At 40.4% G+C, this 72,089-nt stretch overlaps 2 protein-coding genes across 2 annotated transcripts in view; both read left to right on the forward strand.

Moving 5' to 3' along the window:
- Positions 1–2,947: 2,947 nt before the first annotated feature.
- Positions 2,948–46,785, forward strand: Gspt1 (G1 to S phase transition 1). Its single transcript, XM_055597727.1, has 15 exons — positions 2,948–3,531; positions 18,069–18,110; positions 18,214–18,255; positions 19,311–19,535; positions 21,119–21,152; positions 27,211–27,288; positions 28,475–28,655; positions 30,172–30,326; positions 30,492–30,632; positions 33,458–33,551; positions 34,609–34,689; positions 38,725–38,898; positions 39,940–40,029; positions 40,330–40,498; positions 42,285–46,785. The coding sequence occupies exons 1-15, from the start codon at positions 3,174–3,176 to the stop codon at positions 42,335–42,337; spliced, it is 1,917 nt and encodes a 638-aa protein (XP_055453702.1). The 5' UTR covers positions 2,948–3,173; the 3' UTR covers positions 42,338–46,785.
- A 19,671-nt stretch (positions 46,786–66,456) lies between these two features.
- Rsl1d1 (ribosomal L1 domain containing 1) overlaps positions 66,457–72,089 on the forward strand; it is a 13,409-nt gene continuing 7,776 nt past the window's right edge. Inside the window, 5 exon segments of the mRNA XM_055597778.1 lie at positions 66,457–66,613; positions 67,209–67,348; positions 69,992–70,127; positions 71,414–71,562; positions 71,641–71,742. Coding sequence (XP_055453753.1) covers positions 66,509–66,613; positions 67,209–67,348; positions 69,992–70,127; positions 71,414–71,562; positions 71,641–71,742 — 632 coding nt within the window. The 5' untranslated portion in view covers positions 66,457–66,508.

Genomic DNA, 72,089 nt, shown 5'->3' on the forward strand with positions numbered 1-72,089 from the left:
TGCCACTCCCTAATGACCAAGCATTCAAACATATGAGTCTATGGGGGCCATTTCTATTCAAACCACCACACCAGATGAAAACAGCTGGATATAGGGCTGGAGAGATGGCCCAGAGATTAAGAGCAATGGCTGCTCTTCTAGAAGACTGAGGTTCAATTCCCAGCATCTAAATAATGGCTCATAACATCTGTAACTCTAGTTCCAAGAGATCCAATGACCTCTTCTGGGCACTGGATGTGCACAGACATATAAACACTCAGACACACGTTAAAAACAATAACAAAACAAATCTGGATATGGTGTTGAGAATCTTGTAATCCCAGCATTCCTACTTAAATCAAGACAACAGGCGACACAGAAGAATGACACAGAAACTTTACAGCCAGCTAGTCTGGAGTACAAAGCAAGGTAGAAACAAGAATGACTCTGCCTCAACAACATGAAAGATGAAGATAACTCCAAAAGTTGTCCTCTGACCCCCACGTGTTGTGGCATGTGCGCACGCACATACACACACACACAATTTAGGGCAACCTGCTTCTGGGTTGCCTAGTAACCTATGATGTCATCATGTATCACTAGCCAAGTAGCCTGGCAGGTGTGGTTCAGTTGCTCCATAAAAGGACCAACCTGCCACTTTGTCTCTCTTGCCTTCTTGCTCTTGTGCTCGCCTCTCTCCCCTCCCCTATCATGTCTTACTCTTTCCTTCTCTCTCTCCATCCAATAAACCTCTTTCATATGAAATCTGTTGTGTATCATCATTTCACACACAAACACACATATGAATAAATAAAAGAAGCTATTACTCTGTACCTCAAAAGTCCTGAATGCTTATAAAGGATAGCAACATTGCTTTACTATTTCTAAGTGCATTTTACTTGCCTAGCTTTACAATAGGTGGTGGAAACAAAGACCACAGACCTGCCCTCAAGTTGTTCGCTTTTAGCACAGTGCTGTTTGTTAACAAGACTCTTTCATTTGCCTGCTGGAGATCAGGCTGGTAGGTCAATGCCTTTGAAAACCAAAGGAAAGTCAGCATTGTGGCGCAGGCCTACAATCCCAAAACTGGGTGTGCAGACACATATCCCAGGTTAAATAGCAGCTAATCTTGAATTTATAGGGGTTCTCCTGCCTCAGTCTTCCATAGTACTGGCTTTAAGGTACTGCACCAACACTGGGCTCATCAACTGTTCCAAACAACAGTTTTAGCAGTTTCTGACACTGTCCCTAGAAGAAGCACTATAAACAAAGAGACTATTAAATCAGCTGGCTGTGAGCTAACATATCAGAATGTGATCACAGAGTCCCAGGGGCTGGCTCTATACAATGATAGCATGGTTGGAAGACTGTGCTCAGCTCCTCTAGTCAGCTGCATGCAGAGGTTGACATTTTCTCTGGAGTGGGCTGTGGAATGCAAATCTTGAGTGGAAAAACTAATTTCTTAGAGACACAAATGAAAAGGGTGGCGCTGTACAGGTTCCAGCGGCTTAGAGCAGAAGACCTTGAGTCTAATTCAGCCTGGGCCACAAACAGATGGGCCTTGCAAACAATTTCAGCACTTGGAAAGTGAGATAAATAAAAGGATCAGGAGTTCAGAGCTTCATTTGTCCCTGCTTAACTAACAAACCAAAAACCCAACTAACCAACTATAAAAGGAAAAAAAAAAAAAAGCAACTCTAAGACTTGCTTTAAAAAGTAACTGACAGGAGCTTTGCATTTTACCTCTCCTTAGGTTAACTTCTTTACAATACAGATGTTTAAAGTCAGCAATCCAACTTAGATCTCTTAGATCTGGATTTTAAAAAATAACTTCAAATTGCTTAAACATCTCTTTACTCGTTATTCTGCAACTTCCAAGCAGTTGTACTCTGTCTAGGCTCTTTTCAACAGAAGTTAAATTGACAGTATGTTTTTCTCTGTCTTGGTCTCAATGGGTGAATTACAAGACAATGTCTCAGGTATTTAGAACTGGTTTTCCTACTTCCTGCAGTAAGAACTAAAGGTGAACTGTATTTCTTCTTGTCACTTTTCCCACATTTACTAAAATGCAACCTGCAAGTGTGAGATAATCATTATTGAAGTACTGTGAGAACAGCTGACAGATCCGGCCATTCAAAAGGAGACTTCACCTAATGGCGGATAAGGAACTGGAAGCACCAAATAGCCCAGCAGGTATCTCTGGGTACACTACGAAATACGGCAGTCCTGATTAATTCGTAAATCTGCTGGCAGGGAGAAGGAAAGGCCGGGAAAAAGTTTAGGTGAGGGCTTTTAATGACTAGTCAAACATAACATGAGTCATTGAAAGTTTCCAGTTAACAATCCCTCCTGCCGGACTTTCCAGGCCCAGTCCTTTATGAGCCACTCTGCAGTTTGGGCTATAACATCTCACGGTTTTACTGCCTCATCCACAAATGAATACATAAAAGGAAAGACACTCCCCGCCGTCTTTGAAATGTAGGGCAAACTCTGGCTGGGGGTGGAGAACAAGGTACAGACTGAGAGAGACCGAGAAGGCAGTAAAGGCGCTGAAAAGGGAGGAGAGGAAAAAAAATTCCCTAGGTTAGGCCTGCCGTCCGTGTTCCTGCGAGCTGGGGTAGAACCTGCCGCGTGCTGAACGGCCGGCCCACCGCCCTGCCCCCACCCTGCGACAGATGGGCCAGCAGACCTCTGCCTCCTCGCGCTGCCTGCCGGGAGCTCCAGCCGCTTCCGCTGACGCTTGATCACTGAACTCCGACTCCCGTCGGCCCACGAGAAAACCGCAGCGAGTCTGCGCGGGTGCTGTTGGAACCTGTAGTTTAGCTGCCGGCCGCGCTTCGTAAGCGGAAACGCGGGCGGGCCTAGCAGGGAACTACCGAGGCGAAGGTACGGGTGGTAGCGAGGGGTCAATCCACGCCAAGCGTGGGGTTGGTGGTGAGGCCGGCGGCGGTAGTTGGGGCTGGGTGGGAGGAGATCCTTTCGCACACACGAGGAGGGTTGAGCGCTGTTGCCCTGGTCAGGAGTGCCCAGTTTGGACTGTAGCTGCCACCCAAGAACCCGAGGAGTGAGTCGTTGGCCGGCAGCCCCTCTGTCTTAACGTTCTCCTTGGGTCAGCTCGGCCTGCTCCTCCCCGCTCGGCCGCCCCCGCCTCCATTTCCCGCCCTCTCTTCACCACACACACGGCCCCCCCGATCATGGATCCTAGCAGCGGCGGAGGCGGTGGTGGCGGCGGCGGAGGTGGCGGCGGCGGCGGCGGCGGGAGCAGCAGCAGCAGCAGCGACTCAGCGCCCGACTGCTGGGACCAGACGGATATGGAGACTCCCGGGCCGGGGCCTTGCGGCGGCGGCTCCACAGTAGGAGAGGCCCAGCGTGAGAACCTCAGCGCGGCCTTCACCCGGCAACTCAACGTCAACGCCAAGCCCTTCGTCCCCAACGTCCACGCCGCGGAATTCGTGCCGTCCTTCCTGCGGGGCCCTGCCCAGCCGCCACCATCACCAGCTGGCGCGGCCGGCGGCGACCACGGAGCGGGCAGCAGCGCGGGAGGCCCTTCGGGTAAATTGCCGGGCTGGGTATCCCCGAGGCACGGCCGGCGTACTGGAGCCAGAGTTCCGCGGTGGGGTGGGTGGAGAAGACGCGCGGCCCAGCCGGCCCGCACGTGGGGCGCTGACAGCGGCGCCGGCTGGTCTGGGTGGGGCGCCTCCAGTCCCGGAGCTGCCTGGCTTCGGGCTCTCGGGCTGGGTGGAGCAGAGACCGGGAGGCCCGGCGAGGCTTGCCCCTCCGCCGAAGGCCGCGGTTCATCCCCCGGACATAGGAACCGTATGGGACCGGGCCGACCCTTGGTAGTCAGTGCCACGAGGCCCAGAAGCGGGGACCGATGGGCCCTGAGGTCCGGCAGGTGGATGGTGTGAGAGCTTAAGAATTGGGGGTCAAGACTTATCTCTTCTCCCGGCCCAGAGAGCTGCTTTTGCTGCAGTTCCTACTATTGGAACTGTAATTGCGTTTTAAATATCCGTGGCACCGAACCGACCTGAAGGAATCCCAAGATGCATTGCAGGCTTGTGATCCGCCAGAAACTGTTGGCTGTCAATACAAAGACCTTTTTTCACCCTTAACGTTTTGAATCCTTAAAAAGTTCAAAAAATATCAGAAAGATTACTCAGTAGTAACATGTGGTAGAAAACCTCATTGGTTTACGTGCTGCTTTTAAGCAGGACCTAAGATTTTTCTTCCAAGTGTCAGGTTTAGATTTTTTTAATTGCTTTAAAACTATTGACCTTATAGGTGCTGCTTGCTATAGGAAGCTTAGTTTGTGTTCGTGTACTGATAATCCAGTCTGTTACTTGAGACCCTTGAATACTTACAATAACTTAGTAGTTGTCACATACAGTAACTATTAGATACACTTTCTGTCGTTTCAAGTTTCAGTCGTTAAATCTTTTTATAAGCCGGCTGTATGATTGGTAGCCTGCTTTCAGGTACATATTTTGTAGCAATGTCTGTTTAGTGACCTTAAGTATTTCCTTCATACTGGTGCGTATTTGAGTAAATGTGGTATTGTCTAAAAGAAAAGGGAAGGGAAAGGGCTCACTGTTTGGTTATTGAGCAGGAACATTGGTGGCTAAATAATTTGAGCCCATTTCAGGTGAGAGTATATTGTTAATTACTGTGGTTCTGGACTTGAGCCTGGTGTGGTGGTACTCTAGGTAATGCCGATAGTCCCAGAACTCTGGAAGCTGAGGCAGGAGGATGCTTAGAGAAAGCAAATGGCATTATCACCTAACCTCCCTCACCCAAGTGTGGTGGGACTCAGGAGACTCGGGCAGCCAGATCTTTAGGTAAAGGGTATTGGACTATCTGGCAAAATCCTTTTTCAAAAACAACAACAAAATCAAAACCAAAAATAAAACTTTTCTTGGAATTTAGTTTCTTGGGAAACTTTTGCTTCATTTTGCTCTTTAGAAGTGAAGGGGTGTTTAGGGAAATGTTTTGTGAGGAACTTACATAAGTGCAGTTTGTAGTAAACTTTTTTTTTTTTTTTTTAAGGGAGTCCAGGGAACTTTGGGGCTTTACTATGCAGGAGGAGGGATTTGACATACTTACCTGCCCTCCTCCAAGCCTGAGTATTTGACTGTTTTATTGACTGGCATTTCTTCTATTTGTCAGTGGTTGATATTTTTCCTTTCAAACAAGGAAACTCAACTTTTAATTCTTTGCTTACATTCAGCTATTTTTAGCTTCAAAACAAATTGCTAAAAGTACCTGCTTCTACCTTATCTTACAGCTACCATTAGTCCAATCATTTACTTTCGTGGCTTTCCTTTTTTCCTCAGGAACTACCAGCATTGATAGTAGACTGAGTAGACTTGGGACTGCATTTACAGGCATTGACCTAATTTTAAAGGGATAGCCATCCACAACACCATGGTTTGGAATGGTCACCAAGACTGATGAGGCATTACTTTTTATGCAGGTTTTTTGTTGTTGTTTGTTTTGTTTTGTTTTTGTTTTTTATCTGTTACTTGCTAATTTGTGGTTTTACTAAATGTAGAGAAATGTTTGTCAGAAAGTTCCTAGATTATATAGTATGTGTGAATTTTTTTTTTCTTTTTCAGTCAGAAATCTATTTTGGTCTTACTGACTATACTAATTGTTTCTACAAAATGATATGTATTTATTTTTATTTTTTCAACACAGGGTCTCACTATGTAGCTTTGGCTGTCCTGGAATGCAGCATCTGTCCTCAAACGCAAAGAGATCCACCTGTCTCTGCCTCCTAAGTGTTGGGATTAAAGGCGCACACCACCATCATCCATCTTAAAACATTTTTTTTTTTGTATTGAAACACTAGAGAAACTGAGGTCAGTGTGGGTTAGAGTAAGAACCTATATCCACTGAGAAGAAATATTAGTAATATAAGCAGAGCTGGGCCTGGTGGCACATGCCTGTAATCCCAACACTCAGGGAGGCAGAGGCAGGAGGATCGCTGTGAGTTCAAGGCCAGCCTGGTCTACAGAGATCCACCTGCCACTGTCTCCCTGAGTGATGGGATTATAGGTGTGAGACACCTTGCCTGGCTCTAAATGTTTTTGATGGTGAGGAAAATGGTCCATACAGTATGTGGCCTGTTTCCTTTGTTAAGCCAGTCTATGGTGGTATTTCTCCTAGGAGAGCTGTCACAGGGCTGTGGTGAGTGGGGCTCTTGGATAACCCTTAAAGGTGTGCCTGCTAAAGACTCTTCTCTGGAAACAAAATGGTTTGTCTTTTTTTTTTTTTTTAAGATTTTATTCATTTTATGTATATGAGTGCTATATCTGCATGTACACCTGCCAGAAGAAGGCATCAGACCCCAGTGTAGATGGTTGTGAGCCACCACGTTTTCGTTTTCGCTGAGAATTGAACTCATTACCTTTGGAAGAGCAGACAGTGCTCTTAACCACTGAGCCATCTTTCCAGCCCCTGTGTTTTTTAAATGCAGTGCTGCCTAGAACACGCAGTAGAGGAAGGGGCTTTGGTGGCATGAGTTTCATACATGCTTGTTTCTGGAGAGTCAGGACTTGGGAACTGGTGCTGACCTTGTTCTCTTTGAAAATGTAAAAACACCACATTTCTAACAATGATTTCATTTAAGTGTAATTAAGTATAATCCATTTAAATCCAATTTTCTACAGAGCCAAGTAAATTGGGCAAGTGATTATCAATGAAAATAGAGGTCTTAAAAAGACTGGAAATTTTTTATTTAATTTCAGTAAGGTCTCAAGGTTAAGCAGCCATTATCACTTTTTAATTGTTTTGAATACAAGGTCAGGTTGCCTAGGCTGGTCTCTTCATTGCTACATAGCCAAGAATGACTTTGACTTTTCTGCTGCTTCTTCCCACCTCTACGCCCCAAGTGCTGAGATTACAAGCTTATGTCACCACATACAGTTTACATGATATACATGATGTTAGGACTCAAGCTAGGCATAAACTGAGCCCCATCCTTAGTCTTGTTTTGGAATTTTTTTTTTTTCTTTTAAAGACAGGTCTCATTATATAGCCCAGGCTGTCTTCTCAGCCTTTCTGCCTCAGCCTCCCAGAGTGCTGTGAACAATTACTGGTGCTTGCCACTAAGCCTGCCTAGCTTTCTGATCACTGAATAGTTTCAGAAGTTACTTCTTTTAGGGCTAGAATATTGGAGAGTATCCAGAATCAAAGAAATGGTTATTTGTGTACAAGAACTTTCGTACATTATTGTGTTGACCAGTTACCGTTGAAGACTAGATAGTGTTTTCTTTTTCATGGTGCTAATGGTGAAAACCTGAGCCTCTTGTACATTGTAGGCAAGGATTCCACCACCTAGCCACATCCTCCCCCAGCCTCAGAGAGAGAGAAGAGAGTAGACAGAGTTTTGGCTGTGTGGGGTTCATGGAAACTAGAGGAAGAGTAGAGTGTCCTTACTATTCTCTGCCATACTCCTTGAGATAAGATCTTTTATGAGCCTGGAGCTAGGCTGGCAGTCAGTAAACTCCAGTGATGCTCCTGTCTCTGTGCCCATAGTACCACACTGCCTTTTAAAGCTAGTGATTCCTGCTTTTTAAAATGAGGTAGGCATTTGAACTCAGGTCTTTTTTTGTTTGTTTTCGAGACAGGGTTTCTCTGTAATAGCCCAGGCTGTCATGGAACTCACTACTCTGTACACCACATGGTTGGCCTCCAACTGACAGAGATTCCCCTGACTCTACCTTCCAAGTGCTGAGGATTAAACACATGTACCACCATGGCCCACCTTGAATTGAGGTCTTGTATAGCAAGCTTTCTGATAAACTGAGCCATCTATCTGCCTAGCCTTCCAACCTATGTTTTTGATTTGGGTTTTGTTTTACAGTTTAAATGTCTGCAGGAATAAAGATGCAGAACTGTTCATACTCATTGAGATACTAACTAGAGGACAGTAGGAGGAAGTTGGTGATAGTGTTTTTAGAGTGACACAATGATGAACATTAGATTCTGGTTCTTAGTTCATGTTTCCACATGTGGACAGCTTGAATGTAAGGATTTAGGGAGCATTGCCTTGTATTAGGTTGAGCAGCTGTTTAAACTTAGAAATTCTGACTGGAAACAAACATTTGGAGGATGTTTTATTTAGTGATGTTACTATATGGATTGTTGCCTTACTGTGTTCTTCATATTTCACCTTTTTGAAATTGTACTATATGGACAGAACAGGCATTGGCTTAGTCGATAAAAGAACTTGCCAAGTAAGCCTGTTGACCTGGGTTTGATATCTGGAACCCACATAGGATAAGTGGAAAAGAGGATCAACTCTACAGAGTTGTTCTATGACCTTCACACAAGTACACATACGTGTGCGCGTACACACACACACACACACACACACACACACACAATAATAGTAATAAACAAATTTTGAAAGTAAAATTATCAGGACAGCTGGAGACATGGCTCAGTGGTAGAACGCTTGCCTAGTAATCAAAAGGCCCTGAGTTAGAATTAGATCCTTGGCACTGTAAGAAAACAATAGCCAAAATTTCTTAAGACAAGTTAGGGAAATATTGTAGAGAACAAATACAAGCCTTGATTTGCTTGCTTTTGTTTGTCAGGGAAGAAATATCTTAAAGGTGTTAAAAATATCTTTCTGGTTGAAGACAAAGGAATTAAAAAGACTTAAACTTTTGGGGTGAGTTAACACAGTAGAATGGAATTTTTTGAAGTGGAATTTTTTGCTCAGATATCCATTCTAGCAGTGAACAGGCATTTGCCTGTCTCCTGAATGTAGCTGCTGTGCAAGACGTTGAAAGGTGGGTCTGGTAGGAACACCAAGATAATCAATTACAGTTTTGAAAGAGTCTAGAAAGAAGCCAATTAAGTTTACAGTAATGGAAGACTGCAAATATGCAAAGACACACAAAGGATGTAGAGGCAAGAGACTGGTTTCAATCTTGACATCCTAATTATAAAATTAAAGATGTGTTTGTTTTCACCAGGTGTTCTTCATGGGTGCCTTGGTTTTATTTTTAGGCAGGGTCTCGCTGCATTTCCCAGGCTGGACTGAAATTCACCTCTCCAAGTACTGGGATTACTTTTAACTTTTCCAGGAATTTGGCAAAGTAGGACATTACCTTTCTTATTGCTTGGTTTATTCTTTTTTTTTTTTCCCTTGGTTCATTCTTAATCAAACATCAGTAGGTTTGGTTTTAGTACCTAAAGTTTTGTCCTTGTTTTCAATAGATTTTAACAAAGGAGCTTAATAGTAGTTATAGTTTGTTTGTTTATTAACAGCTTTGTTCTAAAAGGAACTTGTTACTGTTTCCCATTATAATTCTTTCAAGTGTAAAGAAACAGTAAGAATTCCCTAAGCATCTGTTTACTGTAGCTAAGGAGTGGTTATGCTTACTTCTCAGACAGGTTCCAATTAGGTGATTGTCATTTCAGTTGGAGGGGGCAATAAAAAGCAAAAGTGCATATTACTGAGCAATTTGTGTCCATCTTCGGGTAGTTGATTTCAATCATTTCTATTTTTGTATCTTATTGACACTATTTGAAATGGCTTTGGTATTATTTTAATATACTTTAAAGTGTTTTGTGTGTGCTTGTTTTTGTATGTTTAGTTTAAGACAGGGTTTGTCTGTATAAGAGCCCTGGCTATCCTGGAATTCTCTTTGTAGACCAGAAGGCAGGCTTTGAACCTCACAGAGATCTGCCTGCCTCTGCCTCCCAAGTGCTGGGATACTTTTTAACTGTTTTTGAAGTAGATAAGACATAAATCATAAATACAGCCTTTTTAGGATTACTTAAAATGTGGTGGAGTTTTTGTTACACTATAGAAAGTCGTATTGGGTTGCTATGTGGCTTTGCTTTAGTGATATAATAAATAGCTTCTTTGAATGGTCAGGGTAGAGATGACTCCAGCGGAAAGACTGACTGTCTCAATTTGGATAAAGAAATTGAAGCTGAAGCATGCTAAGTGGCTGTGTGAAGTCACTCCCAGCATTAATGAAACAGTTGAATCTGGAATCCTGATTTGCCAGCTGCTAGTTTAGGGCTCTTTCTGCCATGCCAAGCTGTTTAATAGTGAAAAAGAAGCCAGTTTTAACCAGCATGGATTTTCTGACAGAGCAGCCCTGGAATTTGTAATGTTTTCATTCTTAAAAGTTTTTGTAATAACAGGACTCTGAAATGCTTGTAAGTTTATGGAGCAGTTACTGCAGCTTAGCACTTAGTTTCCACAGTGCTTTCTAGATGCTTGGATCCTGCTAACCCACTTCAATTATTTATCTAGCTATCTATTTATTTATGAGACCGGATTCCTCTGTGTATCCTTGGCTGTCCTGGACTCCCTTTGTAGACAAGGGTGGCCTTTAACTCACAGATTTTCCTGCCTCTGCCTCTCTGAATGCTGGGATTAAAAGCATCCACCAGGCTTTTTTTTTTTTTTTTTAAACCACAAGACACGTTTTGTCTGTTTAGCCTTGGGTGTCCTGGACTCACTTTGTAGGCCAGGCTGGCCTCAAACTCACAGCAATCTGCCTGCCTCTGCCTCCCTGAGTGCTGGGATTATAGAAGTGCACCACCGTAGCCTGCACCAACCCATTTTATAGAGGCAAAAATTGCAGGGTGTAAAAACAGATACATTAGTAAGATTATGCCCATGAATAAATGGCAGAGTAGGCTCTGATTTCAAAGCTTTTGTTTTTGTTTTTTCTTTCTGTAAGATTTCTTTATACAGTATTCTGCCTGCAGGCTAGATCTCATCTAGATGGTTTTGAGCCTCTATGTGGTTGCTGGGAATTGAACTCAGGACCTCTGGAAGAAGAGCCAGTGCTCTTAACCACTGAGCCATCTCTCCAGCCCTCAGAGCTTATTTTTATGATAGTAACTTCTAATCGCGAGGAACGGTACTTGTAACTTAACATCATACAATCTCTTTGAGAACCTTTCTAAAATCCAGGCCCATGGATTCATAGGCACTGCTGTAGTTTCTAGTAACATAACTGCCTCTTCTGCAATCAAGAAAATATGTCGGGCCTGGTGGTGCACGCCTTTAATCCCAGCACTCACGAGGCAGAGGCAGGTGGATCCCTGTGAGTTCCAGGCTAGTCTGGTCTGCAAAGTGAGTCCAGGACAGCGAGGACTACAAAAGAAACCTTGTCTCAAAAAAAATAAAAAAAGAAAGAAAAGAGAAAGTAGTGTATGTGTAGATGGCTTTGAACTGTTTTCTTTGCCTTTGTACCTTTGCTGTCCCACTTATCTAATTCCTCTACCCCTCTTCCTTCATGCTTTTTTGAGTCTTTCCCTGGTGCCAGGCTAGCCTTGGCCTGTTAGTCTTCAAGTGATCCTTCTACTTCAGCATCCTGAGTACCTGGGATTTCAGGTGCTCACCAGAGTGCTTTAGTTTGTTTGCAGGTCTTGCTATAGTAGCCCTTGCTGGCCTTGAATCCACTACGAATCCTAGACTGGCCTCAAATTTAATGATCCTCCAGTCTTACCCTCCTGAGTGGCAGTACAGGCTTGCTTCAGTGTCCAGCTGCTTTTTCATGTTTAGAATGTTTGGGAATTAGGCATTGCCATTTTTTATGTGTTCAGCACACTTTCTTCTTTTGTCTCCTTTCAATGTTTTCCAGTATTGCCTGTAGGAAAAGATATCTCAACACTTATTTTGGTGAGCTAGTTTGGTTTCCTGAGTGTGAGAGATGTTTAGGTCTTTCTTTAAGCTATACTTCAAAATCTCCTGAGTAAGGAAGGCACTTCTGTAAACTTCGCCTAGAAAGCTGGCACATTCAAAATTGTTTTTACTATATTCAATCTCAGTAAAAATCAGTGAGTCCATGATGTTTTGGGTAAGTGTAGAGAAGAGTGCCACCAGTTCAGAGCTAGCCTGGGCCAAATTATGAGTTCAAGGTCAATCTGAACTACAAAGTGAGACTATGTCTTTAAAAGAAAAAGAGGACCAGGGAAGACAGAACTCACCACAGTAGGTCAAAGCAAAACAAAGCCTGACAACCTGAGTTTGATCTCCAGAATCTATGTTGAAAAGCCAGATATGGTGCTTGTGTATCTGTAATCCCAATATTCCTGTGGCAAAAATGAGAAGCAAAAAGAATCACCCCAAAACTCATTGGCCAGGCTAGCTTGGAGTACACAGTGCAACAGATACAAGAGTGACACTGCCCCCAATAACTTGTACTGCAAGAACTGACTCTTAAAACATTGTTCTCTGACCTGCATGCAGCCACTGTAGCATCTGCTTGTGCATTTTGTGTCTGTCTCCCCCACACAATCAACCAATTAATACATACATACAGACAGATAAATTTCTGTGAGTTCAAGGCCAAGCAAAACTAAAACCCCATCTCAAGGCAGGAAAAGAAAAAGAAACCTGAAAAGAAAGAAAAACTGGCCAGGCAGTGGTGGCACATACCTTTAATCGTGACACTCAGGAAGCAGAGGCAGGCAGATTTCTGGGTTTAAGGACAGCATGGTCTGCAGAGTGAGTTCCAGGACAGCTAAAGGTACACAGAGAGAAATCTTGTCTCAGAAAACTGAAAGAAGAAAAAAAAAAAAAAGATATAACTGTTATACCAAAAGCTATTGTATTGTTTACAGTACAAATTTTAAAAACGAATAATGAAATATATGAACTGAGCTTTTGTGCACATGTGCTTTTATTAGTTTTTAGTTTAAATTGTCCTGTGTGCAGTGCACTACCACTGAGCCATTCACACCTCAGCCCTTTTGGCTGTTATTTTTGGGGTGGAATAGAACTAGTACCACTGACAAGTTGTAAATCATTTTCTCTACCTGGAAAGGAAACCTCTGTTCCTTACATAATAAGTACTAATTGCTATTCCCTGCTTTTCCAGTCTACAGATTTATCAGTTCAGAATAGTTAGGGCTAGTGGAATCATACAATATGTACCTTTATGGTTTTTTGGTTTTTTTAGACAGTTTTTCTGAGTAGTCCTGGCTGCCCTGGAACTCACTTTGTAGACCAGGCTGGCTTTGAACTCAGATCCACCTGCTTCTGCCTTCTAAGTGGGTTACTGCCCAGCTGTAACCTCTGGTTTTAAAATATGGCTTATTGTCTGTGGTTAAGTCTTAGACAATATCTTTTTAGTGTTTTGTTATGTAGCTTTAGCTGGTCTGGAATTTGCTGTGTGTAAGTGTTTGCCTCCATGTACTGTGTACATGCCCGGTGACGATGGAGACAGAAGAGGATGTTGGGTCCCTAGAACTGGAATTATAGGTAGTTGTGGGTGCTGGAAACTGAACTTAGGTCCTCTGCAAGAGCAGTAAGTGTTCTCTAGCCCCTTTTCACTGCTTTTAAGATTTGTGACAACAGCTCTAATGTTAGAGCTAGTTTTTTCTTTCTTTCTTTCTTGCAGTAGAATCGTGAGAGAGAGAGGATGTATGTTTGTGCCTGTGTGTGCGCAGTGCTTGAATGCACATGTATGCATGTGTATGTTTATGTATGTGGAGGCCAGAGGTCAAGTGTCTTTCTCAGTTGATCTCCTGGGTTTTTGTTTTTAGAGATTTGTTTTACTTTATATGTATGAATGTTTTTAACCACTGAACCTGGTGCTCACTGATTAGACTAGACTGGCTGAGCCAGTAAGCCCATTATCTGCCACTCCTGTGGTTGGGATTACAAGCATGTACCATTACACTGGACCTTTTATGTGTACACTTGGTGTTATGTGTACACTTGGTGTTGGTCTTATGTATGTCCTCATACTTGAGCAGCAAGTGCTTTTCAGACTGAGCCATATCCCTAGCCCTAGGAGAATAATTTTAATTCGGGATACAGTTGTTCTACCAATTGTAGCAGTGGTAGAACCCCAAAACTGAACTGATTCCTGGGTCGAAATCCTTGTTTGTCAACTACAAGTTATAAGTAGTTTTTTCATTCACTGAAAGTGTATAAATGATATGTGTGCTAAGAGGATTGATCGAATGAGAGAATACATTTGTTTGCTGTTGATTTATGAACTGGTACCTAGTAGATAATTCAGCAGGTGTCACTTTTCACTCTCAGTGCAAAACTACCTGCAGCTCAATTCTATCATTAACCTATTATGGGCAGACAGGGACCCAACGCACAGAGGAATCCATAAAATTTTGAATGGAGCATGGTGGTAATTTGTAATATCAACTGTTACGTTATTTTTGTGTATTTGTAAGGCAGAGTCTCATTAAGTAACCCTGGCTGCCTGAGAGTGCTAGATGAGGCTGGCCTGCAGCTCACAGCCTCTGTCTTCCAAGTGTTGATTTCAAGCAGGCACTGCTGATTTTTACTTGGTCTTTACATGTTGATTTTATATTATTTTAAACATTCAAAAAGTCCTATGACATAGATACAATAATTGCTACACCAGGATTAACTGTATATAAGTTATAAAAGTGCCATTTTGTCTTTTTTCAAATAGTGCTGCTGAAAATGCCTATTAACAGTAAGCTAAGCATATTACATATTACAATGAATAAAATTTGTTGAGACAGGAAAACACTTGAGGTAACTAGTAGAGCCACACTTGAGATAGCCTTGATTGTAACTGAGCATTTCAAAACCAAGCATACTTGCACCTGACCACGTAGGCCCTAGCACTCTGTTTACACTTACAATATATAGATACTTGGGGCTTCTTAGAAGAATGTCTGTCTGAGAGCATTATTCTGTCTGGCTGAATAATACAGCATAACAACAACCTTGACAAGCAAGGTTTTCTTTATCAAACTACAATTCATGACACTTAAGATCATCAAGTTTACAGAGGGCATCAAGTGCCAGAATGAAATGTTTAGTGTGCACTTTATATGCATACAATGATTAAAGGACTCAAAGTATACTCAGTTGTCAAATGCACAATAAATCCTTGATCATTCATTTTATTCTGGTATTACTCAAACACATGTGCTATTCTACTGGCTTACTAATAAGCATGGCCTTACAATCTTTGTAGATTCAGAGTCCATTTATTGGATCAGTGACCACTAGGGCTTGCTTTCTTAAATCCTGCATGGTTCAGACAGATGTCCTAGTGGAAGAGGCCAGAGACTGTCCTAAGGAATGAGGTTATGGCTTCAAATTTTTCATTAATAACTCCATTTTCAGAAACACACCTTTACGAAGTATTTTCAAATAGAATAATTTTGCCTGGGGAACAGCTCAGTCAGTAAAGTGCTTGTCTTGTAAGTACAAGGCCGCAAATTCAACCCACCAGAAACTACATAAAAATGTCAGTCATGATGGAGGTGTGTCTGTAATGCCAGCTCTGGGAAGGTGGTCCTTAGAAGAGTCTTGGGCCTCACTAGACAGCTCCAAGCCATTAAGAGAGACTACTTCAAAGAGGTCGCTTGTATTCCTGAGAATGACAGCTGAGGTGGTTCTCTAGCGTGCGCCCCCCACTCTGCATACCTGTGTACCTACTCACGTACATCTGGAAACATACTTGGATTTATTTGAAAGATGGAATAATTCTTTGTGGGAGAAATTGTTGGTGTGTTCCAGTAAACACAACAGTTGTGTCCCAAATTAAAATGGCTCTTATTCGGGAGGAAGAGGCAGGTGGATCTCTGTGGGTTGGAGGCCACCCTGGTCTACAAAGTAAGTCCAGGACAGCCAGGACTCTTGTTACGCAGAGAAAACCTGTCTTGAAAAAACAAAGCAAAATAAAATGATTCTCCTCGGACTGGAGATACCGTTCAGTCTGAAAAGCACTTGACTGCTCAAGTATGAGGACCTAAGATCAACCCCAAGTGCGCACATAAAAAGCCCAGTGTACTGGCACATGCTTGTAATCTCAAGCACAGGAATGACTTGCTGGTTTAGCCAGTCTAGTCTAATCAGTGAGCCTCAGGTTCAGTGAGAGACGTTGTCTCAAAAAATAAAATGAAATAAAAAAATAAAGAGGCTGGTGAGATAGCTCAATGGTTAAGAGTACTTTTTGCTCTTTAAAAGGACCTAGGTTTGATTCTCAGCAGCCACTTGTTGGCTAACTATAATCTATAATCCCAGTTTCAGGAGATCCAACACTGACAAATGTAGGGAATCTCAGAGTCAGCTCAAGACACCCCATGACCAAGTTCTCAGCACAAAGTAGGTTTATTTGCACCAGAGGGTAGGGATAAAGGATAAAGACAGAAGATAGAGGGAAAAGGAAGAGGAAGGGAAAAAGGGAGATTTGTCTCAGAGGGGAACAAAGTATTGCCTCTGGATAGAGAGGAGACAGATTTAGCCCATAGGAAATTATCCATAGGGGAAACCCCATGTTAGGATGAGGTGCTGACTTTTAGTTGGCCATGTTAAGTAGGTGAGCCAGAAGGGGGCTTTTGATTGCTTTTGATATCAAGACCTTGGCAATCAGCCTCAGGAGGAAGAACTGGCTAAGGAAATGGGCCTTGGTGGCTAGCTTTAGGAATGTAATCTAACAGAGGGAAATGGGGAGAAGGACAAGGCCTGCCAGAGCCTTGCTTGCCACGCTTGAGCTGGCCAGATTTCCTTCATTTCACATACTTGCATGCAGGCAAAACATAACCATGAACACCTAACAAGCACTAGGTCTTGAGTTTGATCTCCAGTGCCCACAAACAAAAACAGTTGCAGTAGTGGTGATGATAATAAACTTTACTGTCCTTTATCAGGGACAGGAATTATTTTCCTCAACATTTTATATTTTATGGTAATGAAAATGGGTGTGTTTGCCACCCCCACCCCTCTTCCCCAGCACAATCTCATGTAACCAGGCTGGCTTAGATTTGCTTATTAGCTGAACTGATCCTCACTCTTCAGTCCTCCAAATTCTGGGATTATAGGCATGTGCTGCCACACCCATTTCACTGTGATGATTCTTGTAAGTTACAGATTCACTGTTATTGTTATATATCAAATGGCTTGAAATTCTTTGGTGTTTCTGCATCTTGGAAAGTCTAGCAGTATCATTTGTGTTCTCAGGGATAAAGAAAGCAAACTTACATATTTGGGTAGCAGAATATATATTTCTTCTGTAGCTCTACAAGGATGACATAAGCAATTTGCAATTTGACAACTGCAAACTGATCTTAGAGTTTTAGACTAGGACAGAACTACCTTCATCAGAATCACTGTAAAAAAAATTTTTTTTTTGAGCCACGGGTGGTGAAACACACCTTTAATTCCAGCACTCAGGAAGGCAGAGACAGGTGGATCTCTGTGAGTTTAAGGAGAGCCTGGTCTACAGAACAAAGAACAGAACAGCCAAAGCTACACGGAGAAACACTGTCTTGAAAAACAAAATAATGATGCTTTTTTGTTTGTTTTTGGCTCTTCTAGTGCTGGGATCAAAAGGCATGCACCACCAGGCCCAGCTTGATAATGATACTTTTGAGACAGGTTTCTCTGCGTAGCTCTGGCTGTCTTTGAACATGCCAGAAACCAGCTTGCCTCTCACTGGAGTGCTGGGATCAAATCTGGCAAGAATCCCCTTTTCTGAATATGTTCATATGTGTTCCAGAGGCTTCATACAGTTGTCCTTTATCTTAGTATTGAATAACTTAGGGATTTGCTAACTTGACAGTCACAACCTTCTTGGGTTGATTTGTCCTGGGCTTTTGTGCTATATTTATAATATCTGTGAAGGAAAGATTTGGAAAAATATTCTTAATACATTTATTTTCATTATTGAAGTTGGCTGTTTTCTGGGAGTTTTTAATTAACTATTTTGTGTAAGTGCAGGTGTGAATATGCTATGACACATGTATAGAGACCAGAGACAACTGTGTGGAATTGATTCCCTCTTCCACCTTTTTTTGAGTACCCGGCTTCTCCTTCCACACTTATGTGGGCTCAAGCATTGAACTCAGATTGTCAGGTTTGTGTGGTGAGCTCTTTACCTGATGAACCATCTTGCTGGTGCCCAGATTTCTTTTAGTTGTCTGCATTGGTAAAGTTTTTGTAAAGTAGGCTAAATAGACTCTGCTTTGAAACCCACTTAGCTTCCTTTGTTCTAAAAGTTGCTGAGACTTGTGATGTTATTGAATGGCTGCTTTTATTATGTTAAAAGATAAGAAAATAAAGTGTAGCTTAATTTCTAATAACAGTTACTTTTTTTAACCAGCACCTGTGGAGTCCTCTCAAGAACCGTCATTATTGTGTGAAGGTAATTTTTTTAATGTCTAACCAAGAAAACATTAAGTTGTCTGTGATGTGTAAAATTAGATACTGTTTCATGGATATGTATTATGTTTCAATTTATTCTCTAGGTTCAAATTCAGCTGTTAGCATGGAACTTTCAGAACCTGTTGGTAAGAATTTCTGACCATTCTAAAACAGTAATATGAAATCTTTCATTCTCCAGATTTAAGGTGCAAATGTAAGTGTTCTGATGACTGAAATGTTTGTGCTTAAGCCACACTGAAGTTTTTGCGATTAGACTTTAGAAAGTATAACAAATTGAGCATTAAGACAGCTCTGGCAAATTATTGATTGCAAATGGAATTGAGTAAAGGAGTCTAATAATTTAAAGGTTGTACTTGTTGTTTCTAGAGACTGTGTCTTTATAGCCTAGACTGGCACATTTTCCAAGATGGCCTTGAACTATTTGAACCTATTGCCTCTACTTTCAGAATGCTGGGATTACAGACATGCATGCTCCATTGTGTCTAACTCTAACATTTCATCAAAAAAATTCCATCCTTCAAAAAATAGCTTTATTTCTGGATGTGGTTGAGCACGCCACTTTTTAATCCCAGCACTCAAGAAGGAAGAGGCAAGGGGGATCTCTGTGGGTTCGAGACCAGCATGGTCTACAAAGTGAGTCCAGGACAGCCAAGGCTCTTGTTATACAGAAAAACTCTTGTCTTGAACCCACCCCCCAAAAAAAGGTAACAAAACAACAAAAAAGTTTCCTATTTCCTAAAAGTTTCCTATTTCCATGGTGACTATTAAAGTTAATGCCAAAGAGTTACTGTTTACATAGAAAATTTATCTCTTAAATTATTTCATACTCCTTATCTGGTTTTTATACTTTGCTTTTCTTCCCATCTGTCAGCACATGTTGACACTGTAATAGCTGGTGTTGTGAGTGGTGGCCTGCTTGTTTATGTGTAGTCTACTCTTAGGAAATGACTCCATGCTAGGATAGTATCAGTTCTGGTATATGGCTCTCTGCTGTCAGCACCAAAGCCAGCTTGAAAACCTACCATCTCAGCCTATGTCATGGATGTCAGGAGAGGGACTTAAGTAAGTTCTTAAGTAAAGCTTGTGTGGTTAAAATGCAGGCAGGTTTTGGTTTGTTTTTTTTTTTTTGTTTTTTTTTTTTTTTTTTAGAATATTGAGTTAAAATATCTTTCTTTGGTAGAAAATGGAGAGACAGAAATGTCCCCAGAAGAATCATGGGAGCACAAAGAAGAAATAAGTGAAGCAGAGCCAGGGGGTCGTTCCTCAGGAGATGGAAGGCCACAAGAGGAAAGTACCCAAGAAATGATGGAAGAGGAAGAAGAAATACCAAAACCTAAGTCGGTGGTGGCACCGCCAGGTGCTCCTAAGAAAGAACATGTAAATGTAGTATTCATTGGGCATGTTGGTAAGTTGTCCTCATAGAATTCCTAAGCAATGACCAGAGTTATTAGAGACATCAACGTGTAGAACCTCTTGTTAAGCTACTTGGAGATGATGAGTAAAGCTGAGTCAAAACACTGAAATATCTATAATGCTCTGCATAGACAATCAGCACTGAGAGTTGACCACAGGGTCACATGTAAGAGTGCCTTGTGTTCTTAATTGTTGGTGTGTTGGTTAGTTTTTTGTTTTTGTTTTTGCAACAGGGTTTCTCTGTGTAGCCTGGCTGTCCTGGAACTCAATCTGGAGACCAGGTTGGCCTCGAACTCAGGGATCTGCCTACCTTTGCCTCCTAAGTGCTGAGATTAAAGCCACCTGGCTTTTTTTTAAAAAAAAAAAACAACTTGCTTCCGCTGGAAAAAAAAATTGCCAGTTTTTTGTTTTTAAAGTCTGGGCAGATGAACTGTTTGTAATAGCATAAAAGAAGCTTCAGTATATGTATAATGGATAATTAATTAGTCTGTAACCACTGGTAATGTTTTACCATACTGTGATATCTCTTAGTATCCAAGAAATGTATGTATTTTTTGTTATTCTTAGTTGATAAGTTCCTTTTAATGGGGTTAACATTATTATGATTAAGCATAATTTTGTATGAAATTCATAGAGTAACCTCAGGGTGCTTGCCAAGTAATTGATATAGCCAAACAAACAAGACCTTATTTTGTGTTTTCTGACTTATCGTCAAATTGTGAGAAGAAAATACTGAATTCTGTGTTATCCCTCCACCTCTAGACAGGGACTCACTATGTCATGGTCAAGGCTGGCTTCAACCCGGGCTCTTGCTGCTTCATCCGCCTGAGTAGTAGGTTGCAGATGTGCCTCAGCATGCTTGACTTTTCCCCCTTTATCATATCATACCCCAGAAAACGAATTTTAAAATCTGCAGGAATGCCTGTTCTCTGTTTCCTAAAGTGAGAGGAAGTCTGCTCACATGGCCTGGCAAAGTGGAGCATGCCTGTAATCCTGGCACTTAGGAGCCCAAGGCAGAGGCAGGAGGATCAGGTTCAAGGCCAACATAGGCTGCTAACAAAAGTCCTTTAGCTGCTTTTGCTGTCTTCTAAGGCTTTCTGGGGGATGTGTATTCTCTGGTACTTTGCTGCTAGCTGAAGGTCCACAAAAATCTTTTTTAAAATGTTATTTCTGATTTGTCAGGGAAGTATTTCTCAGTCATCATTGCCCTATAGGGAATCTTAGCTTCATTCATTGTACGTGGAAGAGGGTCTCTAGAATTTAATCCCCAGTTCTATTATAGTTCAGTTGCTTTTGCAAGACTCGATTGTATATGACAAGAAAAAAAAAATCTCCAGACTGTGGTGGTGCATGCCTTTAGTCCCAGCACAGAGGCAGGGGGATCTCTGAGTTCCGGGTGAGCCTGGTCTACAGGTGAGTTCCAGGACAACCAAAGCTACACATAGAGAAGCCCTGTCTCAACAAACAAACAAAAGAATAAAAAAACAAAACAACAACAAAAATAACTGCCGTTGTATTTTTATATATTGGTTGTCGTTTTTAACCTATGTTCCAATATTTTGCTGTTCCTTTTAGATGCGGGCAAGTCAACCATTGGAGGGCAAATAATGTAAGTCTCTCTTTTAACTAATGGTAGAGTTTTAATTTAATTGAATAAATTTCAGGCATTGTAAGCGTTCCTGTTGCCACAAAAATTGGTTACCACCTCAAATTAGAATTTTAATAACAAATCATTTATAGGGAAGACAGGTATTAAGTAATTCTTATTGTAGTATCATCATTAGTTTTTAATTACTGTCACACCCAGGGAATAGTTTCTGAAAACTATCCTTAAGAAACAAAACAACCAGGGCTACATACAGAGAAACCCTGTCTTAAAACAAACAGACAAACAAAATACGGTGTGTATGTGTGTGTTGGTGGTATTTACATATGAATACTGGTGCACATATATGCCCATACATGCAGAGGCAATTGGAGGACATCATGTGGCTTCCTCTTGCTGTCTGCTTTATTGCATTGGAATGGGTCTCTTACTGAACTGGAGGCTCTTGGCTTTGAGTTGACTGGCTGAGGCTTTTGGGATCTGCTTATCTCTATCCTATCCACCCTTACCCCCAGTGCCTAAGTTACAGTCATAGGAAGCCATGTCCAGCTGTTTGTTTTTGTTTTGAGACTGTTCACCATGACACCCACCTCCATGCCCAGCTTTTTATCTGGATGCTAGGGATTTGAACTTGTTCCTCATGCTTGCTGAGCAAGAGCTTTTACTGACAAAGTGATTGTCCCATTTTCCTCTCTTAAGAAATCTTTTTCTTTCCTTTTTCAATTTTTTTTTTTTTTTTTTTTTTTTTTTATGTTCATTGGTGTTTTGCCTGTCTATATGTCTGTGTGAGGGTATCAGATTCCCTGTCTGGAGTTACAGACAGTTGTGACTTCCCATGTGGGTGCTGGGAATTGAGCCTAGGTCCTCTGGAAGAATAGCCAGTGCTCTTAACCACTGAACCTTTAATTAATCCCAGCACTTAGAAGGCAAAAGCAGGTGGATATCTATATGTTCAAGGCCAGCTTTACCTACGAAGAGTTCCAGGCTAGCCAGTGATACATAATGAGAACTTGTCTCCAAAACACCAACAAATTTTTAAAGATTTTTTTATGTGTATGCATATATGTATGTGCGAGAGAGAATGTATATATGTGCATCCATGCACGTAGGTGGGTGTGGAAGGTCTAAAGAGTTTGCTAAATCCCCTTGGTATGAGAATTACAGGTGTCTGATGTGGGTGCTGGGAATAGAACTGGGCCTTCAGTGCTCTTAATCACTGAGGCTTTTTTCCAGCTTATGAAAAAGACTATATTTTATTTTAATATATAACTATATAAATATCATTTAATTATTTTAAAATAATTATACTTAAGATATGAATATATATAAATAATGTGTTTTAGATATAACATACTGTTATAAAGTTATATGAAAGATAAGAAAGCCTTAGTTAATATACAGATGGCTCCTGGCATTAACTAGAAATCATACTAACTTTGATCTTTTCTGGGTGGTTTGATCTTCCTTTTGATGCCGGCAGTGACAGTGAACAATAGCTTCCAGTTACTGAATCACTATAATCACCAAGCTAAACAGTCCTCTACAGTGTATTGATGCTAGTGTCAGCTAGATAGGGGGGTTTGTGTGTATGTGTGTGTTTATGTGCCCTTTTGTGTCTGTAAATGAGATTGTTTTACACTGTGATATTAAGTGGGCTTTTCTGTCACTTGATTTTGCCTGACAGTAAGTTAATATAAGTGATCTGAATTTTTTTAAGGGAGGTTAGACTAAGCAATGATGTTAGGTAGTTTAGGTGTTTTATTTATATTTTATATTGGAGGAAGCATATTTCCCAGGCTGGCCTTAACAAGTATACAGTCTTAGATTACCCAGAACTCCTGAACTTTCTGGCTCTATCTCATAAATGCCCAGATAAAATTGCTTTGTTTTTGGGGGACAGGGTCTCACTGTGTAGGCCTTGAGCTTGTCGTCTTGTTTTTGCCTCCTAAGTGTAGGGATTAAATACCACCATATCTGGCTAAAAGGTACTTTGACTGGTAGTGAAGTAAGAGAAGAGAGAATCCATGGCAAGTTGAGAAGCATCTGTAATTTAATGAAAGCTAGCATTCTGGGTTGGATAAGATATATTATTATGTGTATTAATGTTTTTATATATGTATTGCACAGTGTACATTCCTTGTGTCCACTGAGGCCAGAAGAGGGAATCTTGTCAACCAGACACTGGTGGGGCATGCCTTTAATCCCAGCTCTTGGGGCAGAAGTATGCAGATCTCTGTGAGTTCAAGGCCAGCCTGGTCTACAGAGAGTTCTAGGACAGCCAGGCTGCACAAGAGAAACCTGTGTTTGTGTGTTTTGGAGGGTAGGAGGGTTATATATCACCTGGAAATAGTTAAAAAGTTTATGAGCTACTATGTGGGTACCTGGAAATGAGCCCAGGTCCTGTGCAAGAGCAACAATCACTGTGTTTTGTTTTTTCCTGGTCTTTCGAGACAGGGTTTCTCTGTGTAGCCTTGGCTGTCCTGGACTCACTTTGTAGACCAGGGTGGTCTCGTACTCAGAGAGATCTGCATGCCTCTGCCCCCTGAGTGCTGGGATTACGGCTGTGTGGCACCTGCCAGGCTGCTTTGGGTTTTCTAAGCCAGGATCTGAGTATACTAAACGAGCTCTGCTCCAGAGCTACATTCTGAAATCAAAAGTTCGATTTTGACTCATGAGTGAGCTATTCTTTGCTTCTGAAATTTATGTGGATTTCATCAAAGGCAAGTAGTCTATCATTCTAAGTTGTTTTTTTGTTTGTTTGTTTTTTTAATTGAAGAGGGAAAGAGGTGTGCATGTATGTTAGTCTACACATGCGTTTGCATACATAAGGTCGAAGATTGGTATAGCTTATTTATTGTGGCAAGATCTCAGTCAACCCAGAGCTCCCTGATTTGGCTAATCTCACTAGTCATCTTACTTCAGGATTCTCTCTCTTTGCCTTTGGGTCTGGAATAACAGGCAGGGCAGACCTACTGCTCTGACCTGACACTTACATGGATTCTGGGGATCTAAACTTCAGTTCATACATTTGTGTGACAAGTGGTATAAACACTGAACCAATATTATTCTGTACAAGCCACCTACTTGGAAAGACACTGAAAGACCTGTAGTAATGCATTTTGGTATTGACAGTTTCTTAAAAATCTTTCTGCATGTGTGTATGTTGATATATGTGCATTTGTGAGAGGAGCACATGCCGTGGTGTATATATGAAGGAGAAAGGAAATAACTGTTTCACCTTCCACCTTGTTTGAGAAAGGGTCTCTTATTTGTTGCTGTGTATGTTAGGCTAGCTGTCCTTACACCCCACTCGCGGCTTCCCATCTGTCTGTAAATGGACTAGGATTACAAAGTGCTGCCATGTCTGGATTCTAGGGATCTGAACTAGGGTTGTTAGGACTTATAGAGTAAACCCTACCCACTGACCTACCTTCCCAGTTGATACATCTTTGTAATTAATTAAAAGGTCTTAGGGCTGGAGAGATGGCTCAGAGGTTAAGAACACTGGATGCTCTTCCAGATGTCCTAAGTTCCACATGGTGGCTTACAACTATCTATAATGAGATCTGGTGCCCTCTTCTGGCCTGCAGGCAGAAAGAACACTGTATACATAATAAATCTTTGATTTAAAAAAAAAAAAAAGGTCCTAAAATTGTAATTCCTTCTCAGAATTTAGACGAGGGCATGCTCTTGTATTGCATAAATGAGTAGTCCTAAGTGGTAATCCTGTTGTTGTTGATTTCTGAAAATTTCCTTAAAGGAGACCTCTTTAGTTAGCTAATAACATTCTGTGGATGCTAGTGTTATTTCATGGTATTTGAGATAGTATGGATTTTGTTGATGGACTATAGTTGGGGTGGCACTTTTTCTTTTTTGTATTCATACTGTGAAGAACATATTGTAGGTGATTATGTGGATCTTATTTGGAATGAGAGTGATGGGGGCTTTGATTTGGATTGAATAAAAGCTACCATGCATTACTAGTGAGCTATTTAAACAAGATAGTCTTACACTGACAAAAGCTTTTTTAAAACTATAATCTCTCTTTGATAAGTCATACTTGACAGGACTTTATTGCCTCTACATTAGAACTTATATACATACATATAATATAGAATGGTTTTTAAGATATATTAAAGGATCTTTAATACAAAAATTTTTAGTCTTACATGTTCACATGCATATGTGTATGTATGTGTTGGCCTTACAGAAAGATTGCAATACAAAGTTCCTATAGTCACTTTATTCAGTTTACCCTAGTGTGAAAGTCATACACAAACTATGGTCCGGTAATCTAAATTGGAAAACGAGGGCTGGGATGTAAGTATCAAGAGTACTAACTCACCAACCATGCAGAAGGTCTTGGATTCACCCCTTAGCACTGTTAAAAAATATTTCAGGGGCAGAAAGCTTCAACTGTTGATTGTTGGTTCATTGATTGTTTGGCTTGCCTACCTCCCTGTAGGATGCAACCACACCTGTTTGAAGATCATTTATAAAATTAAACAACAGATCTTAATTGAAATTCACCAGTTCTTCCATACGGTTTTTGTTTTGTTTAGAGACAGGGTTTTTCTGTGTAGCCTTGGCTGCCCTAGACTCACTTTGTAAACCAGGCTGGCCTGGAACTCACAGAGAACAGCCTGCCTCTGCCTCGCCAAGTTCTGGGATGACAGGTGTGGGCTCGGCTTTCGTTGTTACTTTTTATGTTCTTGAATTGTAACATGGTGGTGTTATATTGCCATAGCCCTCAATCTGTAACATTTCCAGTTTTCCTTTTATAAGCTTAGTAATCTTTTTAAATTTTTTTAAATTAATTACATCTATGTGTATATGTGCCTGCTTGTATTATGTGTGCGCATGTGCCTGAGCAGGCTAGAAGAGAGTGTTGAATTTCCTGGAATGTAGTTACAGGCATTTGTGAGCTCCCATGTTGGTAACGGGGCCGAAACCCAGGTCCTCTACAAGAGGACAAGTTCTCTTAACTGCTGAGCCATCTCTCCAGTCCCACCTCCCTTTTTAAAAAGTGTATGTGTGTGTTAGTACAAGTAGACCAGGAGACCAGGAAAGAGTGTTGGCTCTCCTGGAGTTGGAGTTACAGGTAGTTGTGAGCTGCCTTATGAGAGTCTTGGGAACTGAACTAAAGTCTTCTGAAGAACAGCAAAACCTTTTAACTGCTGAGCCATCTCTCCAGCCACTGACCTTAGTAATTTAAAGAATCTTAACTGTTTGTTTAAATAATGTTTTACAGTTTGGATATAACTGATACTTTTTCTGTATTAAGAACTCCACAAAACTGGGCGTGCTGTACATGCCTGTAATCCCAGCAGGCAGGTGGATGTCTGAGTTTGAGGCCAGCCTGGTCTACAAAGGGAGTCTAGGACAACCAAGGCTACACAGAGAAATTCTGTCTTGTAAAACCAAAAAAGAAAAAGAATATCACAAAACTTGGTCAGTTGGCAGCACATGCTGAATTGGAGGTCAGCCCTACAAAGCAAGTTGCAGGACAGACAGGCAGGGCTACAACAGAGAAACCCTGTCTCAGAAAAACAAACAAACAAACTAACAAACACAGAAGACATACTATAGTTTGTGTTCTATGGGTATTGTGCTATCAACAATGTTTTACATATTTAATGTGTTTTACAAAGTACTGACAGTGAACTCAGGATACCTTGGTAAAGTGTCAAATAACAGTTTTCACTATGAAGTACTTTTCCTTTTATCTAATAATTTGAAATGATACCTTTTTATATTTAAACTAGTTCTATGAATGGTACATTTACTTTTGATTAGTGAGATAGCTTAGTGGACAAAGGTCACCAAAGCTAACCACCTGAACTCAATCTCTGGGACCCACGTGGTAGAAGAGACTGACTACTGCAGATTGTCCTCTGCCTTCCCCAAGTCCACTGTGCTTATGCATACAAATAAACAAATGCAATTCGATTGTGAACAGCTGTTTTCTATAGTTCAGACTCCCGAACTTTAACATGTTCCTTACTTTACTCGGTCATTAAGTATGCACTTTTTTTTTTTTCTGTCTTTAACCGTTTTTCAGGTATTTGACTGGAATGGTCGACAAAAGGACACTTGAGAAATATGAACGAGAAGCTAAAGAAAAAAACAGAGAAACTTGGTATAGTAAACTTTCATGGTGCTATGAACTACTTTTGAGGAAACATGGTACCCTTAATGTTTTTGTAGTCTATTCAAATACATATTTTCAGCCCAGGAGTTTGAGGCAACAAAGTGAGGTCCTATCTCAATAAAATGATTTAAAACAAAATTTTGCTGTCTAAAATACTGTATAATAAACGCAAAATTTTCTTTTTCTCACATCATACATAGCAACCTGTTTCTGATGGTTTACTAGCATATTCAAAGGAAATTTGGGAGTCAAAGAATTGTTTAAGAAATTATGAGCCATCCATTTAATTGAGTAATTGTGTAACCATTAAAAGATTATAGTTCTGGCATTCAGGTGTACATGCACACAGAATACTATAAATAATTTAAAGGAAAAGATTATAGTTATATTGTTAGCTAGTGGAGGTGCAGACTTTTAATCCTATCCCTTGAGAGGCAGAGGCAGGCAGATCAATGTGTGTTCCAGTACACCCAGGGCTACACAGAGAAACCCTGTCTCAACAAAGGGGCCAAAAGATGCTATTTATAAAATTTATAAGCAGGAGTAGAACTTAATGTTGCAGTGGCATTTCGAATGAAAAGAAATATAATTTTACATAAGATATGTATCATATAAATAAGTACTAAAAGGAAAAAAGAAGTAGAATTATTGATAGTCATTAGCTTTCAGTGATAAGAGAAAAGATATTAGTGTATGTGCACATGTGTGCCTACATGTGCTTTCGTGCATGCATACTTGCATGTATGTAAGTAACCTTATTTTGATTTTTTTAAAGATTTATTGATTATTATGTATACAGTGTTCTGCTTGCATGTCAGAAGAGGGCACCAGATCTCATTATAGATGGCTGTGAGCCACCATGCAGCTGCTGGGACTTGAACTCAGGACCCCTGGAAGAGCAGCCAATGCTCTTAACCACTGAGCCAGCTCTCCAGCCCCTTTTATTTTGATTTTTAAACTTTACATATCTGGAAGTATAGGTGAGTAGTAGAGTAAATGCCTAGCTGAGGGAAAAGCTTGGGTTCAATCCCTTGTGAGAAAAGTTCACAACTCTTTTATAATAGTGGACATGAAACTGGATGTTACGTTTAATTACATGTTTAATGGAATATTTTAAAGATAATATATATATATATATATATATATTTTTTTTTTTTTTTTAAAATCCTTCCAGGTACTTGTCTTGGGCCTTAGACACAAATCAGGAAGAGCGAGACAAGGGTAAAACAGTAGAAGTTGGTCGTGCTTATTTTGAAACAGAAAAGAAGCATTTTACAATTCTAGATGCTCCTGGCCATAAGAGTTTTGTCCCAAATATGATTGGTGGTGCCTCTCAAGCTGACTTGGCTGTACTGGTAAGAAAGACATTTTTGTTACGTGCATATTTATTAATAGCCCAAGGTGTATCTTTTCTTTTTTATAGGAAAGGCTTGAACCCATGGCCTTTGCATATTGCTATGCAAGTTCTCTATCACTGATTTGTGAAACAGGCTCTGTAACTTCAGGTGTCCTGGTCAGAAATCTGCTTGCCTCTAACTTCAGTTGTACTCCACATGCCTGCCTTTAATATTCTAATTCACTTTTTAAAAGTTGTAGTGAAGCTGTTCGCAGTGGCATATCCCCATAATCCCAGCACTCAGGGAGGCAGAGGCAGGTGGATCTCTGTGAATTTTAGGCCAGCCTGGTCTACAAAGCAAGTCCAGGACAGCCAAGGCTGCACAGAGAAACCCTGTCTGGAAAAACAAAAAACCAACAAAAAAGTTGTAGTGTATCACATAGTCACAATACTAATTCTTGTCACTCTTCTCTGCCCATGAGCTCTTCACAATTCACAGATACATTAAAATTTTTCTTGTTGCTATTATCTGTATGTCTTAATGTAGTCATTTTGTTGTTGTTGTTGTTTGTTTTAATTCTAATCCCAAAGAGATTGAAATTAATTTCTTGTTTCTAGTTTCCTCCTTTCCCTTCTTGTTTGGTACTACATGCTGTCCTCAAATTCATTATCCTCTTGCTTTAGAGTCCCAAATGCTAGGATTACAAGTATGTTCAGCATATACTCTTAAAATTTTTGTTTTGTTTGTAGTATTAGGGATTAAACCCAGTAGAGGCTGAGGTGGCTTAGTGGTTAACATCACATATTGCTCTTGCAGAAGACCTGTGTTTGATTCTCATCTTTCTTGTCCAGTGGCTCATAATTGCCTGTAACTCAAGATCCAAGTGTATCTGGTACTTCTGGCCTTAGCAGGGACCCATATGTAGAGAGACACAGATTCTCTCTCTCTTTCTCTCTCTCTCTCTCTCTCTCTGCATGTGTGTGTGTATGTATATTGCTCGTATAGATATACACATATATAGATATGTGTATATGAATATCTAAACACACATTTTATCACATCCTTTCCCTGAAAAGATGTTTGAACTATATGTAAAGAGCTAGAAAAACATTTATGTTTGTTTTAATACTTGGCCCAGCACACAGAAATAACTCTACTAATGAGCCATACCTACTCAACTCCAAACCCTCAAATCTTCTGGGTTTTTTGAGACAGAGTTTCTCTGTGTAGCCCTGGCTTTCCTGAAACTTACACTATGGACCAGGCTGCCCTCTAACCCTGTCTACCTCTGCCTCCTGAGTGCTGGGATTAAAGGTGTGCACCACTACCAACAGACTTCAAACCCTCAAATCTTTAAGCAATTCAGACATGTCCAATGTAAAACACGTGCTCCCATCTCCTTGGAAAGCCTTCTTACAGATGTTACAGTTTGGAGTTTTTGCTGGTGAAGGTTGGGGGCGGGTAGTACAGGGACAGGCAACAGGACAGATGGACTCGTGAATGTTGAAGATAAGTTACTTGATTTCTTGAATAGGTTATATCAGCCAGGAAAGGAGAGTTTGAAACCGGATTTGAAAAAGGAGGACAGACAAGAGAGCATGCAATGTTGGCAAAGACAGCAGGTGTCAAACATTTAATTGTGCTAATTAATAAGATGGATGATCCAACAGTGAACTGGAGCAATGAGAGGTAAGCTTAGATGCTTTCCTGGTTTTTTACAGATATGTCAGTGATGTAAAAGGACTTTTTTATTGTTTACATTTTTTCTACCAATTTTTCTGAGCTTTAATTTGTTTACTTATGAAACGAGAGTTCATGTAGTTGGCATAATTGAGTTTTTCTAAATATTCATAGGTATGAAGAATGTAAAGAAAAACTAGTACCATTTTTGAAAAAAGTTGGCTTCAATCCCAAAAAGGACATTCATTTTATGCCCTGCTCAGGACTGACGGGAGCAAATCTCAAAGAGCAATCAGATTTCTGTCCTTGGTACATGTGAGTAATGTTTTCTTACTTTTTTAAAGGGAGGATGGGCATATCTTAATAGTAATTGGAAAAGATTTGCCTGTAGTCTTGGTGTTAAAAATACTAGGACCTTTGCCTTTTAAAAAATGATGTTGTGGTCCTTTTTATTTTTTTATTATTGTTGTTATTATTTTGGTATGTGTGCTGTGTGTAGTAGGTAGAATGACTGACTAATGAGCCCTGGGATCTGTCTTCTCCTCCCCAGTACTAGTTACAGGTGCATGCACCATCTTTTACATGGGTGCTGGCTTCCAGACTCTCATGTCCTTGTGCTGGCATTACAGGAAGTTAACTCTCTGAGCCATCTCTCCAGGCCTATCGGGTCTTCTTTGAGTCTTATGAATTCTTTATGGGTGCTTTGGCCTATAACTCAAGTCCGTAGGCTTCTTGCCTTACAAGCCTGAGCCCTCCCCCCCCCCCGTTCAGTTTCCCAGTACCACTTAGTCAAACACACAAAAAACCCAAAAAGGTTTCTTATGTATAAGTCCTTACTTGATAAATTATAATTAGCAAGTATTTTTTTTTCCATTCTATATTAAATTTCTTCCCTTTCTTTTATTCCTACTTGTTTGTTTTGGATAGAGTCTAGAGCCCTGCATATACTGAGTGTGTTCTGTATCAGTTGAGCTATTTATACCTCATCTGTTCATTCCTATTTTCCATTGTGCATATGAGTGCAGATTTATGTGTGCTACAATGTCTAGGTGGAGGTCAGAAGACAGCTGGTAGAAGTTACTTCTCTCTCACCTTTCTTGCTTAGTAGGCAGGGCCTCTCATTTCTGCTGCTTCATTTTACGCCAGCTGGCCCACAATCTTTCATGTGATTCTCCCATCTCTGCTTCTCTTCCATCTTCTCTCAGCAGTCCTGGAATTAGGAATGTGAGTCAGCACATCTGTGTTTTGTTTTGTTTTGTTTTTTAAAACATACCTAGTGAGATGGCTCAGCATATTATAGTGCCTGCTGCCAACCCTGGTGAGTTCACTCCCTGAAACTGTCTTTTTGTTTAAAAATATTTTTATTTGTTTATACACTGTTCTGCCTGCATGTCAGAAGAGGGCACCAGATCTCATTATTGATGGCTGTGAGCTACCATGTAGTCACCGGGAATTGAACTCAGGACCTCTGGAAGAGCAACCTGTGCTCTTAACCTCTGAGCCATTTCTCCAGCCCCTTCCCTGAAACTTTCATGCTAGAAAGAGAAAACAAATTTCTGCAAGTTGTTTTCTATGTACCAGGGCACCAGGGCACCATGGCACATACTCATGAGTGAGTGAATACATTGGCTGATCCAAGGTCAAAGATTTAGCCCCGCAGAAGAGGATGAGGCAATCTAGTTTCTAAAGTAATTAAGTAATTGTTAAGATTTTAGGTTTTCAGGGCTGGAGAAAAGGCTCATTTGTTAAGAGCACTTGTTGCTCTTACAGAGGACCTGGAAGTTGGTTACCAGCTCCCACATGGCAGCTCACAACCATGTGTAATTTCAAATCTAAGGGAGCTGATGCCCTTTTTTTTAAACTCCTGTGAGAGTAGGTATGCACGTGATGCACATACATTATACAGACAAAACACGTAGCAAACATGAGATAAAAATATAAACATACCCAGCACTCTGGAGGCAGAGGACAACTGGGCTACAACCGAGAAACCCTGTCTCAAAAAAAAAAAAAAAAAAAAAAAAAAAAAACAGTAAATGAACACAAATCTAAATACTAAAAAAAAACTTTTATTTTTAATATTTAGCTTTCAGGTCATTCCTGTGTAAGGTTTATGGCCTTTCGTTTTTGTGTAAGGTTATTGTCTTTACCTAGCTAGGTCCATTTTGCTTTGGTATCCAATTATGGAATAATTTCTGTGTTGTCTTACCACCCTCATTAGAAATGAAATGGCCATAAATGTTGAGGGTTTTTTATTTTTATCCCTCAGTTCTCTTCTGTTCAGCTCTAAGACTATTGTATCTTCGCTGTAGAGCTTTAAAATTGCCCTCTTTGTCTCTTGAACATCCATATATATGTTAGGATCAGCTTGTCATTACTACAAAACAGACAGTCTTGACAGACAGTGTTGCCTCACAGTCAAAGTAAAGGGGAACCGTGCACAGTGACGCATTCCTTTGATCCTAGCACTTGGCTGTCCTGTACTTGCTTTGTAGACCAGGCTGGCCTCGAACTTACAGCAATACACCTGCCCCTACCTCCCTGAGTGCTGGGATTACAGGCACATGCCACCACACCCAGCTACAAAACATTTTTTCTAATCAACATAAAGTTATAGGGAAACTGGGCCAGCATGGCTCAGTGGGTCAAGGTCCTTGGTTGCTACCAAACCATTGCTTTAGTTCTTCCCCAGGGCTCGGACCATTAAAGGAGAATACCGATTCCTGTAAACTGTCCTGTGACCCCATATGAACAAGCTCACACACAAACACATCCAGATAAGCTTTGTGTGTTTGTAGTTTTCTGTTTTGTTGTGTTCTGTTTTCAGACAGGAATCTTACTATGTAGCCCAAGTTAGCCTTGAATTTATTAAGCTCTCATCTAAACCTCCCAAGTCCTAGGATTACAGGGTTGTGTCATCATAACCTAGCCTAGGGAACTTTTAAAAGTAAGATATATTGTTTTTATTTTAATTTTCTGGGGTTTGAGTTTCATGAAATGAAAATATATTAAGTGAAAAAAAATGTGCATAGGAAAATAATGTTATGATTTTCTTGTTGTTTAAATTACAATAGTGTAACTTCTTAGATTTTAGAAGTTATTATGTTAACTTTCTTTAATGGATATTGTTTTGTTCTCAGTGGCTTACCATTTATTCCATATCTGGATAATTTGCCAAACTTCAATAGATCCGTTGATGGACCAATCAGGCTGCCAATTGTCGATAAGTACAAGGTATTACAAATATTAAAGTTACTATATTTCAGGGGAGATGAAATCATCGTGTTTTGAAATGTTTTATCCTTTTGAGTATTTGTTTATGGAAGACCATGATTTACTTAAGCTTTGTATGAATATGTTCAGTGGTTCAGTAAGCTAGTCATTTGTTAGCTGTAATCTTAATACAGTGAAATTTGCTGTTTTGAAAGATTCTTCACATTAAAAGTGTCGATATTAATAAATAGCCTTGCAAGAATAGTGCAGAGTTATAATATTATCTTACATGAGGGCTTATTTTATCAGAGTGCACTTCATTGGGTGTGGTGGTTCATGGACCAATCAGTGCTTTTAATTTCAGCACTTAGGAGGCAGAGACTAGTAGATCTATTAACACAAGGCCAGCCTGATCTACATAGCAAATTCTATGTTAGCCAGGGCTACATAGTGAAACCCTGTCTGCACAAAAACAACTCTGTACATCTCAAACCCCTAAGGAAAAAAAAACTTCATTGGTCTCACTTGGATTTTCAGCTTTATTTCTTAGGTAGTTTGTTTTGCAGTACAGGGGCTTGCACAACTCAGCTTGGGCCTTGTATACGCTAGGCAAGCTGTCTGCCACTGAGCTATATCCTATGCTCTCAGCGTAATCTTTAAACTTTGACGGTAACAATTCCTAGGTGGGTGTCATGGCGTACACTTTAATCCTAATATTTGGGAGACAGGAGCAGGAGGATCTGTGAGCTTGAGACCAGTCTGGTCTACAGAGTAAGTTCCAGGACAGCCAAGTTCTGTTCCACAGAATAAATAAAATAAAATAAAATTCTGTGCTGTTTTCTGCATGAAATTTTGTTTGGAATCTTAGGTGTTTTTTATTATTTAATATACAAATTATGGAGTATTTGTAAACCTTCTCTGTGTTTAAGAAACAATTGTAAACATTCTATTACTTAAGTTAGAGTTTTTTCCTTGATAACTAAATCCCATAGAATTTTACTTTTTATTTACCTGCTATAATCAACAATAAAAGTCTGAAAGTTTTAATTTTTTTTTTTTTTATTCTAAATTTCAATAGGATATGGGGACTGTGGTCCTGGGAAAGCTGGAATCTGGATCTATTTGTAAAGGCCAGCAGCTTGTAATGATGCCAAACAAGGTAAGAGTTTAGTATGTGTTCTTTTAAATTTACTCTTGAAAATATTTGCAGATCCTAAACTTTTAAAAAACTTGGGAATTTCCACTAAAAAAAAAAAAAAAAAAAAAAAACAACTTAAGATTTATAAGTAATAATTATTATATGCTCAGTGTGAAATTTAAGAACATATGGTGGCCAGGCAGTGGTGACACATTTCCTTTAATCCCAGCATTCAGGAGGCAGAGGAAGGTGGATCTCTGAGTTCAAGGCCAGTCTAGTCTACAGAGTTTCAAGACTACACAGAGAAACCTTGTCAAAAGAAGAAAAAAAAAAAAATTCATTAACAACACCAGTCAAGGACCATGCATGCAGAGGACTCAGATGTAGCCAATAGGCAGCTCAGTCTTTATGTGGGTTTCCTAGTAAGGGGAACAGAGGCTGACATGGACTCTGATGCCTGCTCTTTGATATTTCCCCTAGGTGGGGTGGCCTAGCCAGGCCACAGAGGAAGAGGATGCAGGCAGTCCTAATGAGACTTGATAGTCTGGGATCAGATGGTAGGGGAGAAGGGCTTTCCCTCTCTGAGGACTAGGGAAGAAGGGGGATAGATGGAAAAAGGAAGGGTTACTATCAGGATGTAAAGTGAGTAAGTTAAAAAAAAATTAAGTGACAAAGGGTCAGCTGACACTGTTAGAAGGTGCTTCATGAAGGTTTGAAACTGTTAACCTTTCTCATAATCAATAGGGGCCAATAACATAAGGGATTTGGAGTGTTTAAAAGTGCTTTAGTTGACAAAACAAATAAGGAGAGCCATGGAAGAAAATTCAGGTTCAGTCCTGGTGTGTCTGTGTCATTTAGATGCCACAGAATAAAATATGCATGACTATACTTTCATGGATTTTTAAAAAATCTTTTGGGGTTCTTTTTTGTTGTTGTTACTCTTAAACACCTCCTACCCCCAAACTAAGGGCCCTGTCTAAACTGGCACTTGACCATTAACTATATCCCCACCCCCCCCACCCCCCCAAGGATCATTTTGGAATCCATTATTGGAAAAGTTTCTCTGACCCTGACAGTCTGAGCTGTTTGTATAACCATGCTCATAGTAGCACAATTTCACTGTAGCCAAAAGTTTGGTTACACAAAATGTGGCATGTGTATACACTAGAAAAATTGAGCCGTGAACCGATTTAGAATCCTTCCCATTAGCTCAAGACTTTCTTTGTTATGTCTTACACTTAATAAAATTCTCAATACTTTAGAACTAGACAGAGAGCTTTTCCAGAAGATGTGGGTTCCAATCCCAGCACCCATGTCAGAAGGCTCATACCTGTAAAAGATTAAAAATAAAAAATATTCTCACTACTCTTTAAAAAAAGGAAACTATAACATACTCTAACATGAAAGAGCTTAAGATGACATTATGCAAATTGAAAGCCAGTCACAGAAAGTCAAATAATGATTTGTGTTTTATTTTTATGGTACTGGAAGTTTAAACCAGGGCCTTATGCATGCTAAGGAGGCCTTCTACCACTGGGTCACATTCCCAGGCCCACAGATACTGTGTGATTTTATGTGAGATCCCTGGAAATAATGGTGGTTGAAGTGCTTAGAAATGAAGAGGTGGTGTTTTTTGAGTGTGTGTACTGCCACACTGCAACATGAAGAGTTTTGAAGTTTGATTTCTTTGCAGAATTAACTTCATTCATTCATTTATGAACTTATTACTGCCAAGCTTTATGCTTTAAGATAGTAAACATTAGGGACTCAAGTGAGTGAGTGCTTTGCTTGCTGCTCTTGAAGAGTACCCAAGTTTGGTTCTAGCAATTTGGCCAGCCTGCATCTCTACCTGTCTCCAGTTTTAGGAGCTCCATGATGTTTCCTGGACTCTGTAGGCAATTGTACTCATTTGGTATAAATGTATTTTACAATTAAACATTTTAAAGCTGGATGTGGTAGTGCATATCTATAATCTCAGCAACTGGGAGGCAGCGGCAGGAAAATTCAGAGTTCAGGGTCATTCATAATAGGTTATATAAGGGTTTGAGGTCAACTTAGGTAGCTTGTAATCAAATTAAGTCAGGTGTAGTGGCACTTGGGAGGCAGAGGCAAGCTGATCTCTTGAGTTTGAGGCCAGCATGGTCTACAGACTGAGTTCCAGGACTGTATAGAGAAACCCTGTCTCAAAACCAAAAAAAGAAAAACATTAAGTTAAGGGCTGACAAGGTGGCTCAGTAGGTAAAAGGCTTGACCCTTGATACCTAAAACCCACATAAGGTGAGAGGAGAGCAACTACTTCACCAGAATTGTCTTTTGACCTCCTCTTTTCTCCATGCACCCCACACCAGATACACAATTACAAACAAAAATTCTTGTTAGTGGGTTTAAAGGTAGGTTTGATGATTTCTACTTTGAGGTATTATAAAATTATTCTAAGACAAATTGATATTTTTAGTACTTTCTAGCTAAATACTTTTTGCTATCCTCTTGCTTTTAAACAAATAATACATGTAATCCTGTAGTTGCAATGCCTGTATCACTCTCCCCATCCTTACCATGCAGTGCTGTGCCCTGTTGAAACAAAAGAACAAATGGCATTTAGTACGTTAACAATACTGTGCTGACCATTGCAGCACATGACTGTCTAGTTCCTTTCCTACAAGAAAATCCTGCACTCATTAAACTGTATGTTTGAAAAAAGAGATTTACTCATTTTTATTTTGCATATATGAGTACTTTGCCTACATCTGTACATTATGTACACCTGGTGCAGCCAGAAGGGAGCATTGGCTTTCCTGGAACTGGAATTAGAAATAGTTATAAGCCACCAGTTGGGTGCTGGGAATTGAACAGTCCTTTGCAGAGCAGCAAATGCTCTTAACCACTGTGCCATTTCTTCAGCCTAAACAATATGCATTAAAAATTCTGTTGTTAAGATAACTTTCAGAAACACTTATTTCAGGATTGACCTGTTGTAGGGAAATAATTTTTTAAATCTGAAATTTGCATCTAAAGAGGTAAAAATACAATTATTAGATTTGGTATTTGTCTTAGTTTCTTGTGGTTATGGTAAAATACCCTGAGAAAAGCAACTCAAAGGAGGCGCTGGAGAGTGACTCAGCACTTAAAGAGGTACTTGCTTTACCCTTATCAATGGCTCTAATTCCAGCTCCAGGGGACCCTATGCCGCCTTCTGGCCTCAACAGACATTGCATGCATGACACTACACCCAGACAACACACACCTATACATAAACAAAAGTAATTTTCTAAAAGCAAGTCAAGGCAGCTGGAGAGATCGCTCAGTATTAAAGAACACTTGTTGCTCTTGCAGAGGACCTGGGTTCAGTTCCCAGCACTCACATGTGGTTCCCAATAAAACCTAACTCCAGGTCTGAGGGATCTAGTGCTTTTACTTCTGACCTTTGAGGGCACCAGGCGTACATGTGGGACACCTGCAGGCAAAATATTGATGCATAAAGTAAATAATTTGGGGATGTTGAGTGAGGCAACTCAAAGAAAGTAGGCTTTATTTTTGCTCTTAGTTAAAGGATACAGTCCATCTTGGTAGGAGAGTCGAGGCTTCAGAAGGTTGAAGATGCTGATCTCAGTGCATTCAGAGTAAGGAAGATGAGAAGTAAGCAGAACTTTTTATAGTGTAGATACCCAACTCAGGGAATGAGTAAAGGTGGTTCTTCCCATATCAGTTAACTTAAGGTAATTCTGTTCAAGCATACCCAGGGTAATCCCTCAAAGGTATGCCTGGACATGTGCCTCCTACCGATTCCAGATCTTGTCGTTAATTTGAAAAATGAAGTTTGTTCTGTATTCTGTTTAGAACTTGTTAGCATATAATAGTTAAAAATAGCAAGTGTGACCAGTGCAGCTTTGTAGCAAGTAGCAGAGTCTTGCTGACACATACAAGTCCCTGGAATTGATCCCCTTTCTTTTTGACTTGTGAATTTGTACCTTCTTAGCAAATAAGCATTGAGGTCATTTTACGTCCTATAATGCAATGCATATGTCACAAAACCTCCAACTTTGGTTTCTTTTTAAGCACAACGTGGAAGTTCTTGGAATACTGTCTGATGATGTAGAAACGGACTCTGTAGCTCCAGGTGAAAACCTCAAAATCAGACTGAAAGGAATTGAAGAAGAAGAGATTCTACCAGGATTCATCCTTTGTGATCTTAATAATCTTTGTCATTCTGGACGCACATTTGATGCCCAGGTAAACAAGTTTCTTCATTCATCTTCATGGTTGTTAAAACCTCAGTGCTTAGAATGACCTGAATATTTGTGACTTGCCACACAACCAGCATCAGATGAACTCGTGTGTACATCACAACCATAATATCTCACAATTTCAAGATGCTATAAGAATTTACTAGGTAGGTTTTTGTTTGTTTTTTATAAATTCCATTTTATTTTTGGTTTTTAGTAAAATTTAGAAATATCACTTTGTAAAGACAGACAATGATCTATCATCAATAAATGTTTAGTTTAGTTTCTTTGATTTGACTACAGCATAGTTGTCTTCACATCCAGACCCAGTGTGTTTTTAGACTTGGTTCAAACATATTTAACCTGACCTTGGAAGAGTAACAGCAGATGAGTGCTACCATTAACAGAAATCTTTGAGTACTGTTTAACATCAGTGGCTATTACTCTCACAGAGGACCTGGGTTCAGTTCCAAGTTCCTACAGGTTACAACTATCTGTAACTCCAATTCCATGAGATCCGGCACCCTGTTCTGGCCTCCTTAGGCACCAGGCTTGCAGGTGGAACACAACAAACATGCAGGCAAGATACTCATACACATAAAACCAAATCTTAACTCTCCACCCCCTTCCCCCCCCCCCAAAAAAAAAAAGTATGGCTAAAGTTTTTGTTGTTGTTTTTATTTTAACTTCTTTACTGACTGGGCCTTGAGTGTTGAGAAATGGATAAGCTTTAGGAAGATCACATCTAGGTAACTTGTGGAGGCTGATTTGTTACATTAGTTCCATGGGTAATATATAGTGAAGGCTTCTCAGAAAAAGTCTAGTCTGCCTGTTGAACTGAGATCAACCAAGCACTTGCTAGTCTCTAAACAGTGGAATTTTTACAGTTGAGCTGAGGTTGGGCAACTTGAGCTGTCCTGTAAACAAATAACAAGGTATAGCACATTAAAAGAAAGTGATTTCTGTTACTTTTTGGGATGTTATACCTTTAGAACATTGAAGATAAAATTGTGTCAAGAGACGATTTTGTTTTGTTTCAATTTGACAGATAGTGATTATAGAGCACAAGTCCATCATTTGCCCGGGGTATAATGCGGTGCTGCATATTCACACCTGTATCGAGGAAGTTGAAATAACAGTGAGTTTGGTTTTGGGATAACTGGTTTGTTTTTTGTGGTTGTTTTGCTTTTTGTGGGAAAAGGGCGTGTCGTGGTACATGTGTAGAAGTCAGAGCCTGTCTGTCTTTTGGTTTTGTTGTTTTGAGACAGGGTCTCACTTTGTAGCTTAGGCTGGCTTGGAATTCATCCTCCTCCTGCTTGGGCTTTTCAAGTGTTAGGATTACAGGTATTCAGTACCATGTCCAGGTTATGTTTGTCTTTATTCTTAAGTTACTTATGTTTAACATTTAATTTTTTTTCTTATCCTCTTTTTTGGCTAGGCCTTAATCTGCTTGGTAGACAAAAAATCAGGAGAAAAAAGTAAGACTCGGCCCCGTTTTGTGAAACAAGATCAAGTATGCATTGCTCGTTTAAGGACAGCAGGGACCATCTGTCTGGAGACCTTTAAAGACTTCCCTCAGATGGGGCGCTTTACCTTAAGAGATGAGGGTAAGAATTTTTTAATGTTTAGTCATCAGCATTATCCAAGTACTATTCATATTACAGTAGGCTCAGTGGATACTCAGATATAATACCATGTATTAAAGTAATGCTCTGTGTAGACTAATTTTTAATATTTTGTAATTTGCATTTGGAAAGTATATTTACTAAAACATTTATGTAACAATTTCTGTAGTAAATATAAAGTCCACAAAGGATGTGTGGCTTTTTAAATATGAAATTCACATTTTTTTTTTAAAGATTATTTTATATATATATATGGGTGTTCTATCTGCGTGTACACCTGCATGCCAGAAAAGGTGTATTGGGCCCCAGTATAGACGGTTGCGAGCCACCATGTGGTTGCTGGGAATTGAACTCAGGACCTCTGGAAGAGCAGACGGTGCTCTTAAGTTCCAAGCCATCTCTCCAGCCCCACAATTCACATTTTTGCAGCTGCCTATTTCTACCTACCTTTGATTGATGCAGAATAGCTGTAGTTTTCTTCTAACCACCCCAAAATTCCTTGCTATGAAAATGAAATGGTTGTTATGGAACCTTTCTTTATTGGCTAAGTTTACGTGATTTTTTTTTTTTAAATACTTGTTTTTAAGTTGAGATTTCACATAGTCCAAGCTATGTAGTCTATGATCTGATAATCCTGAATTTCTGATCCTCCTGCTTCTACTTTGCAAAGTGCTGGAAATCAAACCCAGCTCTTCATAATGCTGCGTAGCACTCTGCAGGTTGAGTTATCTCCAGAACACCATGTGCTGTTTTGAGACTGGGTTTCATAGTAGAGCCTAGGCTAGCCTCCAGCTCACTGTAGTTCGGCTGCCTTGGTCTTCTGAGTGCTGGGATTGCAAGTGTGAATTCCCATACCTGGCAACTAGAAAACTACATAAAGTTTTGTGTTTAAACAGAAATACAGGTAACCATTTGACATGGTAGTTTTCAATATTGTTAAGCCATAGTAGAGAATATAGTATAAAACTATGAATTTACTTTTTCCCTAAAGTAAAACCTTGTCTAGGTCATGGTTTCACTTCAAATCTTCCAAATTTGTTGATAGTGACATTTATTATACTTTTTGACAGTTTTTTGTTTTTTGTTTTGTTTTGTTTGTTTGTTTTGTAGAGACATTCTTTCTGTAGAATGCCTAGTTAGCCTTTAATTCAAGATCCTAAGTGCTAGCTGGGCAGTGGTGACTTTAAATCTCAGCATTAAGAGGCAGAGGCAGGTGGATCACTATGAGTTCCAGCACGGTCAAGGATACGCAGAGAAGCCCTGTCTCAAAAAAAAAAAAAAAAAAAAGTCTAGCAGCTAGAAGAAAACAAATTAAGAAAACAGGAAGATAACAGCTTTTAGGTTTTTCATGAATCCTGTGTGCTTGTTTGTGCTCATCACTTTAGTCCTTCCAGGCATGCTTCTGGAAGAATGTTTTCACTGAATTACATGCTCTGTCTTTTTAATTGCTTAGGGACAGGTTTAATTTTTAATAGCTATAGAGATGTGATCCTTTTTGTTTTGTGTCATGTAGGAGATTTTTGAAGTTTAGCCATGTTGAATATAACGTGATTCACTAATTTTGATTGAGTAGTTATGCTGCTTCTCAGTAAGACTCACTTAAAATGATGTAACCAGATATAGTGGCTTGGATAAGGAAAGCTAGTAAACCAGGAATTTGCACAATGACAGAATTTTCTTTGGGGTAATGAATCTTAATATATTAACTACTGAAAGGTTTTGTGGGTTTTTTTGTTTGTTTGTTTTTTGTTTTTTATTTCATTTTTAGGTAAGACCATTGCAATTGGAAAAGTTCTGAAACTGGTTCCAGAGAAAGACTAAGCATTTTCTTGATGACCCTGCACAATACTGTGAGGAAAACTGACTGCAAAAGCCTACTTCACACCGCCTTCTCTTATTTTCTGCCCATTGATAAACTTCTTCCCATATTTTGCAAAGAAAATTCACAGCAAAAGTCCACATTATGTCAGCTTTCTCATATTGAGAGCTCTGCTATGCCACTGTTGAATTTTCCCCAAGATTTTGCCCCTCTTTCAAACTTTGCTTCCTTGGACAGATTTGGCAATAGCTTTGTAAGTGATGTGGACATAATTGCCTACAATAATGAAAACCTACAGGAATTTTTTATTTTTCATTTTCCCCTTAGGCATAGTTAGTCTCTTTTTTCCCCAGGCAGATCATTCTGAGTGTGCGAGTGTGTGTGCACATGTTAAAAAGACAACTACCATGTTAATAAAATATTCAATTTGAAACCTTTCGGTATTTGAATTGCTTTTGAATACTGTTTTTTATCTCAATGTAACGTTGTTGCATTAGCTTTTTAACTGCCAAGTAATTGAATACATTTTATTACTTGGATTTTTCTAAACTCCCCCTACTCACTCACTTTAAACGGGGCATTTACAAACACTGCTCAAGTTTGTATTAAAGGAAAGAATTTGTTTGATCCCTTATTTTGATGGTTGATGCATAAACACCTTTATCCAACTGTGGCACTGCTTTACTATAACTAGGTCTATTGGTTATTTTCTGCCAAGTTATACTTTAATGATTTCTTAAAATGCAGTAAGTTCCTTGGAAATTAAAAACAGCATTACTGTCGTCTTTATAAGTAAAGCTTAATGAAACTATACCCCTACAGACAACTCCATTAGCTTGTAACATTAATGGAATTTACAGTAAAAGCATGTTGAGACTGGCGAACGCCCTTTGGTTTTCCTAAGAGCTGCATGCATCTAATATGAAACCCTGTCAGTTCCACATGCCAGTTCCATGGGTTACTCACTCTGTCAGTAACTTTAAAGGGTGGAAGAGCCTCACTGCTTCATGCCAATTCTCAATCCAGTGACTAAATGAACAGTCATCACAAACTGCTCACACCAAAATGAACAGTAACAAATAGAACCAAGCACAGAATAGGTTTTATCTCAATCATTTGAGTTTTCTTAAGCATAGCTGGAATTTACTAATAATGTCTTGGATGAACCACAGTGCAACATTGTAGTGTTGTGGTTTCAGGTTGAAGGGTGATTTTTCTACTACAGCTATCATGGCTGAAATTTTTCATGAGAATGAATGCGAAGTGAGACAGTTTCTAGGTTTGTCAGAGATTGCCTTTGTGTTCAGTGTGTGCTTCCATTTTTGAGATTTGGCCTCTTTTACATTGTGATTCCTAAGATACATTCTAACTATATGTTTAATGATATGGTCCATCCCTGTAATCTTACTCTGCAGAAAAGAAAAGCCTAGCTAACTTGTATTTACCAGTCATAAAACAAAAACACAAGTGTTTTCTTAACAATGAAAAGAATTAGGGAAATGGATCTGTTGTGGTCTTATGGACAGGGCTAAAGTAGTGCCCTACAGCTTGTTTGAACTACACTTATGGCTATTAAAGTGCATGAAATTTAAATTTTACGATGTCTGCAAATATCTGGGCTTTTATTTTTCTGTGACATATGGGAGCTCTAATGAGAATAAAATTGTCTTTTAGTATTTCCATACTAAGAAGGAAAAATATTAGCCGAAGCTTGAGTCTTAATCTTTGAATCTCCAAAATTGTTTCCAAAGGTTTCTCTTTTGGAATTAAACATATTTTTAAGAAAAAGTTATATTTGCTATTAAGACAGTTAACACTATTAAGAATGTTATGTGCTTACTGCAACATTCTTAAGGGAAATGACTTGGCCAGTTCTTTTGAAAGGCTTACCTCTACAAGATAATATAAGGACAAAGGTAATTCTAAAATTTTTTTCCATTTTGGAATTCTATCAACAGGATTAATCAACACCATACATTTTAGGGACGTTGAAGCTTGAAAAACTATTTAGACTGGATGCTTTTTAAAATAGTGGTTATATGAATAAGGAGATAAAATGTCTGAAGTAAATTTGGAATGTGTGCAGATACTGGATTTTTCAAGAGCAATACAGTTTTGTGCTGTCATTCTGCCTTGTGCTAGTGTAAACTTTTTATGTGGTTGACTGCAAAATAGGGTAACTACACATTCTGGATATTAAAGACCTTACGATTTTCAATTATATTAACATAGGCACATTAGCATCATGATTTGGTGTGCCCCATTTTACATTAATGATGCTCATATAACTTTTATGCTGTTATTGAATCTTTTAAGTGAGTTTTAAGAGGTGGCATTTAAAAACATCGTAACTCTTCCTTTTCTTGCTGTGGAACAGGAAACAGCAGATTTTTGTTTATACATAATTTGCTATGCAGTGGGGGGAAATCTATATAAAACCAAACCACAAGAAGTTGGACTGAGTGTATCTTGCCTGAAATTCAATGACAAACTAACTTGTTTGTAAATAATTAAACACATTTTTCTCCTTGTTTTTAATTATTAAAAATCTTGAAACATGGTAATTACATGTTAAAAAAAAAAAAACTTTGTAAACTGAAGTACAAGCTGTTCTCTCTACCAAGGAAATTCATGCTTGTTTGCTGTTCCCGAAAACCACTCAAGCTACTTTTACAGTATGGGACATTAAGAACATTGAAAGTTATTTGGTTGAACAATCCTGGCATCAGTTGAAGTGCTGCAAATATTTTGGCTTATACTTGCAGTCAGATGCAGTTTTACAATTTAAGAATCCATGATGAACGTTTGAAAGAAAAAAAAGTCAGCTTAACTCCCTTGGCCATCTCTGGGAATACTAGTATTCCTCCATGATCTTGGAGGACTGTTTACACGTGGCAGCACTCTAGCACATTTTCTCACTGGCATGGACTGACTGCTGCTTCATGAATGATAACTTCATTGCTTTGGGTAGAGATTTAGGTAATCAAGGGACAAAGCTGTAGTTTTTAATGTTTGTTAGGCAACTTCCAACCTTTAATCCATTTGTGAAAATTCCAGTTACAGTAATATAGCTATGACTGTAGAATGACTAGATGTTATATTCATATTGTTGGCTTATCTTATTAGAATGAACTGTTCAATTAATCCTCTCACAGACCTGTAGTAGAGTAGATAGATAGCACTCAACTGGATTTGGGGGATTATCTCCAAATACTGCATACTTCTTCCAGTTAATTTTTCAATGATTGTAACAAATGGCCTCTAATTAATTATTCATGATCTTGTTTCTTTAGAGATCTTGCCATGGCAGCACCTTGGTAAATTAAGTATAAGTACATATATGCACAACTCATGACTTAATAGGTTTAAATTTAGCAATTGGTTAAATTAGATTTCATAGTATGTGGAATAGAAAGTGTTATTTTCCGGTAGTAATTTAGTCAATTGCATTTGAACCCATTTATTGCCAGAATTCAGATAGGTTAGATTTGATACTTGATGGTTTTGGTTCTGGGATATTCTTAATTTTTAGAAACCTAGAACTTAATGAGTCTTCCCTTCAATAAATATGCTTCTCACATACCTCTAATCCTATGCTTCCTTGAAACAGTAATATGCTAGCCAAGTTGTTTACTAAGGATTAGTATGAGGACATGGAGGCACAGGGCAGGGTGTGTATAGATATTTAAAACTTGTTTTCCAGTGCAAGGGAAAAATAAAAAGGCACTAAGCCTGATTAGGCAGAAAACATGGATTTCCTTAGCAGCCCCAAAACAGTATTGCTTTTTTTTCTGCCTTGTCACACATGCCACTGTGCCCTTTAAATCTTGACCTGGAAAGCTCAGGTTTATGGACTGCACAGGTGAATGGCATTTGTGCTTCCTGAGGCTCCCCTCTGCTAGGCACACTAGGTTAGTGCTTCGGATGTCAGCCTGAGTCCTTGCTACCTCCTTTCCTGCTGTGTGGGGAAGAGAGTGCTGGAGCTGGACGGTGCTCTGGCCCTCCTCAGGTGATGATCCTCGCCTCCATTTCTCCCACATTTGTTAGGTGAAACTGAGGTCTGAGCCTGCAAGTCTGCAATTTAAGGGACATGTTGGGATCTCAGAAGTGTACACACTTCTTAACTAGTTTCTTCAGTTTGTTTTAAAGGAAATGTGGATCTCTCAGGCCAGGATTTAGTGGCTAATTTTTACTGAACTGCTTAATACCTAGAAGCCCATTTTAAAAGAAAAACAAGATTACTGAAAACTGGGTGTTTAGCCTAATTCCAAAGCATGAATGAATGTTCTAGGTAGGAAAGAAACCCTTTTTTTATGATTTGTAGCTACCTACTGTGCCTGACTTGGTGCCTGTGTGAGGATTAAACCCTTAGTCTGCTCTTGCAATTACTCAAATGACTGAAGTTTAAAAATTTTGTTTTGTAACAATAAAAATTGTCATCTTCCCTTTTGATGTGCTTGTCTATTTATAATCACCTTGCTGTATTCTGTGCTACTTTCTCTATAGTATTTTTGTATTGGGTATTAGAAATATCTAACAGACTTGTTGGATGGACCTAACAGGCTGTTACCTCAGAATCAAAAACATGTTTGCTTGGTGTGTGAGGCTTTTGTATGGTTATATGAAGACCTTACAGAACAAAGACAGCCCTCCAGGTTAGAAGAGATCTTTGTTAATAAGTGACATCAGTGTGTGGTTTTATGTGAACAATAGAATTGGAGAAATATTAATGATTCTTCTGTCTAAGCTATGAACCTCTAAAAATTCAGGATTTTTAATAAAGATCAAGAGACCAAATGGCATGTGCCTTTTTTTATTGTGCAAGGGTGAGTAATTTAGCAGATCTAGTATATAAGGTAGTTAACTGAATGACAGTATGTTTCTTTGTACTGATCTTTGGTGAAAGAAAGCTGACACAGGATCTCAGCATGTAGAATAGGCTTGCCTCAAACTTGTGATCTTCCAGCTTCTGCTTCCTAATGACTGGGATTACAGCTGTCCACACCACAGCCTGGCTGTGCATAGTTCATCTCATGAAACATTGAGTCCATGCTTCAGCTGTCCTCATGTGAAAGGTCAGAAATTTGGTCATGAGTCTCATGGTAAACCAGCCTTAGTTTAAAAAGTCTAAGGAAGACTTCTAAAGTAGGGCTCTTATAAATTCTAAATAGGGGCTAGGAGAGATTGTTCACCAATTAAGAGCACTTTAATCGATCCGGAGCCACAGTGCTCACAACTGCCTCTAACTCCAGCTCCAGGGGATTTGACACCCAAAGGCATGTGGGATACACACACAAAAACTATTACAAAGTTCTAAAGAAACAATGGGACATTTCCCAGCAGTTATTACATTTTTGTTGTTTTTGTTTGGGGGACAGAGTCTCACTATGTATACATAACTGGAATGGAACTACAGAGATCAGGCTGGCCTTGAAATCAGAGATTTGTCTGGTTCAGTTTCCCAAGTGATGGGACTTTTTGTTTGTTTTAATTAAAAAGACTGTCAGATGGTAGCACAGGCAGATCGCTGTGAGTTCGAGTCCAGCCTGGTCTACAAAGTAAGTTCAGGACAGCCAAGGCTACACAGAGAAACCCTGTCTTGAAAAAAACAAAACAAAAAAAAAAAAACCTGCTGTCCTGCCTGGCCTTGAACTTTAAATCCTACTGCCTCCACTTCCTAAATGCTGGTATTACAGGCATACCACTATGGTATTTAAAGGATCAAACTCTACATGCTAAAATACTCTGCCAACTAAGATGTATCTTTTTCCCCACCCTGTGATTTTCTATTAAATAAGGAGGCTTCCAGCTCTTATCAGTACATAAAATTGATTCCTGGTTAGCAATTCTCTTCATTTAATTAAATTTTGTCATTGAGCCCCACATGGGTACTGTATGTAGTAGACACCAAGCCTAACCTTTGAGAGTTTTGTAGCAAGTGGCAAATGGAACCTGTTTAGACAAGTTTTAAGCAAAAAAAAAAAAAATAGCACCAGTTGTCTCAGGCACAGTTTATATTTTTTTAAATGTATGCAGGGTTTTGCCTACATGTATGCCTATAGGCCAGAAAAGGGCACCAGACCTCATTATAGATGGTTATGAGCCACCATGTGGTTGCTGGAAATTGACCTCTGGAAGAGCAGACAGTGCTCTGAACCTCTGAGCCAGCTCTTCAGCTCTCCAGCCCACAGGCAGTTTTATAGTAAAATAAAGGATTGTGGATCCTTCAAATTAGAACAAATTCTGACCAAACAATAAGTTAATTTAAAAAATTTTTGGACCTTAAAAAAAATGTCAGTTTAGCATGTTTAGTTATGTGAAAAAAAAACCAACAAAGTTTTTATTTGCCCTCCAGATTTTAATCCTTTGTGACTATTTTAATGATACATGAAGAATTTTACAAGTTGCACTGATATCTTTTGTTTCCTTGCATTCAGTCTGTAGAATTCAACATGCCAACCTTAAATATGGAGAACTTATGATGATTGTGGATATAGTTTTTCAGATTCTGGTGACTGCATTCATATCCATAAAGTACTCTTGTTTTCTACCAGAACCTGAAACAAAATATCCTACCGGTGCAGTGTGATCCCAGCACTGTGGGAGGCTGAGGTAGGTGGAGCTCTGTGAGTTCAAGCCTGGTCTACAAAGTGAGTCCAGGACAACCAAGGCTACATAGAGAAACTCTGTCTTGAACCAACCAACAAAACAAACCAACCAAAAAGAAAATATCCTGTGGCTGAAAAGTTGAGAGATATTTTATTTTAACATTATATGTATTTAATATTTGTGTATATATGTATTTGGGTGTATGTCACAGCATGCATGTACAATTAATAGTAGATTCTCTACCACCATGTGGGTCCTAGAAAACAATCAGGTTTGGTAGCAAGCACCTGTCTTAGTTACTGTTCTATTGCTGTGAAGACCATGGCCAAGGCAACTTATTAAAAAAAAAAGCATTTAATGGGGAAGTGGGGATTGTTGCTTACAGTTTCAGAGGCCAAGTCCATCATCATTTTAGGAATCATGGCATCAGACAAGCATGGTTTTGGAACAGTAGCTGAAAGCATTCAAGATGACGGCAGAGAGCTAGACTAGGCCTAGTAGTCTACCCTCAGTGACACACCTTCAACAAGACAACACCTAATCCTTCCTTAACAGTATACCAACCATGAACCAAACATTCAAATATGAGCTTTTGCCACTGATTTTTTTTTTTTAAGATTTATTTATTTCTGCCTGCACACCAGACGAGAGCACCAGATCTCACTATAAATAGGTATGAGCCACCATGTGGCTACTAGGAATTGAACTCAGAACCTTTGAAACAACAGCCAGTGCTCTTAACCTCTGAGACATCTCTCCAGCCTGGCCATTCTAGTTTAAACCACCACAGCACCTTTATCCACTTTGCTACCTCACTAGCCCAAAAAGTACTTTCTGATAATCTGTGATATGATCCTTCTGTAAAAAAAATTAGGCTTGGAACTGGAGAGATGACTCATTGCTTAAGAGAACTTACTGTTCTTGCAGAGGACTCAGATTCAGTTCCTAGCACCCACATCACACCACAATCACCTGACCTTCAAGGGCACGTGAACAAATGTGCCCATACACAATCAGGCACAAATAATTGTTTTTTTAATTAGACTAAAATTTTCTTCAAATGCACTGCGTAAAATTTAACAGCTGGGGGCTGGAGAGATGGCTCAGCAGTGAAGAGCACTGTGTTCTTCCAGGGGTCCTGAGTTCAATTTCCAGTAACTACATGGTGGCTCACAACCATCTGTACTGAATCTGATGCCCTCTCTGGCACACATGTGTACATGTACATAGAGCACTCATACACATAAAATAAATTTAAAAAAATTTAACAGTTGTACATTTTATTTTTTATGTGTGAGAGAGTGTTTTGGCTGCATGTTTTTATGTGCACCATGAACATGCCTCGTCCTTATAAAGATCAGGGCATCAGATTCCCTGGAACTGGAGTTAAAAGTTGTGAGCTGTCATGTGGGTGCTGAGAATCAAACCTTGGTCCTCTAAAACTGTTTGGCTACAGACCACCATGAGTCAATTAAGAGGGTTTTGTTGTTGTTGTTTTTTATTTAAGCCAGTGACCAAGAGCAGGCTCCCATCGCAAAAGAAAACTCTTGGCTGTAGAATTTATAAAGCCAAAATCACAGATACAGGCTGGGGGTCTTTTATGTGTATAGGAGTTTTACCTGCATATCTATACATGTACCCTGCATGTGCAGAGAGCATTGAATCTCCTGGAACAGACAGACAATTGTGAACATGTGGATGCTGTGAATTAAACCTGCGTCCTTTGAAAGAGAAACATGATCTTAACTGCTGAGCCATCTCTTCAGCACTATTTTTCTTCTGTTTTTGTTTTTTACACATATCAAGGAAGGAAGGACTCTTTTGATTGTTAAACATCTCACAAGCATCATTTCTCAGAAAGGAGAAATCTTTTGTTCTACAAAACAGAATGCAATTCCAGTGGGGAGGTATGGGGGTAGACTACTTCATTCCCCACAGTTTTTAGTTACTTCCAAGACAATGATTTTTTACTAAGGGGTAATACTGGGTCCTTAGGATTATTAGCCTAATTGAGGCACCCTTTGTTTTACAAAACTTTAAGGTAGTTGACTATGCAGGATTCCACTGTGTGCCCTATGAAGAGAGGCAGCGGTGATCCTTCAAGGCCAATGAGCAGGATTATGAGCCAGGGGTTGTAATTAAACACTTTATGCTACCAGGAACTATTGGATGCATATTATGTCTTTGGTCCAAATTGTCTGTAACATTCTGTAGGGTTTCTTTTATTTTTTTTTTAAGATTTATTTATTTTTATGTGCATTGCTGTTCTGTCTGCATGTCTGTGCAAGGGTGCTAGATCCTCTGGAACTGGATTTACAGACAGCTGTGAGCTGCCATGTGGGTGCTAAAAAATGAAGAGCAGCCAGTGCTCTTTACCTCTCTAGCCCCAGATTTCTTTTATAATACCCAATTTATTAGCACAGAAACAGCAGGACTATCCCAGGGCCACACACAGCCCTCGAGACATAAAAACTGAGTCTAGACCTTGTTGGTTTTGGAGAACCACTTCTGCAAGGGACTCTACCTGGGCATGGATGTCTATGGAAAGCTGGAGATGTTTGTTAGGAGCAACTGTCTGTTAACTCATCTGAACAAGCCCACCTCTCCTTTTACTAGGACTATGGTGTTAAAGTAGTTGATCCTGCCATGCCATGGTGGTGGGGCAGCTTGACAATAAATACAAGATGGGCACACTGTTGGCCTGTGTGGAAGTACACTTTTGGAGATTATGAACAATAGGATATAAAATGGGGGTTAAATAAATTCTCTAGCCAATTCACTGACCTTAATCCCATAATTTGAGAGAGAGGGGGTAGTCAGATCTGAGTTCGAGGCCAGCCTGGACTATATAGTTCCAGGTCAGCCAGGGCTACTCAAAGAAACCCTGTCTCAGTGCTTAAGAGCACTGTCTGCTCTTCCAGCGTTTCTGAGTTCAACTCCCAGCATCCATAACCATCTATAGTGGGACCTGATGCCCTCTCCTGGCATGCAGGTATACATCCAGACAGAGTACTCATATGTAAAACAAATAATTTTTTTTTTCAAGGAAAAGGTCAGAGGCTGCAGAGGTCTTCAGGTGTTCATCAGTCATTGAAGGCCTAGGAGTTGGTAATGAGGGACCTGCCAAAGGAGTACTCATTAGGGCTGAAATTTGGAGAGGAAAGGAAAGGAACTAGAAGCTTGTCTAGTTGTGCCATCAGGCCAATGGATATAAAGGAGTATGGTATAGTCCATTAAATGGTGAAAAAATGCCCTTCTTTCATACCCTGACATAGAGTCTGATTCCTCAAGCAGATCTCCCACCCCAGGTATAATGTAGAGGGCTGTTTACTTCTAAGTACAAGGGGTTGCTAACAGAGCAAATTGAACAATCTCCTGTGTATCTCCCAATGGACAGGAAGGAGGAGGACCCCTGAGTGAGTGGCAATAGTTATGCATTTCCAGTAAAAGCAAAAGATGATTTCCTGGTTGCATCAAGACTTGTCTTCATCTAGATTGTCCCTTTCAACTCCAGCTACCTCTTGTTCTCTGGGACAAATATGTATCAGTCCCCTTAATGTCCCAATAGTCATATGGGACATGAGCAGGTATCCCTCCTAGCCCTGCTAAAAGGTAATTTCTGGTGACAGGAGGTTTAAGATCTTCATGAGTCTGTTTTTAGCTGCAGAGAGTAACTGAACCCATATGTTCATGGCCTTATCCATAACTTCCCCAGCGTAAAAAGAGGTTAGGAAAAAGGAAAAGAAAAGAAGAGCTTGGACAGAGCGAAGAAACATGCATTTGCAAGTTAAAGTCCTACCTATGGGAGAGTGTTAGCTTTAGGAACCCGGTTCTTGGTATGGCAGTACAGCTTGATTCTCATCTGGGGCAGCATTAACAAGAGTGGTGAATCCAGGCAGGAATCTCCATTTTAGTGTAGTCAGAATGACAGTATAAGGTCCTTTCCATACAGGAGTTAGCATCCTTTTGGAACTTTTTGATATATACCAGAAGTGAATGGCAGGGTATGAAGAAAAGAGCTAGAACGGCATCTCGAATTTTAAGAGTAGACCTCAGCCTGAACCTGTTGAAGAGACTAAAGATACTTTAGAAAAAACTGGTTAGTAAGTTCCTCAACACTGGGGGTCCCCCAAATTGGAAAACAGAAGAGATGACCTCCCAAATATTATCTCATATAGGCTAGGTCCTGCCTTATGGAAGAGAAACATCTTGCCCTGAGGAAGGCTAGGGGCAGGAAGTTGGACTAGTTTTCCCATGTTTCCAGTATCAATTTAGAAAAGGTGGACTTAATAGTCCTATTCATACATTCAACCTGTCCAGAGCTCCGGAGCTGGCAGAAGTGAAACTTCCAGGTTATGTTTAAGGTTTTGATGACCATATGAAGACACATTATCTGAGTCAATGGCAGACTGAATGGAGGAATAAGCGCATGTAAGACTCATGACTGCCATCGGGCAGCTTCTCCCTATATAGCAAAGCTTTCATCTATACTGAGAAGACGTCAATGAACACCAGTAGATATTTATATCTCACATGAGGATGCTTCATCTCATTGAAGTCGACCTAATCCCATTTTCGGTTAACTTTTAAGCTGGAAAGACATCAGGACACTGCCTGAGCAACTGTGCTGGCAACTTTTGTCAACTTGATACAAGCTACAGTCATCTGAGTGGAGGGAACCTCGATTTTAAAAAGGCCTCCAGTGCAGACCTTTAATCCCAGCATGTGGTAGGCAGAGGCAGGTGGATCTCTGCCAAGTTTGAAACCAACCTGGTGTACAGAGTGAGCTCCAGGACAGCCAGTGCTACATAGAGAAACACTGTCTCAAGGGAGGAAAAGAAAGAGGGAAGAGAAGGAGGAGGAGGAAGGCGGTGGCCTCCATAAGATTGTAGACCAGCCTGGCTTCGAATTCAAAAAGATTCACCTGCCTCTGCCTCCCAGTGTGCTGGGACTACAAGCATGCACCACCACACCTGCCCTTAGCTTCCCTTAATGGACCATGACTTGGGACATGTAAGCCAAATGAATCCTTTCCTCCCCAAGCTGCTTTTGGTCATTGTGTTTTATCACATAAATATTAACCCTGAGATAACGGCCTCATCTCGGAGGCTTAAGATCTCTGAGGGAAGATACTTCAGTAAATTTTATAGGTCCCAAATGGGTGGTCTAATGTAGGTAAGATAATTCTTGAGTTTTGCAATGACCACTATCCTGTTGGATCATGTTTTGCCCTCTCAAATGACCATTTTTTCTTCCTCCTGGATGTGAGCTGACTGAAGAAGTTTTGGATCAGGAAAGGTTATGGACAAGACAGTAAAAAATTCCCCAGACAGCTGCAAAGCTGCAACTGGTTTCCTGCAGCCATGGGAACATCAGCCTTTTGATGGCTTTTGTATGGTATGACAGCTTCTAGAAGAGTTACTTTCTGGGTTGGTTCATTTTTGTTTATCTAGAGTGCATTTCTCTGGATAGCCCTGGCTGTTCTAGAACTTACTTTGTAGCCCAGGCTGGCCTTGAACGCAAGAGATATGCCTGCCTTTGCACCCCGAGTGCTGGGACTAAAGGCGTGTGCCACCACACCCAGCTTTTTGTCTTGTTTTTCTTATCTTTAATGATTTTTTTTTTTTATTATTCAGAAGTTCCTTTTCTCAGTAAGTGGTGCATGAACATAAAGAGTGGCAAAGGCAAACCTGTTATCTGTATAGGAGCTGGTAGAGCACAATCAGTTCTGCACTCTGGATGGAGGAAGTATTTGAGCCCTGATGTTATCACATTAGGTACAATGTGTCCTGGATACAACTATCCTGGCCCTCTGGATTCTATGGACAACTAGGCTGCATTTTTCTGTGAAGAAGTCAATGTCTGCCTTGGCAAGGGAACATCCTGGAGATCTGGGCAGCTGACCTGGGAAATAGCTGTCAGGTCCTTGTAATCCTTGGAGAAAGACTTTGAGGTTGTCATCAGGCTTCTTTGTTGCTCCAAAAAAACAAAAGAAACAAAACAGAACAACAAAAAGGCAGAAAGGGAAGGTCCCAAAGGCCTCAGACAGATATTCAATGAACACCATAGGGTTCCTCTGACTCTTGGAGGACCTGAGTAGTCTTTCCATTTTCTTGTTTGTTTGGTTTTGTTTTTAAAAACAGAGTATCAGTGTATCACTGTGTACACTTGGTTGTCCTGGAACTCACTATATAGACAAGACTGGCTTTGAACTCAATAGATTCACCTGCCTTTGCCTGTGTAGAGTTGGTTTTAAAGGTAGGTACCACCACATGCAGCTTTTTACTGCCTGTATTTATCGGTTTTGTTGTTTGATATGGTCTCACATAGCCCTGCCACCACCTCCCAATAGCTAAGACAGACAGACTATAAAATTAAGTTACAACAAGCTTAGCTTATTTAAGGAATTTTTGCTAAAAGTAAAATTGTTGCTAGTTTAAATTTAGTGAAGAAAGTTGGTTTACCAATAATGAAAGTCTACTAGTAATATATCTAGAAAGGGCACCAACTAGAAAATGTCACAATTGTTTTGTATCTTCAATATGTGTGTGTATATATACGTATATACACACACACATATATACATGTATATATACATATATAGATATATACATATATACATGTATGTATGTATGTATATACATATATACACATATATATATACACATATATATATATATGTATATATATATATATATACACACACACACACACACATATACATATGTAGCTCTGACTGTCCTGGAACTCTGGCCTTGAACTCATCAGCCTCTGTGTCCGAGTGTTAGAATTAAAAGCATGGTAGTGACACACCTGACTAAGTTTTGGGTTTTTGTTTGTTTTTCTTTTTTTAGGTAAAGCTTTATGGGTTTTTGTTGTTGTTTTTGTCTTTTTTTGAGACAGGGTTTCTCTGTGTAGCCTTGGCTGTCCTGGACTTGCTTTGTAGATCAGGCTGGCCTTGAACTCAAAGTCTTATGTTTTATTTGTCAATATAGTGATCCTCCTGTCTCTACCTCCCAAGTGCTAGGACTAAATTAAAAATTCTGAAAGAAAAGGTGTAGAATCAACATCAACTTAAGAAACTTTCATTCATAGGGTGGAGACATGGCTCAATGGATACCACTCAAATCTCTTTCTGCACACACACGCGCACGCACACACACACACACTAATCAAAAGGAGGGAGAAAAAAAAAAGACTCTGGGCAGCTTTAGTACCATAAGCCTTTAATCCCAGGCACTCCAGATGCAGATTTCTGAGTTTAAGGCCAACCTTTTCTACCCACAGCTGATTTCCAGGCCAGCTAGAGATACTAAGATACTGTCTTGAAAGAGGGTGGGAGAAAAAGGGAGAGAGGGAGGAAGGAGAAGAGAGAGAATGAGAATGAATTTTAATGCTGAGGCTGTGACAGGGCCAAGGTTCCTCCATCCTGTCTCTGCTACAGCCATCAAAGGTCTGATTCTGAGTTGATTCCCCACCCCAGACTTATTTCCTTCCTATAGGAAAGTTCCTTAAAAAATTACCCAACCCTGTCACAGGGACTTGAGGTCAAAATGCTCCATTTAACTGCAGCTTTTTGCTTCTGTTAAACTGCTTGCTTGCTTTACCAACTGTTAAGCAGAGTATGTTTTTTGCCTTTAAAAGTTCTCTGCAGAGGCCAGGTATGTTGGTGCATGCCTTTAATTCCAGTATTCAGGAGGCAGAGCCAAGTGAATCTGAGTTTGAGGCCAGCCTGATCTACACAATGAATTCCAACATGGCCAGGGCTACACAGAAAAACCTTGTCTCAGATAGATAGATAGATAGATAGATAGATAGATAGATAGATAGATAGATAGATAGATAGATATAAAGAGAGATAAAGATTGAGCTAGAATGCAAGCAAACTCCCTGCAGAAAGCATTTGGGAATGCTCTTTGAGAACTGTTTCTCTCCAAGCAGTTAATGGCCATCTTAATAAGGATTCTCAATTTCAGACTCTGTTTTTGAATGAGTGGTGGACCTTGGGGTCTTTGACGCATGCCGGCACAGTTGGTAGTGATTGCCTACCATGCAAGAGGCCTTGGGTTAAATTCTAGCATCAAAAACAAATAAACAAGCCAAGCTATGTTGTCTTAATCCTTGAATCCCAGTGCTTGGGAGGCAGAGGCAGGTGGATCTCTGTGAATTCAAAGCCATTTCAGGACAGCCAGGGCTGTTACACAGAGAAAAGTCTGTCTTGAAAAACAATAAAACAAAACAACAAATAGAATTTAAGTTATTTAGTCCTCAATAAATTGCTTCTTTCAGATTTACTTGAATTATTTTAAAAACATGGATTAACTTAATGTTTTTAGTTTGTCCTAAAATATTAACCAGTGGAAAAATATTTCCCTAATAAATCAAAAGTTTCACCATAACAAGAAAAAAAAGCAGTACATTTCTATAATTACTGTCCATATTTAAAACTAGTCTGCCTGCAGGACAGTGGTGGTACTCACCTTTAGTACAAGCACTAGGGAGACAGAGGCTGGCAGATTTCTGAGTTTGAGGCTAGCCTGGTCTACAGAGCAAGTTCCAGGACAGCCAGGGCTGTTACAGAGAAACCCTGTCTCAAAAAACTCAAAAAACAAATAAACAAAAAGCCCACTAGTCCTCCTAACAGGCACAGAAATCTAAGGAACTAAAAGTCCCTTGGGGAACCATGAGAATCATTTCAAATTCAACAGACCTCTGGACATAGTGGTACAAGCCTATATCCCAGAACTTGGAAGGTGGAAGCAAGATCAGTAGTTCAGGGTTAGCCTTGCCTAACCTGGAACAGGTTTTGAACCAGTCTGGATTACATGAGAATCTGTCTTAACCTACAACACCTAAACAAAAATACAACCAAGACTGTGAGGGGCCAGGAAAAACTGAAATAATTTTAAAGAATTTTACTATAGAAAGACAAAAATTTAAGCTACCACACAAGGATTAAGACCTAGGAGTTCATGCTGGGCTGTTATGAAGTTTGAGACCACCAGGAAAGGACCACAAACTCAATCCAGATTGTAGTTACATGAATTTATTAAAACTGCTAGCAGGATGAGAGCCTTAAAGCCAAATCAAAGGCATGACATGCAGGAGGAGTTGTGGGGTTTGTAATAACAAAAAACACAATTACTTAATTTCTCTGTGGAATTGCAGCTTTGTGAGAAACTACCTCATTCCCTGTATACAGATATAAGTGAGTTACAAAAGCACGAGCCAGCAGCTAATTTCACAAGTTACACCATTCTGGGGAGGGGGCAAGTGTCAGGAGCTTATCTTTCAGGAATTTAAGTCAAAAGACAAAGCCTACTGAAACTAGTGCCTGGTATAAAACAGAGTTTCCTTAGCCATCATATTACCCATTGGTTCTTGATAATATGAATCAAATCATTGATGTGTGTTGAAGTACAGATTGATACCAAGCCTGTAGGGCTCATATTTTAGCATAGTTGATTGTACTTTTTAAGGTATGTACTTTTCTAAGGTATGTCAGTAACCAATTTAAAATGCACGGGCCAATTGTGATGCCAAGCATTAGTAAAAGAACGGGCCTAATTGCGGCTGTTAAAAGGGCAGTTAAGTCATGGGGGCCAAGAGAAAAGACTGGTAACAATTAGAAGCCTCAAGCACACTCCTTTGCCCTTATATCCTGAACCATATCTAATGTTTCCCATAAACACCTGAGTTACTGGCACCAAAACATTTTTCATCTAAGGCAGCACAAATAATGCCCTTCCTTCAGGAGTAACAAATCTAGTTCTCTATGGTTCCATAAAACCGTATCTTCTAGGGAAACAACTTTGTTTTTCAAGTTGCCCAATGGAGTCCTTTAGGTGTTGTACATCTTGGTTTATTTTAAAATTATGGTCTTGAATAACTAGAGCTGATGTTTCCAAGGCATCTGTACCAGTGATTCTTGCCTCAGGAGGAGGGGTTTAACTATATAGCTGAGATTGCTATTCTCTTTTTTCTAAGAAGACCCTGCTGGACCTCAGAATGGAAAAGTCCTTTATATGCAAGCAAAAGTTTTCTACCTTCCTCTCCAGTATACACGTCTACTTGGGAGAAGATATAGGCTAGAATATAGAGATTTCCTTCCTATGGCCTCAATTCAAGGTGTTCAGCTGTTACATATCTAGCAAGCTTGGGCATACAAACACACCAGGTCCTTAAAGGTGACAGCAAGTACATTCTAATATAATCAGACCAGTTACTATATAAGACAGTATTACAGGCTTGGCTAAAAAGGGAATCTGAAGAGATTAACCCAAGTACCTGTTCCTTGGAAACCTCCCAGGATAAGTTTAGTTTCTTCTGGTTTGCAATTTAAATTTTCTGGTGAGGTAGTAGTTGGGATAATAAAGAGATTGACCTCTACTGCTACAAAAATCGGAAGGCCTGAGATCTAGACAAAGCCAACAATCTCTTCCAATTTATCCAATTATGCAATAATTTCAAGGTCTCAAGCTCAGGGGCATCATCAGGGGATAAAGTTTTAAGTCTGTTTTGGAGTAGGGTTGAAGCTATCTACTTCTGTAGTCCCTTGACTGTGACTGTTGATCGCTTTGCTACCATGGATAAAGTGGCCTTAGGAGGGAGGATAGAGAAAGGACACCTTAATTCCTGGCTGAGGCAGCCAGCTCCTTCAGGGACCTACAGGATTGGCTCAGTGGAATCTTTTTCCGTATAGTGAATTCTACACCAGGACTGTTTCCATAACTCTTAAATTTAAGCACAAATTCCCCAGGTCTGGCCTGTAAGCCAGTATTTGTCATTTACATCATTCCAGGCCATGATCTTTAAAGTGAAGGGTTTGCAGGTCCGAGGTTTACAATCCCAGGAAGGATATACCCATTAAATGGAGATGTACCAGTCTTATGTCCACCCTGGCCTCCAGTAGAACAATGATAATCTTTTTTCCATTTATGACAGTGTGTAGGCCCATCAGCCCAGCATGCATTTTGGTCCCGCAACCCAGGTGAACCAGACTATAACTTCCCCTTTCAGCTGTAAGTTCATTGTTATCAAAGAAATCACACAAGTCAAATCTAAACATGAGTTGGGAAATAGCATTCTGGAAAACACCTATTATTTTCCTCTCTGAGGTTTGAGACAGCTCCCAATCCGAAACTTCAACATTTTAGTTGGCCTCATATGGAAGTTACCTATCAAATATCAGTCTCACTTCAAGGTGCAGATAAACCGCACCTTTAGAGGGCACAGGGAATCTTGCATTACCCTCCATTTGTCATCTTTCTCCTGGCTGGTTGTGTCTGCCTTTAGATGGGAGTGGTGGATCCAAGCTGCATCCCTGCTACCTCGATGATCCTTGACACTGTCAGGATCACAACAGGTTCTGTTGTCTTGCTGGGTAAGCTGCAGACCCATACCAAGTCCCCAGGCTGGGACTTGTGTGCTGTTCAGCCAAAGGTGGTACAGGCAACAGGAGTGATAGATGACTCTGGATGTCTACTTGTCTGCTGCAGTGCTTGTAAGGACTTGAAAAAGAATGAATAGACATTTCAATAATCTGTGGACTTCCCATGACAGGAATAAGTAGAGGCCAACCATTTCAAATGGTGTCAGCCTGTCCTGATAGAGGGGAGCACCTGATCCTAAAAAGAACTGTAGGGAGAAATTCTTTGCCAGCTTGGTCAATCCCAGGCATGTGTTCTGATGAGTTAGTGAGAAGAAATGGCACCAGGGCTTCTGGCAGGATGGGACATCAACATGGAAAAATCCACCAGTCCTCTGCCTTAGTGGAACCTTGTTGTCTGGTCCAATTTTCTTCCTCAATAGTATACATACAACAGTCTAGTAGGCTTGGCTCAGGCAGAAGGGTGAGAATTGTGGGAACACCCAATTTTGCAATGGCTCTACTGGCTCGGTTGCCACTCTTGCCATGGCATCAGCAAATCTGTTGTTCATGCTTCAGCTGAGTCCCTTTTTAGATATCCTGGTCGGTGAATAACAGCAAGCTTTTCTGGCAGCCCAATAGCTGCCAGGAGAGCTGAGATCTCTTTTTTGGTTTTGATCTCCTTTCCTTTGGGGGTTAGCAGGCCCTGTTCCTGGTACAAGGCTGTCAGTATAAATATTGACAGTATGGCTATTTCCCCATATTAGTTCATAACTTAAGGCTACCAGTTCTAGCTTTTGGTCTGATGTTCCTGAAGACAAAGTTTGGGCCCAGATTACCTCAGTGAGTGTCACCACAGCCCCTCCTACATACTTCATCCCATCTTGCATATACCTGCTTTCATTGATGAACAGGGTTGCATGTGCCTTTCTGAGAGGCTAGTCTCAGAGGTCTGATCGTCCCTATTGCAAATGGTTAATAACCTAGAAACAGTCATGGTCTGGCTGTTCTTCAGGGTCAGGAAGAAGTGATTCTGGGTTTAACACTGAAGAAGGTGAGAATCTGATCCTGGGTGCATCTAAAAAGAGAGCCTGATAATGGGTGAGGCACTTGTTTGACCAAATCAAGTGCTCAGAGGCTCCCTGAAGGAGCATTTCAATTGAGTGAGGAGTAGTGACAATCAACTCCTGCTCCATGGTCAGTTTATCAGTCTCCTGAATCAACAATGTGGTGGTGTCAGCAATGGCCTGGGTATAAGCTGGCCATTCTGCTGCGACTAGGTCTAGATGTTTACAAAAAAAAGCCACAACACCTTTTCCGTAGTCTCAAAGTTTGAGTCAATATATATTTCACCACTCAATTCCACTTATCCACAAACAAATAGAAAGGTTTAACAATGTCAGGGAGCCTGAGAACTAGAGCTGACATCAAAGCTTCCTTGAACTTTTAGAAGTCTTCCTTTTCTTTCTCCTTCCAGCATAAAGGGCCATCTCCTCCTAGGTTCTGGTACAATAGCTTTGCTATTTCTGCAAAGTTAGGCATCCATTGTCTCTAGGAATTCTCTTACCTGCCTTTTATCCTGTGGCTCAGGAATATTCAAGAGAGCTTGGATCCTGCTTGAGGACAGAGTTCTGCTGCTTTCCTCCAAGCAATATCCCTGATAACTTACCTTACTGGAACATAAACTGGGCCTTTTTCTGACAGACAAAAATTGGTAGCCCAGCTGCTGGGGCACTGCAAGCAATTCTTTGGTAGTTTGTTGGCACTCTTCTAGGGTGCATGCAGGAATGAGGAGATCATACACATACTGCAAGAGGGTGATGCTCAGGTGCTCCTGGTGATATCCAAGCAGGTGTGCACTAAGAGCCTCATCAAACAGTTCTTTTGGAAGCATTCTTAGCCCTCTGTGGTAGTTGAGTCCAGTTCAATTGTCAGATCCTGACTCATTATCTGTCCATTCAAAAACAAATACAGGTTTGTTCAAAGGCACCAGAGGCAGAGAGAAAAAGGCTTCCTTCCTTCAGGTCTAAAATAATATATACAGTTTTTTCCTGGAGCCAATAGGCTGAGAAAAGTTTAAATCAGGTAAACAGATTCAACTCTTCTATTTACTTCTTTTAAGTCCTGAACAGGGTGGTAGTCTTTGGTGCCTGTCTTGACAATAGGGAGTAGCAGAGAGTTCCAAGCTGAGTGTCAGGGCACCAAAATTCCTGCATCTCCAAAGCAGTTGATATGTTTTCTAATGCCAGCTTTGGCATTAGAAATATCCAGACTGGGTATTGTTTAACCCTTAAACAAAAAGCTGAGTTCAAGAGTTGAACAATAACTGGAAGCCACTGTGAAGACAGCCCAGGAGAACTGGTCTCTATGACTGTTGCAGATGTTAGCATTAATTCTGTTGAGAGTAGTTCGTCAGCTCCTAGTTTTCCAGCACTCATTTCTGTCATTTTATATTCTTCAAAGGAAATTTACCAGAATTGCTGAGTACAGATCCACCTGGTCCAGAACAGTGATGGTGGCAAGTTTTCTTAAAAAGTCTCTACTAATCAAGGACTATGGACAATCTGGCATAACAAGAAAAGAATGAGGCACAGTACCCTGTTCAAGTTTCACTTCTTGGCTGGTGGTCCAGGAGTAGATGCTTGTTTCTGTGGCCCCTTGGATGGTGGTTCTCTCCTTAGTAATGGAGCCCAGGGGTTGGGTCAGTACTGACTGGGCTATGCCTGTATTCACCAGGAACCATAGAGTTTTGCCCTCTATCTCCTTGTGATCATGGGGGCTCACTGGTATGGTGCTCTGATCCCATCACTCTGATCGAGTTAGACTGAAGATCATTCTCTTTTTCTTGTCTTTGAATTTTTAGGCATTTATTTTCTCTTTTTCTCTTATAACAGGCACACTGGTCCTCCATCCTGGCTCAGCACTGATTTGGTCATCTGGGGTACTTTTGGCTTCCCTCAGGACCTTCCTAAATTTGGCTACCATTATCCTGGCCAGCCTTATGTCTTTCCTCTTATCTGGATCTCCATTGTTAAAAAAAGTCTTCTGAACTTTCTCTAACAGTCATGACCTATTCATTCCTTCAAACCCTTCTAACTGCTACAACTTTCTGCAAATATCTGGGGACAATTGGGTAATGAAAGCAGTGTTAACAGCCCACTGGTTTTCTGGGATATCCAGGTCAATGGAGTAAATTCCCAGTAAGCTTCTTGGAGGCGGTCCAGGAACCCCAGCAGAAGATGCCTGATTTCCCCGAATTACCTCAGATACCTTTGGTAGATTAAATGGCATTCTACATTATAGGGCAACTTGCAGATTGCAGGTCTGATTTCTCCTTCCATGATGTGGGTTCTCTGAATCAAAATCAGTCTGTCAGGTATGATGGCAGGTATCTGTACCTGCTGAGTCCTCCCACCAGCCCAAAAAAGTCCATTCCCATAACCTCCAAATCTGTTCCTTTTCCTTCATTTTCAAATTCTATTAATAACTAGTACCACCAATTCAGGCTCAGAAATTTGGGAATAACCTAGGTTTCCATGTATCTCCAATGTCTTGTCTTGAGACAGGGTTTCATGTAGCTTAGACTGGCCTTAAATACGGCAGGGAGCTGAGGCTTACCTTGAAATTCCTAATTCCATAATTCTAAGTGCTTGTATTAGGGGTGTGAGGCATCAAATCCACACAGCAAACTATTATTCATCAAATTTAGAGATGAAGAGAAGAGAGTTAAAAATAATTCTCGTACATGTCTTAGAGTACCCACTACTGAGAAAGCAAATACAAGAAGAAAAGCAGGTAGAGAGAATGATAATGAGTTCATGGTAAGACTTGGTGAATGTGAGGTTCAAAAATTCAATGCTACAGCCAGGTGCAGTGGCACACGCCTGTAATCCCAGCACTCTAGAAGGCAGAAGCAGGCAGATCGTCATGAGTTCAAGGACAGCCTGGGCTACAAAGTTAGTCCAAGGGTACACAGAGAAACCCTGTCTCGGAAAAAAAAAAAAAAAATTCAGAAGTTACATAATTGAATATGTGAGTGGGTTTAAAGCTGTGAGAACTATAAATTTCTATCAAATACCTACTGATAAAGAACAAATCACCCCAGTTTCCTAGCTAAAATTAACAAAGGCTTATTCAGTTTTTGTGAGAAAGCTGGGAACAGCACAGCTGGATGGTTCTGACTTGTAGTCTCTCATGTGTTTGCAAAGGCTCTACTTCCAACTTCATTGTATATGGTTGCTAGATGGTTATCAAAGTAGTCTCACAACATAGCATCTGGCTTCTCTCCCTCTAGGGCTGCCTTACAAATGAGTGAATAAGACAGGGAATTGTAAAAGAGAAAAGTTATAAGTAATCATAATTTCAGAAACCACACTGAGAAAGAGTATTGCTCAGTAACCCAGACTGACCTAGAATTCACTGCAATTTTTCTGCCTCAAGCCCCTCAATACTAGGATTGTAAGCACCATGCCAGGCTTGACATCTATCATTTTTCAATATTGTATTAGAAAGAACCAAGTCACTAAATCAGCCCACACTAAAAGAGGGGTATGTGGGATGTATGTGTTAAAGATTCATTACTTGGGAGTAGGAATATCAAAGAGGTTTCTATCTTTCACCTTGCAATACCACAATTAGATTAACTTCACTAAAGTATAATCCATCTGGATTATACTTTATTTATATATATATATATATATATATATATATATATATATATATATATATATATTATATATATATACTTTATATTTATATATAACCTCTGAGCTGGCTCAGAGGTTAAGGACACTCGCTGCTCTTCCAAAGGTACCGAGTTCAATACCCAGCAACCACCTGGTGGCTCATAACCATCTATAGTAAGATCTGGTGTGCACACAAAATATTGTATAAATAATAAATAAAGAAAAATTTGCATAACTACCTTCGAAGACTGTCACTATCCTTAATATCTACCTAAAAGTTCCTAAAAAAAGAAAAGAAAAAGATATAGCTGTACTGGTAGAAGGCAGGAGAGGACCTCACTCTTGTAATCCTAACATATGGGAAGTACAGGGGGCTCAAGCCAAATTTTAGAACAACCTGGACTATACAGCAAGATCGTGACTTAAAAAAAATAGAGTAAGCGGGGCATATTGGCGAATGCTTTGTTTGGTTTGATTTGGTTTTTTGAGACAGGGTTTCTCTGTGTACCCCTGGCTGTCCTGGACTCACTTAGTAGACCAGGCTGGCCACTACGCCCACTGCCCTCGCCCACACTGGCTTGTAGAATGATTTTAATCCTAGCACTCAAGAAACTAAGGCAGGAGGGTCTCTGTGGGTTCAAGGACAGCCTCGTCTACTGAAGAGTTCCAGGACAACCAAAACAGACATAATAAAGAGAGCCTGTCTCAAAAGAACCAAAATAAAAACTAATGGTACCTTTCAGAGCTCCCTGTACTGATGGAAAACAACCTCAAAGGCACTATATGAGGAAAGGTCAGCACATAGGTATGCTTGGCAACTACTCTTAATATTAAGAAAAAAAAAATACTTAAAAGAGAGTGAGTGGGGAAAGGTATGTTTTTAGTAGTTCTGGAAGGTTCTAGGGGGTGGTGTCGTCTGCGGAAGGCACTAGAGGAGGAGGAAGACATCTGGAGCATTCCCCTACGCGTTATCCCACCTTTACCCTCACAGGTAGTCCGGTCCAGGGTCTTACCTGGGCAGACACTCCCTGGAGACTGACTCAGATTTTCGTTTCGCGCAGCTTCACGCCCCTAGTGTTGGGGGTTCCTCATTACTTCACGGGAACACCACCAGTTTGGGGCAAGCGATGACCGAAGCTACGACGGAGTGGATGAGGCAACGGCTTCCTAAGCCATGTCTTCAGAGGACAGCATGAGGTTGAGGAGTGGGCTCCAGCCTCTCTCCTCAGGGCAGTCGCTCGCTGTCTTCCGTGGAGGAGCGACAGGGCTTGCGAGGCCTGCCGCCTTAGACATAGGAGGACGCAAGGAGAGGCGCCGCCTCAGGAATGACTGCGGCAGCAGCCTACCTCCCCCCCACCAACCACTCCAGAGGGACGCCGGGCCATCAAATTCCGCGCCTTCCCGGAAATGACGAGCGAGGCCCCTGAGGGCCTGCCCTTTGTCTTCCGGTTCCGGGCCTCGGCCCTGCGCTTGCGCAAACGTCCCAACTCCTGAGTGCTACACGAGGCGTCATGGAGCGCTCTGCGTCCTCCTCCACCCCTGCCTCAGACGCCGTGGCGACCACTACCGCGGTGCAAGCGAAGCCGACCGCTCTGGAACAGCTGGACAAAGAGCAGGCGAGTGGATTTTGGGGACAGAGATTCGGAATCAGGGTGATTAGGGCCGACGTGAGGCGCGGGGTGTGGGGCGAGAGGCCTGGAAGTCCAGAATTGGCCCGCGACTGCGTTGCCACCCCGGAGCTTGAAGGAGGTCGCTGAAAATGCACTCCAACCGGTTCGCGTCTCAGGCTTACGACCTACCTGCCTCCTGTTAAAATGGGTTTTTGCGCCCCGTTCTGCAGGATTACAGGACATCTATACGTGCACGTGCACGAAGCGTTTTGCCCAGGGCCGGGCACATGATGCTCTGTAAATGCTCCCAGCATGGTGCTCATTTCCTCGTTGTGTACTTTCTCATGGAGGTCAGGAGAAGCTTCCGTATAGCCCTTTCTCTTAAGTAGAAAAGACACCTTGTAAACAGATCCGGGAGGCAGGTACTTGGGGGGGGGGGTGTCTTTGGATGGATTCTTAAATTGCCCTGGGTACAAACTGTGTAAGATCCTAATATACTGATGAATTTTGCGTATTATAAAGGAACAAAGGAAACAAATGTGTATACATTGGAGCAATTAACCTAGATTGAGAAAATTAACTTATTTCTGTGTTTCTGCAGATCAGAAAGGCTGTGGAAGTTCTGTTTGCACACTCCAGGTCCAGAAAAAGCAGTACTGAATTGCTTTTGAATGAGAATGAGAACGTATTTTTAATGGTGATATTATGGAAAATTCCAGCAAAGGAACTTCGAGTCAGAATGTAAGTTCTAATTTATCTGTTCAAGTTGTTTGGTGTTTCGTTTTTTGCTGGTATGTTACTAAGTCTTGCCTGGACCCCAAACTCACAGTAATAGCTCAGCCTGTACCTTTTGCCTGCTAGGGTTAGAGGTGTTCACTCACTTAAGAGTGTGTCTAAATATATAAATGTGTATCACAAGTGTCCACTCCTTGCAAAAGCCAAAAGAGAATGTCAGATCAGCTGGAAATCTAGAGACAAAAGAGGTTGTGAGCAGCCCAATGTGGGTACAGGGAACTGAAATCAGATCTGGGAAAGGAGCCACTGCTCATAACTGCCAAGTGTGCTCAGTTCTGCACTGTCTCTAGCCTGGTATTTTCTTTTCTAAAAAAATTTTTAGAGCCAGGTGTGGCAGAGGCATGCAGTCAGAAGACATCTAGGGCTACACAGAGAAACCATGTCTTGAAAATAAGTAAATACATAATAATGTCTTTGTTTTTCAAGACAAGGGCTTCTCTGTAGCTTTGCCTGACTTCAAACTCTGCCTCCCTGAGTGCTGAGATTTAAGGTGTGTGCCACCACTGTCCAGGTAAAAATGTTTTGAATGTGTCTATGTCTGGGGGGTTAAGGGCATACATGTAGAAGACACAGAATAAGTATCATTTCTCTCCTGCCATGTTGTTTCTGGGATTTGAGCTCTGGTTGTCAGGTGTGGCATCCAGCACATCTTCTTCTCTCCCTCCCTCTACCTCTGTCTTTTTTTTTTTTTTTTTTTTCTGATACAGGGTTTCTCTATGTAGCCTTTGCTGTCCTGGACTAGCTTTGTAGACCAGGTGGCTTTGATCCACCTGCCTCTGCTGCTGGAATTACAGGCGTGCACCACTGCGCCAGGCCAGACTCATCTGGTCTGCCTGTATATTGATACTGTGTAATTTTGTTGGCCTTCCTGGGTCAGATTCCTCTGCTGTAGAGTTGGCAGACTAAGAACTATAAAAGAATATACGAAATCACGTTTGTATAAGTTGGTCCTGTGCAATATTTGAGAGCTTCTTTTACTAACAAAAAATAATTTGTGCTCATTCTGAAACTCATGGTTTGAGATGAACTTAAACTATTATGACATTGTGTAACAACCAGCTCTGCTTAACATAGGAGGATAGCTGTTTTTCTCCAAAAGTAAGGGCACTGGAGGGGTAGAGAGGAAAGACACTTCTGATTCCCAAATGATTTTTTAAAGAATACTTGTGTATAGATATAATGTATAGAATATGATACACTGCTATATTTGGGAGGGTCTTCAGGTCTATTTTTCTCTTTATTTTTAATTTATTTCTTTTATGGATGTGTGTGTTCCTAATATTATGTATATGTACCACGTGGATACAGGTGTCCTCAGAGGCCAGAAGGTATCAAATCCCCTAGAGCTCGAGTTACTGGTGGTTGTGAGTTGCCTGATGGTTGTTGTAGGTCCTTCAGAAGGGCAGCCAGTGGGGATCAGAAGAGGATCTGATGTCCTGGAACTGGAGTTAAACATGTTTGTCAAACTGTTACGTGGGTACTGGGAACCAGACTTAGGTCCTCTGGAAAAGCAGCCAGTGCGCTTGATCACTGAGCCTTCTCTACAGCTCCCAATTACTTTGTAGAGCTGGTTTGTTTGTTTGTTTTTATGTGCGTGATTGTTTTGCCTGTGTGCATGTCTGTACCATACATATGCCTAGTGTCTGTGAAAGGGCAGAAGAGGCCACTGGATTCCCAGGAATTAGAGTGACATTCAGTTGTAAGCTGCGGGTGAATGCTGGGAATGGAACACAACTTGTTTTGAAGTTCAGGGACCACTCCACCAGCCCCCACATTACCTTAACAAGTGTCTTTATGCATGCACATTTTTGGCTGTGTGCCTATGGGTTCGTGAGCTCATGAGTGTAGAGGACAGGACATCCTTGGATGTCTTCCTTGGGAACACCATCTGCCTCCCCTTTTATTCAGATCTCATTTCCTTAGAGCTCATCAAATAGATGGACTAGTTGACTATTGAGCCCCATGGATTCTCTTGTCTCCACCTTCACTGGTATAGCCAATGCTCATCACCAGCCTCCTGTCACGTGGATTTGAGGGATGAGCACAGATCTTATGCTTGTATATTGGATACACGAAGCTATCTCATTGGGAAATAGAACCTGTGTCTTCACTGTGTGAGGTTAACTGCTCTCAGAGTGAGCTGCACTCCCAGCCCTTTGTTTGGATCCTTTACTCTCTTTCCTCAACTTTTCACCTTGTTGATTTCTGTAGTTTTTGGTGTTTGTTTTTATGGTCTGACCTGGTACTTTTGATATTACTTCCTTCATCTCTTTAAAGCTGGAATTACAAGCATATATCACCACACCTGGCATTCCTTAAGAAGAAAAAAATTAGAGTGAGGTTAAAGGGGACTGACTGGATGGTTCAGGTAAAGGTGCTTGCCATTAGTCCTAAAGACCTGACTTCAGACTTCTTGATTCACATGATATAAGGAGAGAACCAGTTTTCAAAAGCTACTCTCTCACCTCACATATGTGCCATAAAACACCTCCCAAAAAGTAATTTTAAGTTAGGGTAAGTATATGTTGTGGGTAATACATGTATTTTCTGGAATAATGCTTTGCTCCTTGATTTTGTCATGTTTTGCAGGTCTTTACCTCATAGTAGTCTATCAGATTCATCAGAAGTCTGTCTGTTTACCAAAGATGACTGTGAATCACCTGAACAGACAGAAGGTTTCTATAAAAAGCTTTTGAAAAAGCATGGAGTTAACAGTGTCTCTCGGGTAGGAATCATGTTATTACTTAATTGAGATGTAATATGATACACTGCTCTATTTGGGAGGGTCTTCAGGTCTATTTTTCTCTATTTTTAATTCACTTCCTTTATAGATTTGTGTGTTCCTAATGTTATGCATATGTACCACGTGGATGCAGGTGTTCTAAGAGGCCAGAAGAAGGTATCAAATCCCCTAGAGCTTGAGTTACTGGTGGTTGTGAGCTGCTTGATGGTTGCTGGGAAGTAAAATCTAGGTCTTTCGAAAGGGCAGCAAGTGCTCTTAACTGCTAAGCCATCTCTCCAGCCCATTTTTCTGTTTTTGATCTAATTGTCAAGGCTTTTGGCTGGCTGTATGCCATTTTGCTTGTGCATGTCAGATTTTATATGTTACTTTTTAATTACTGTGAGTGCAGTGCCTAAGAAGGCTAGAGAGGGCATGGAATTCCCTGCAAGAGCAGTTAGAGTACCGAACCACTGAGCCATCTGTAGTCCCTTTACAGATCATTTAAAACTTAATTGTTTGTGTCAAGCCCTCTGTACTTGTAAAGCATCCTGTGTCTACCTCTGACCCTGTTTGTGATGTTTGTGTATCTTTGTACTCATTGGTTCTTTTTATTTCTCTTGGTACTAGAATTAAATCCAAAGTTAATTCTCTGCCCCAAACTTGGAATGGGGACCAGGTTGGCATCCAACTCAGAGATCCTCCTTCATGCTGGGATTAAGGTGCACCATTACATGGGGTGCTACTTCCCTATGCCGTTCCCAAGACACTTTTTTTTTTTTTTTTAATGTATCTAGGTGTTTTGTCTGCATGTGTCTGCACCTTGTACATACAGGTACATAACATATGGAGGCCAGAAGACAATATTGGGTTCCCTGGAACTAGAAGGAGCTACATATGGCTGTGAGCTAGTATGTGGGTGCTGAGAATCAAACCCAGGTCCTCTGTAAGAGTGGCCAGTGCTTTTAACCACTAAGTTACCTCTCCAGCTCATTTTACTGAGATAACATCTGGCTCAATTGCCGGGGCTAGCCTCAAGGTTAACAGTCTCCAACCTGAGACTCCCATTTTCATCTACTTAGGTGCCTGGCCTTATATACTGGGTTTTTATTCAGGATCTTTGATCATTTTTCTCAGTCTTCAAGCATTTGGTACAGTGTATGGGACATTTTAGATCCTTAGGAATTCATTAAACTGAGAGGGGCATGGCTCTAGGACAAATCCGAATAGGAAATATTTCTTCTGCTTTAGCGTCTTAACATTTTATGGTTTTTCTCATTTCTGTGTTTTAGATTATCCCTTTTAAAACTTTAAAGACAGAATATAAAGCCTATGAAGCCAAGCTCCGTCTCTTGGGTAGCTTTGACATCTTCATTACTGATGAAAGAATTAGACGACATTTGCCCACACACATAGGAAGGCATTTCTATCAGAGGAAGAAGTAAGTTTATTTGCGGTGACTGAACTGAATGGTGTGGGGTGTTTTATGTGCAGTGCTCTGATGCCTGTGTGTTTACAGAGTTCCAGTACCCGTCAATCTTCTGGCCAAGAATCTGTCCAAAGAGATTGACCGCCGTATCACAGGGACTGTCTTAAACATCTCTAAACATGGTTCTTGCAGGTAACATATCGATGTGTGACTCTTTTTGTTTTATTTTGGTTTGGTTTTTTTTGAGCCCTGGCTGTTCTGGATTTGCTTTGTAGAGCAGGCTAACTTGGAACTCAAAGAGATCCTCCTGTCTCTGCCTCCGGAGTGCTGGAATTAAAGGTGAGCACTACCACACCCGCTGATGTGTATCTTTTTAAAGTTCGCACGTTGTGGTGATTGAATTCATTTTTTTAACGTAAAGGATTGTATTAGTGAAACCAGGTCCTTCTGTTAAAACCCTAAGAAGTTTAAGACTTTAGGAAAAAGTTTTTTAGAAGTAATTTTAATCCCCCATTAACAAGTTCGGGGTCTTTGTTGTC

The sequence above is a fragment of the Psammomys obesus genome, unplaced genomic scaffold (assembly GCF_907164565.1).
Source record: "Psammomys obesus unplaced genomic scaffold, mPsaObe1.curated_primary_1811, whole genome shotgun sequence".
NCBI classification, from domain to species: domain Eukaryota; kingdom Metazoa; phylum Chordata; class Mammalia; order Rodentia; family Muridae; genus Psammomys; species Psammomys obesus.

Coding starts and splice junctions, on each gene's coding strand:
- Gspt1 (XM_055597727.1), top strand. CDS start 3,174: ATGGATCCTAGCAGCGGCGGAGGCGGTGGTGGCGGCGGCGGAGGTGGC. Junction 30,633..33,457: donor GATTTCTGTCCTTGGTACAT/GTGAGTAATGTT, acceptor TTTTGTTCTCAG/TGGCTTACCATTTATTCCAT. Junction 34,690..38,724: donor TTGTAATGATGCCAAACAAG/GTAAGAGTTTAG, acceptor TTTCTTTTTAAG/CACAACGTGGAAGTTCTTGG.